The 72,089-nt window shown below is 40.2% G+C and overlaps 2 protein-coding genes across 2 annotated transcripts; both read right to left on the bottom strand.

The window, feature by feature from the left end:
* Nucleotides 1-40,030: 40,030 nt before the first annotated feature.
* tex261 (testis expressed 261) lies at nt 40,031-43,318 on the bottom strand. Its single transcript, XM_079579700.1, has 6 exons — nt 43,165-43,318; nt 42,355-42,434; nt 41,637-41,790; nt 41,431-41,498; nt 41,220-41,322; nt 40,031-40,951 (listed from the first exon to the last, which is right to left on the bottom strand). Exons 1-6 carry the CDS (start codon nt 43,232-43,234, stop codon nt 40,836-40,838), a joined length of 591 nt encoding a protein of 196 aa, XP_079435826.1. The 5' UTR covers nt 43,235-43,318; the 3' UTR covers nt 40,031-40,835.
* Nucleotides 43,319-46,791: 3,473 nt separating this feature from the next.
* Nucleotides 46,792-64,473, bottom strand: shtn2 (shootin 2). Its single transcript, XM_079580046.1, has 17 exons — nt 64,361-64,473; nt 62,448-62,491; nt 62,171-62,231; nt 61,990-62,084; nt 60,814-61,036; nt 57,776-57,873; nt 57,618-57,699; nt 56,025-56,119; nt 51,756-51,890; nt 50,023-50,176; nt 49,765-49,903; nt 48,149-48,264; nt 47,979-48,076; nt 47,889-47,909; nt 47,768-47,821; nt 47,543-47,687; nt 46,792-47,455 (listed from the first exon to the last, which is right to left on the bottom strand). Exons 1-17 carry the CDS (start codon nt 64,395-64,397, stop codon nt 47,304-47,306), a joined length of 1,749 nt encoding a protein of 582 aa, XP_079436172.1. The 5' UTR covers nt 64,398-64,473; the 3' UTR covers nt 46,792-47,303.
* Between the last annotated feature and the right edge of the window lie 7,616 nt (nt 64,474-72,089).

Genomic DNA, 72,089 nt, shown 5'->3' with positions numbered 1-72,089 from the left:
AGCAGAGGTCAGTGAAGAGCAGAGATGCAAGGAAATCCCAATTGCTATGCGGTTATTTTTAATTAACTTTCAATGCGTTTTCAAACCGGACTCTAAGAAGTTGCTCAAAGTTCTTGTTTGGAAACTTGCAGATGCGTTGAAGCTATGTAAAACGAACAGGGTCAAGGAAGACAGCCTATTTTATTCTTGTGTTCGAAGCGAATGCATTTCCTAACTGTGTAAAATTGTCCTCAGGAGGCAGCGCTATTGTGCGAACGCCAGGGTCAAGAATAATGAAAAAAGGCATTCTGAATGAACAAGTTAGTTAGAAATTACATCCGTGCTTTGTGTTGCAAATGTGGGGAAATTGTGTGCATCAAAACAGAATATGATCACCCTTAATGCGGACATACATATGGAAGGGATTTATGTGCAAATTACTTCGCCATTCATCTTCTGAATCAACTGATATGGAAATGCAGGACATGTGGACATTTCACTCCGGCCGCTTTGAGTTAAATCAATAGTGTTCCTTGCTCAAAAGGAAATATGTTAACCTTTGCAGAAGTGATTAACCAAATCAGGAACATCCAGGTATGCAGATATAAAAGGCAAGGGGAAAAATGCAAACCGACTTCTGACCTTACCAGCCAAATCATACTTTCTTTTTTGCATCGAAGGCCATAAAGCGTCTATTCAGGAGGCTCGACTCAACCAGCGGATAGCAAAAGTTCATGGGTCAGATCTCGCTAATCTTCGCCGCGGTGAAAGGCGGTGATGATAAAAAAATAAAATAGAAAAAAAGTCCCTGGGCACTTTCGTGTTTCGTTTTAAAGCTAGCATTTGCAGGGATTAACGCTACGTGCTAACTCTAATTTATCTTTATTTGGAGCCTTTTAGCACTTTTGGGCACATTTACATGCACTGCAGCGAGCGCTTACAGTCAATCACAGATGTTAGCTGCTAAAATTACGAGGCGACGTTAAAAACACAAGTTAATGTTCCGGGGCTGATTTCTATTAAGGTACACGCACTCTCATTTGAATAATGGTCTTTCTAGCAATGTTGTGTGTGTGTTTTTTTTTTTTCTCCCTTGTCTGTACTTGACCCGGGAAAGGAATAGACGTGATTCACCTCCATTAATATTCAAGTGGGCCGTAATACTCCGCGTTTATTTTGAGCTCTCTGTAATTAGCGCAGCAGTCTGATAAATCATGTTTTGATTGTGAAAAATGAGGGGTTTTGTTACAAAGGAAACGTGTCTACAGTGGGAGAGACGCACGCTTCAAGGCCAGTTTTTTAAAAGGAGAGAAAGCAATAATTTTATCCGCAAGTCAGTGATTAATCAGATTCAGTGTGCTGTAATCTTAAAAGAATATCAGATGTGAGAGGTTTTGATAATATAGAAAGTTTATATAGTGTTTTGAAGACCAGGATGAGGCTTGCGATAATCTCACGATACGTCGATACTGCGATAATAAAATAAAAAAAATAAAAACATATTACACAAAAATAACCTATGATACAAACCAATGATTTAAAAAAAACATGCCACGTTTAACCTTCATTTTAACATACTATATACAACTCATCATTTACATTTCTTTCCATGTGTTTTTTTTTACCTCTTTCTGTGTGACTTAGACACTGAAGGTGGGTCTATAGATCTCACAGAGGCTTCATTCACATTTAAAGCAGTGCTAAGTAACTCATGCCCCTAGAGGCCATAAGCGCCACTGCAGGTGTCGTAGCATGTTACGGTTTTCATTAATTGTCCGTGAGAGTAAATACTACGGTGACAGAAAAGACAAAGGGAGAGAGGGATATTGTACATCCAAGATATTTTTTTCACTCAAACTTGTAAATACTGTTTAAGTGGCGCTAGCCCGCAGCTAGCTTTGCCCGTTAGCCTGTTAGCTTCTTCTTCGTGATTCCATTAGTGTGTATTGGTGGCTCTGGAGGCAGCGAAGTTGCAATTAAAAGTAACATATTTGTGTGAGTGTTTGGTCCAAGTGCTTAAAACTATAGTGCTGCCCTCTATTGGCAGCACTACTGAACTCTTGATCACTTTTTGCCTCTTGACTGTGAAAACAGTGGAGCACTGCTACCTCATTTATATGCATGACATCAATAGTATTGATCGTAATAAAAAAGTATTGGCATCGTATATAAAATATCGCAATATATCGGGAAATCGATATACCAGCATTGTCACACTCCTAATATGATACAATCATATTAGTCCAGTGCTTCTGGTCTCTGCACTGGCTTCCTGTCGCTCAGAGAATATACTTTAAAATAGCTCTGCTTGTGTACAAGTCCTTTAATGGTCGGGCACCAAAGTACATCTCTGATATGTTAGAGCCGTGTGAAGCATCTCGGGCCTTGAGATCCTCAGAGAGGGGTCTCCTGGTGGTTCTCAGAGTTACAACAAAACATGGTGAGGCTGCATTTCAGATTCATTCGGCAATAGTCTGGAACAGCCTCAGTGAAACAGCCTGAAAACACACTTATTTACTGCTGCCTATGGTAATTGACAGTTTTGAATATTTTGTTTAACAAAAAAAAAAAAAATGATTCTTATTTTATATATACATATTTGTATTTTTTATATATTTTTATGAGTTGTATTGTCTTATTGTGTTTTATTGTGTTTTTATTGTGTTTTTGTTGTGTTTATGGTGTTGCTGTGAGGCACATTGAGTTGCCTTGTCTCCAAATGAAAGTACAGTTTCCATTTAAACTTGCTTGGGGATGGCACAAAGGGTGCACTTGTTCCTGTAATGTCCTTAGCGACGCATAAAGCTGATGCTCTCTGTCTTTCCATTGTTTCTAATTGAAGCCAAGACCATATTTGCACACTGAAATAAACTTGTGTACCTCACAAAACAAACTCGTTGAGCATAAATGCCCACGTCTTGGCCTTTTCCCAGAACATTTCAAAGTTTATGTTCTTTTGCAGCTGTATCTCTCGGGGAGCGCCTGGGAAAGGCCAAGGATTCGACCGGTGCTCCGCTCTGGTCTGGACTCGGATGATCTCGGCCGCAAAGGTCACTGCTGGTCCTTGTGAGCGGTGGATTTATATTGGACTTGATGGAGCATGAGGTCAGAGAGGAGCACACCTTAAGCTCCCACAGCGAACATTTAGAGCTAAAAAGAGGCCTGTCTATCGCGGCTGCTGTTCCCAAGCAGTTTTGAGTAATCATAGCTATTGAGTCTTTTATTGGCGGAAAATACTTAAAAAAAACAAAAAAACAACAACAATGTTTCCTGTGAATGAACTGGCCTCTCCAAAGACTGACTTGAAACATTTCATCACTAGTTAAAGTTAAAATGCTGTTTATCATATTGGATCACGCTGTACGGTCGCACCATCTCTGTCGTATCCATAACTTAAGTCTTTTAGACACCAGTTCTCTGGCACTGTATGTTTTGGCTTGCATATCAGTATGACGCACAACAGAGGGTATTTATCCATCTTCATGTGGAAGCATAGCCAGACTTGAATGCTCAGACTAGCGCAATGTCTTGAGTTCATGTCTCATTCTTTTTGTCTAACAATTACGTTTTAATACATTAGGTCCTCGTCTACATGCTGGGATGTTCTGCAGAGGGACTTTAAGTATCAAGAAACATAGCATTAGAATTGGATTGAGAGGCTTTGCAACCACTGTTAATAACTCAATCTTATTTGGCTCAAGAAAACTAAACGAATTCAATCCATTATGAGTCACTGTAAGGTCCTGTATTCCTCGCCACATTTAGCAGCCTTTAAATGATGATTACATATTTGAAAATAATCTACCAATGTTGGCTGAAACCCAGACCGAACTTCTGATTGCAAACACAACACTGTGCCAAATTTGCCAACTGACAACAGTTTTGCACATCAATTAGACCAAATCATGTTTAAATGACGAAAGTAAGATTTGGTGCTCTCCACAGTAATCTGAGCAGCCATTTTTCTTTTAAAGTGAACGTGCATATTTGTGGTGTTTAAACCAATGCCACTGGTTGCTCTGCCTTGCGACCGCGACGCAAAGGGCTAAAACTGCCCACCATTGCTGCAGTAGCTCCATATATGAGCAGCAAAACAAGCTAGTTTTCCATTAGAAAGCATTGTACTTTACACACGTTCTAAGCAACTGTAAAGCCTGGTTTCTAATTTTTTGAAACTTTCTACAGCTAGATATTCCTCCTGTGATAACGATGGGCTAGTTAGAATTAAAGAAACCAGGCTGGTTTTTGTAAGGAACATTTTAGAGATCTCATACATGAGTGAGAGCTGGACTTTAATTGGCAGGCCGTTAGCATTAGAGCTAATGGTGCGGGCACAGCTACGACCAAACTACGCTCCCTGCAAGGGCCGAGTCTACAGCGAAGATCGCGTCCTTAAGCCCTTTTTAGGAACATGCTCCGTCAGAGCTGGGTAGGAGGAGTCTGTAAATCCGACCGCCATGGATTTCCTGTCGAACGTGGTCATTATGGCAAACGGGGAAGAGTAAAAGGACGGAGTCTATTAGTTATTATGTTTATGGTTTAAACCAGGTTTTTGGGGGCACCTCAGCATTTATATTGTATGTTATTTAAATCTATGTATATGTTTTTGTATGGAAAAGACACTTGATGAGAAAGAACTGAATTCATATGTTGCTTGGAGCGCTCTCCGCTGGCAGCAGATGCAATTACCCATAGCGGTGGGCAATATATCAAGATAATATTTAAATTGCTGTTTGGAAGATATTCAGATTTATGATATTGAGTTTATTTCCAATGTCAATAAATATGTAAACTAGAAAATAAATACTGAAAAAGTGAAGAAAAAAAAAATTGGGGGAAAAATCTGAGAAGAAATGTGGACAAAGTGGTGCAAAAATTGAGAAAAAAAAATTGGAAATAATTGAGGGAAAAAATGGAAAATGGGAAACAAATTGGGGAAAAAGCAGTAGTGTTTTTTCTACAATTTTACAACAGCAATGATCTTCTTGAGCAACAGAGAAATAAATGAATAAATTAAGATTTTTCTGTTTTTTGTGCAAAATATGATGGTTCGCATATATATCGCTTTGCCATCGTTAGCAAGACAGTTAATAATTTTTGTCGCTGAGCCCGAATTACCCATATTAAAAACAAGACACAAGCCCTATTTTCTGCTAACGACATGGTAACAAATAATGGTGCCACAATGACCACAGATTTGAGCTCAATACATGTCCTGTGATGGTTTATGAGGCTAACACCTCCAAACCCTGTAACACCTGGTGCTCGTAAAACTGTACTAAATATGAGTTTTATTTCATCCATGTTCATTTTGCTTTATGCTGCTGATGTCCTTCTTGGAGATTAATGTTGCCGGAGCAGAAGACTGAGAAAGCCAAACGTACAAAATGTTCTCTGTTTTTCTGGGCTAGAGGTTATAAAACGTCAAGCAGGCTTCGTCAAATAAACATGAATTTATGTAATTTTGTCAGTTTTTGGTCTGTGTCTCTTTGCACGTCTTTGGAAAAAGGCTTTAAAAAGACTCACACAGAGAGGAGGCGTTGGGGGGAGCTTTCAGATGACGAATGCCCCTCTGGACTGGATCACTTCTGGCTGAGCGCGTCCAGTGGGCCAGAGCCAGGTCCAGGAATATAGCTAATGAGAAACACCCCCCTGAGGCTGCGGCAAATATGACAGGCTGAGAGGCTCCCAGCGGCCCATGTGATTGGCCAATTGGGTTTTGGGGGCGGGGAACAGTCAGGCAAAATTGACTGCAAAATATAAAAGAAAAAGCTAAATGAGCCGACCAATTTGTAACATAGTAATAATATATCTTCAAGAGAACTCTTTGAGAAGATGCTGCATTCCGGTTACTTTGTGCGATTGGAGGTCATAAGTGAATCTGCCTGTGGAAAAGCATATGCTACAAAAAGTAAAAATATGCAAAGCGCCGCACAGTGAAAATACAGTAGCCATATGTCTATATAGTGTGGAATAAAACATTTAAAAATTTTAACTTTCAGCTCAGTCGACCTAAAGAATGGCCATAAAGGTTCTCCACTGCCTATACGTTGCTCACCATTTAACTCTGTGCGCCCTGTTTGCAAACTCTATGTGATCTTTTCACGTGTTTAGCCTCTTTCTCCTTCTGGCTGAATGACTTATGAAGCCTCCACAGAGAACGCCGCTGTTTATTTCCCTTTCATTTCAAAAAGGCTATAAGTGCAACACAAACAAGACATGCTGCTGCTGCCGATCAGATGAGAGACTAGCGCTAGAGTACAGTATAGAGGCTTTTATTAATTCAGAGTGAGATCTAAAGAGAGGACAACAACAGTGACATGCTGTGGGCCGTGTGATATGAATAAAATATAGTTTTACAACATGCAAAGGGAGCTTTCTTCTGGCGTGTCCTACAAGTGTTTAGGGGCACTTGGGTGCACCTTGTTTGACCTGTTAGCTGTTGTCCAAAGTAATGTTTCCTTGTGCTTTCCCTACATTTTTACAGTTTTACCGTCATTGAAAAGCTCACAACTAACGTAATACCAGCTCATCAGTATTACTTGAGATGGTTGAGTATCTTTAACCAGTTTTCCAGTTTTCTGAGCAAAACAAGGCCACCCTGATCTAGTATGAACATATCTGCACTCCAATGTATCTTATGTTCTGAATTCAGCCCTGAGCTGAACCATGATTTCTTCAGTTTGTCATGTTGCTTCTGTCTGTGAGGTTTATTTCTTGCTGTCAGGCGAGTTCAGAGCGGGGTCAGGATGAAGACGGGGCACAGTGAGTGTTTCGTGTTCATACAGTTTTCTGGGCAGCTCTCAGATGGTGCCACGTGTATCTCTGAGGCAGCTCAAAGACGTGTGACAGGGTGCAGGAGCAGAAGAGCCACTGGAATTTAATTCAATTATGTTGTTTACAGGTAAATCATTCTGTGTCAATGAGAGTTTAAATTGCATACAACAGTGGTTTCATGCCAAGTACCACCTTATAAAAGATTTCACCTTCCAAATCATATGCCAACCTGCTGCTCCAAAGCATGGCTGTAGCAAAGCATACTGTTATGTAGTTTCCCAGATACACTCACACTTTTCACCATGGAAAATTCATAATGGAGTGAGAGATACAGTGTGCAATGAGGAGGCTTTGAGAGTTTACGAAGAGACAAAGATTCACCACACGTTTCACTGAATCTGTTTCTGCACCAAAATGATAAAGGGGAAAGTGCAAAAAAACAATCAAATAGTTCCTTTGGTCAAAAGACACCTGAAAATGCAATTACGGTACTATTGCTTTTATATGTCTCTCAAAATGTCTCTCTGTGAAACAATAGAGTAAAATCATACTGAGCTGCTGTCTACTAGTTGCAGTTACACAGTAATTTGTCGTCATGTGCTCAGTGCACTCTGTCCGTGTGAGTGAGGACATCATGTACACACATTAAACACAGGGTCAAGGCCGCTGTCCACGTCCATCCACAGATACAACTCTTAAACACTGCACTGAACCAGAGCTCATTCGCATCTGTGTCCGCTGCTGTCAGCTCGGTTCTCCCTCCCTCTCTCCCTCCCACCGTCCCTCTCTAGCTCTCCTTTTACTCTGTCCATCTGCATCACTTCACCCACTACATTTACGCTCAGAGTGGGCGCTCTCATTTTTATATATGCCCCAGCAGAGGTCCTACCACTACTGCCGCACCGACAAGTACTTCCATTGCTTTTACTTTTATGGCTACTATGACTATACAGCTATAGCAGAAAAGAAACAGAAAATACTGTCATGACAGACACACAACTACTAATGCTTCTACAATTATAAATCAGAAAAAAGAAACAAGCAAGCTCCTTCTCTTCTAACAGCCACTTTTAGGGTCTGATCTTGTGTTTCTAAGTGCAGAGTATAGTGTAGACTTTGCTACTTAATAGGAGCGCACTGCGAGATCTTCCAGCTCCAGATCTGGCGCATTAAGTGGGCTGGACAGACACACATGGCCAATGAAGAACAACCTTTATGATACGTAGAACAACTTTTAAACCTTTTTCCTCCAACCAGAATCTTTTCGCAGCAAGACAGAGAGAGGGGGTGGTGGGGGTGAACCCATGCTTTTGTTTGGATCACGTTTCAGCCGTTCTCTCGGGACACCAGGGAAGTGTTTAACTCATGGTTGGATACAAAAAGTTTTTAGTTTGACCTGATAGAGCTTATAAAAGCCTATAATGATAAAGGAAGAACATGAGGCAGCACGATGTAAACAATAGATGTGAGCCCGCAAAAGGAGAGCAGCTTGCAATAAACCACGCCTCAGTCGACCTCTTTTTTGTATAAGCGACGCCCTCTCGGTAGTGGTGCAGGCACATAGCAGAACAGCTGCTCACATGCAAGATGACCATTTCATCTGGAGCAAAGCTGTCCTTGCTCCAGGTGGAAGATCGAGTCCTTACTGTGCAGAACCTTGCAAAAAGTCTGTGTAGGCTCTCAGTCATACAGGAGTTGTCAATCTTCAATGAAGGTTCTTGAGTCATCTTCTGTACATCTTCATGAATGCAGAATATGACTCAAGAACCTTCATTGAAAAAAAAAAAATGTTATATGACTGAATTTTTGCAAGTTACGGCTTAGCAAATGCCCTCATGAAGCAGATTAAATGAGTAGAAATATCCTGTCACGGTACCACCACTGTGCGTCGACAGTTATAATGAAATCACATAACACGACGGCTGCCGCGGTGATTGTGTGGATGCCCGGCAGCGCAGGGTCAAAAGTTCAAAAGGGGATGAGCGCTCTCTAGCGGAAAGCTCACACGCCCCATCTGCCTGGCGCACAATCTCAACGCTCTCCGCTTGTTTATTTAAGGTATAGCATGCATACAGATGCACACATGCATAAGGAAAGCACCCCTGGGCCAAGCTTATTTTGCTTCTCTGTTGTTAGCATACAGCTTGCCCTCAACGCGCTCACTCTAGTTCACCAGATCCTTGCATGACCCCTGCTAAGTCATTATATTTAGCTGCACAGAGGGTAAGTGCATCTATATGACAAACCAGCAGGGAATTAGTGTGTGAGCTTTAAACATGAACATATACTGTAGCCTCTTTGGGTAATCTGCAGCAGCCTGATAAGTCTGTCATAATTGGGCCTCAGTAATTAATTGGACAATATATGGTGAAACCGACAGCTTGTGAAATTGGATGTGCAGATGGTATATGTTTGCCCCAAAGTAATGTAAATCTAACCTTTAAATCATAAAGACTTAAACATGTTTTGTAAGGCATTTCTCCTCATTCACTCCATCCCTCTATAGAAAAAGCTGTCTTCTTTAAAATGCTGTTGCTATGCTATTAAAAACTCGTCGTACGTTTGGCTTTGGCTGCATACTCACAGTAAAAGTACGTCTGACACCTCCTCACACCTTGAGCAGGTTTTCTTCACCTCGGCCACTGGGGTTTTATGCTCCTCCATTTGGGTTTTATCTCGATTACCCTCATGAAAGTTTGATGGTTCGGCAGTCACAGCTCTGCAACGAGGTGAGGACAAGATGAAAGTTTAATCGAGTTTGTAAAATCCAGGAAAAGTGGCAGAGACTATTTTTTACCGTTTCAGGTTGGAGCCTTCACACGACATGCAGCGCAGAGTGTGACAGAGACGGTGAAGGCCACGAGAAAGAGTGAAAATCAATCAATAAATGTCTAAAAATGTATCTTTATAAGAGGGTTGCCTTAGACATTAATCAGATATTGATCAGGAGTCAGGCATGTTTACACCCTATGCTAGCCATTTGTTATTGAGCTCAAATACTTCACGCTTCATAGATTGCAAATAATTAAATATCGCACTTTCGCCTCATTTGAAAGCTAAGACCTACAAAACTGTTCTAAGATTTTACCTTGTGTTGTCGTCACTTTTTTTTTTGTATTTTTGGTGCGTTTTTGACGCTTTTTTGTGATTGATTTATTGCTTTTTCATCACTTTTTCGTCACCTTTTCATCACATTTTCTTTGCCTGTTTTGTCACTGTTTTGTTGCTTTTTTGCTGCATTTTCAGCCTAAATTATGTCTTGTTTTTCTCACACATTTTTCAAGAAACTTTTTGATTTAGGTGAAGTCGAACTGGTTAAGGCGGGGTTTAAGAGGTTAATATCACAGTCCTACTGAGATTTAAAGCAGTACTAAGTAACTCATGCCCCTAGAGGCCATAAGTGCCATTGCAGGTGTTGTAGCAAGTTATGTTTTTTACTCATTAATTGTCCGTGAGAGTAAATACTACGCTGACAGAAAAGACAAAGGGAGAGAGGGATATTTTATATCCAATAACACAATGAAGATAATTTTTTTCACTCAAACTTGGCTGTAAATATTGTTTAAGTGGCGCTAGCCCACAGCTAGCTTTGCCTGTTAGCTTCTTCTTTGTGATTCTATTTGTGTGTATTGGAGGCTCGGACCCGATGCAGGAAAAGTTGCAAGTGTGGTTTTCTGGCCAGAGACACCAGGGGGAGATGAAAGACCCCCCAATCATCCCAGTAACACTTGTATTACCCCCAGAGGGACTACCAAAAGGATATATTAAGGTAAACAAGTTATTTAGTACAGCTTTAACCAGAGCAAACCAGCGCAATGAACAGCAAAACCCCATCAGTTGTATGTATTCTATCTATAACACTCAAAATATTGTAAAATACCTATATTTTGCTAACTAAGGTATGATTTCTAATATTAAAAGACATAAACCAATGCTCCACATGATATGTCTGAACAAGAATGAACAGCAATCATTTTGCTGTGAAGACTTGCAAATTATTCCTGCAGCAACTTTCGGATTTTCTGTTTTATCCACATTTGAAATAATTCAGGGTTACTGCCACGGCGGGTCACGTTATGCCACAGACATCCATGACCTGCAGATGGATCACTCGCAATCAATTCTTTCTCTGTTTCGCACGTGTCCTTGGGAAAAATACAACACTGCATCAAACCAGAATAACTTTCCGTGATAACTGAAAGTGAATGGCTTTGTACCGCTTTGCTCCGTTACATCTGGTGAGCTGAAAGGCCTAATTAGAAAGACGGGGATAAAGCGGAGTTCAGCTGATACAGTGGGGTGTAAAAACAAGGTCACGCCGTTGAAGGTGAAGGGAAAAGGACCAGTCGGTGTTAGGAACCTGTTGCTGAAGGGATGATTGTCACTCGGAAACCTTGAATCCTCGCCACATTTTACTCAGATTTTCTGAAGCACAAATGCTCTCATGGCTCAAAAAGAAAAAGCAGATATCAATTTCATTTGCACAGCGATTCAAAATATCATTGTTTTAGACCTGGTGTTATTGAACCTTTTAAGCAGTTGACCTCTTAACCCCCGCCTTAACCAAGCACATTTTCTCCCTGTTCAGTTTTATCCAAAACTAAAAGCTTCTTGACTGGAGTTTACAGCCTATAGGCCAGAGTAACGCCTCATTGGAAAGGTAAGGGTTTTTTTTGCGTTGAGGCTGTGTTTTTGTTACATTTTTTGAAACATTTTTGTCGTGTTTTTTAACGATTTGTCTGCTTTTTTTAATCACTTTTTTATTGGGTTTTTTTTTTTACTTTTTTGTTGCTTTCTTATTGTGCCATTGCTTTTACAGCACCTTTTCGTCTCTATCTTGACGTTTTTTTCAAACAGCTTTTAGATTTGGTTAATGCCAAACTGTATAAATATGCCTTGTTTCCGGTGAGGGTTGCACAGTGATTCAAAATATCATTGTTTTAGATCTGGTGTTATTGAACCTTTTAAGCAGTAAACCTCTTAACTACCGCCTGAACCGAGCACATTTTCTCTAGTTTGGCTTAACCCAAATCTAAAAGCTTCTTTAAAGCAGTACTAAGTAACTCTTGCCCCAAGAGGCCAGTAGCACAACTGCAGGTGTCGTAGAATGTTGCGATTTAACTTATTAATTGTCCGTGAGAGTAAATACTACGCTGACAGAAAAGACAAAGGCAGAGAGGGATATTGCACATCACACAATGGAAATAATTTTTTTCACTCAAACTTGGCTGTAAATACTGTTTAAGTAGCGCTAACCCGCAGTTAGCTTCACCCGTTAGCCTGTTAGCCTCTTCTTCGTGATTCTATTAGTGTGCATTAGTGACTCGGGTCCGGTGGTGGTTTTCTGGCCAGAGATACCAAGGGGAGATGAAAGACCCCCAAATCCTCCCAGTTACACGTGTATTACCCCCAAAGGGACTACAGAAAGGATTTATTAAGGTAAACGAGTTACTTAGTACTGCCTTAAAACAGCGATAAAAATGAGCCAAAATTATGATTAAAACGCAACAAAAAAGTGTCAAAAACAGTGAAAAAATGCAACAATAAAGTGACAAAAAACCGACGAAAGGGGGACAAAGGAGCAACAAAAAAACAAAAAAAAAGGTGACGTCAACAACGCGAGGAAAAGATCAGTTTAGATCAGTTTTGTAGATCTTAGCTTTCAAATGAGGCGTTACTCTGGTCTATAAGCTATAAGCTCCAGTCGAGAAGCTTTTAGATTTGGGTAAAAGTGAACTGTTGAAAATGTGCTTGGTTAAGGCAAGTTTTAAGAGCTTAAAGGAACAGGCCACCGTTTTTCCATACTGAGATATGTTCTTACCTGAGCATTTAGCCCCATTGTACATATTGTTACTGTTCTTGTACAGCACTTTGGTCGACAATGGTTGTTTTTAAATGTGCTTTATAAATAAAATTGACATTGACATTGACATTGACATTGACATTGACATTTACATACAGCTTTTACTATAATGGTTTATGAACACAGACAAGCTAGAACTTTTAAATAAATGCTTGCAACTCCAGTATAATTTAGTAACACTCAAATATTACAATTTACTTCTCTAAATTCCAAACCAGGTGCTGCTACAGAATTGGCTGCAGACCAGACGATTAAAAAGCCCCATGACGATAATTAAGATGAGATTGCGATTTCAATGAAAGCTTGATTAGTTGTACATCCCTAGCCGCTTGTAATTATTTCACACAGCAAAACATTTAAAGTCTGGTAAATAGTTGATTTTGTCCCTGCTTCGGAGACTTTAGAAAGCAAAAAAAAAAAAGACAAGGTATTTTTATTCATTGCAATTTCTTCTGCTTGAACTGGCAAGATGTTGAAATGAAGAAACAATTTATACCGTCATATCCACATCTATTCACACGGGGAAGGTGGGAAAAGTGTTTTACCCAAGGACACGACAGCACCAGAGAGCGTTGCAGCCGGTAGTCTATGTACAAACACTTAAGTGCCTGTAGTTTGTTTGGCCGCTCCCAAAGTGAACTGAAGCAGCGCGCGGACTCTGGAGTGCACGTCCGAGTGTGTAAAGCTTAAAGCGGAGTATAGCCTGCTGTAGCCTGTATGTTATGACCACACAGCCCTTTGGTTTCGCTGTAGATCGGCTCTGACTCACCCCGCGCCTCGGGCCACTAATGCATGTATGCATTTAGTTTGTCAGATTACTCAGACAGCTGTGTGAAGCAGGTTAGGCCTTGTATTCAAGTGGAGATACAACACAATGAATAAACTAGCAACTGTTGTCTTCCTGGAAACAGCAAATAGCATCATAGTATAGCCTCAGGTAATCAAAACCTTTTGGATATTTATCACTTTTGGAGCACAAGAGGTCTTTCTTAATACACAAGAGGGGCAACAAGTGTTTGTAAGTGGACCTAACTAATCTAAACCTGATGTTTTACCACCTGTAGCTAAAAGGCAGTGCAACGCCTTCCTGGAGACAAGTTGGAGATGACCCACTCCCAGCAAAGTTCAGGTTTTGAGGAGATGGAGGTATTTTTCATCAATAAAAATCACCCATAATGAAGAACATGCTTGTATTCATTCTATTGTATGGGTGGAGTGATGTGTAAATACTGTCTGCAATAATCAGCATAGGCAGTGTTTAATTTTGTTAACGGTTTCAATATAATATGTTGTTCATCTTTAAAGGGACTATACAGGGTCTAAAAATGTAAAAAAAATATGCATTTTCCTCCCACTACTTGTTTCAGCAATGTCCTAATGTGTAGAATGAGCCCAGACCTGTTCACCACAACTGCCTCTAAAATCTTGCACCCACCCACACCCAAAGAGTTGTTACTTCGGGTCTGAAGTGCCGTCATGCACGAGCTTAATAAAGAGGCTGCAGTTGCGAATATGACCAGAGGTGGCAGTAGTGAGTATAAAATGACCAACTTGCATCCAGTCCCTTTAAAGTGCAGCAGGTATGATGGTTTTAATGCTTTTGAAAATATCGTGCAAGTAACAATTATTTTATTTCAGTGAAGCAGCAATAAGTTTGTTAAAGGGACTAGATGAGAGTTGGTCATTTTATACTCACTACTGCCACCTCTGGCCATATGCGTAACTGCAGCTTCTATATTAAGCTCGTGCATGACGGCACTTCGGACCCGAAGTAACAGCTTTTTGAGTGACAGTCCAGGATTTTAGAGGCAGTTGTGGTGAACAGGTCTAGGCTCATTCTACACATTAGGACATGGCTGGAACATGTGGAAAATACTTCATTTTAACATTTTTAAACTTTGTATAGTCCCTTTAAGTGTGACATCACAGACAATAATAAGCTACTTACTACTGGGTCCAAACTGTTGACGTTCCATAGATAAACAGCCAAAAAGCAACTGTATCTGAATCTCCTACTGAAATAACAGATAAAAGACCAAAAACTGTTTTACACCTACTTAGAATATTATGGCTCACCATTTCTCCAGGCAAAATGTTTCAAATAGGCCTTCCTTGTGAATGGGAAAATTTGATAATTAGGGTTATGTCAGAAAAGCATTACTAAAGAAAAGCCAGAGTAAATGTAATATTCCTTCGTGATCAGATGTTTAAAAAGAGCCTCGTAGTCACATTATAATGAATAGGGCTAAAGTTCTGTTGGACACAGAAGTGGAGCGATGACATCAAGAAATGTTGGGCATAAAGGTTATTTTTATTTGAATTTCCAAACTACTGACAGGAAGTGACATAGATAGAGGTAAAGGTCCATCCAAAGCAGTTTGACTCATTTTCCATTAACATGACTTGGTTGGCACGGCAACAGTTTACAATTGTTTGCCTCTATCCATGTCACTTCCTGTGAGTATAAAACTTTCCGAACCACTTTTTTAAAACTTTTGCCACGTTTAAGAGCTTACTCTGAAGTTATAGCATGAAGTATGTACGCAGCGAAATGTCAAAGTCGATGTAGAGTGACTCACTGAGCCGCGGCGGCGAAGTATAGGGTGACGCACGATAAAAAATGCATGCGTTGGCATATGGTGTACCAGGTTTCGTCTCTATATGTGCTCACAAATCCATATCCATTACTGACATTTTTTAAGCTTTAAGGTCAAGAGTTCACGAGCTGTCGCGCGGAGGGAAGCCCCTTTCGATGTCTGCCCCTGTTGCCACGGTAACTGCCACCTCTGCTGCACTGGCTGATGGGTAAAGACAGGAGCGGACAGGGTTATTTTGTCTGTAAATACCTGCAGGTGAATCTTTTTTTTTTTTTTTCACTTTTTTGATGTGACACAGGAGCCGGAATGACAGGCTACAGGTCTCAAATCTTTCTCACATTATTACCGGCGTTTTTCCACCACATTGGACACATCCCGCTCCCTGCCAGTCGCCTCCTCTGTCCGCGGCTGCTGCTTCAGGGGTAAAATCGTGTCCAAAAGAAGGACGTGAGCAATGTTTGGGCAGCATGACAAATAATGCAGTGGATAAAAAAGAAAAGCCTGTGAGCAAAGACGCACAGTTTGTCTTCTCAAATATTCATGCTCAAATCTAACAGAGATAAATGTCCATGACTTTAAAGTCCCAAAACAAAAGGAGGAGCTGTGTATGAAATAATGCAACCTTGGCAGATTACTAATACATGTGTAAATTATTCTAAAATCCCTGGTATGTAACAAAGTATCATGATAGAACACTATAAAAAGTCTTCTAATGGTGTTTGAGTGATGACCCGTCAGAATGAACCAGGCAAAATGGGGAAAAACAAGAATCACTTCTGACTCGCGAGGGTAACGGAGAACCTACCGTGGCACAAACTGGTGCAGAGAGCGTTTTTAGTGGCATCCAGAGTAAGGTGAAGTGACGGAGTAAAACAGTGGGAGCACAGAAGTAACTGGTGGCACTGTAATCAAAGGGACTTCTGCCGCGGCACTGGGCGCATGTGGCATCTGCCCGGGTCAAACCTTTCACCACAGGAGACGAGGGAGCTCTGACAAGAACCATTTACAAAAGTTTGTACAAAGGAGAAGTATTTTTAAAGAGGGGATTATCATGACATGGACCTGGACATAAATGGGTGTATTTTTCTACTCCACTGTTCAGAAAGCAAGCATACAGACAGGACATTAAAGGCACTTAAACCTGTTGCCTGACACCTTAGGGTTAAGTTTAGGGTTAGCAATTATGTGTATATTCAATTTAAAAGCAAATTGACTGGAGAGTTTACAGCCTGTGCGCCAGCGTGATACCTCACTTGAAAGTCAAGACCTTCTAGTTTCTACAAATATGTGTGAGATCTGTGTGAGTGAAACACAATTTACATCACATTTGCCGTTCCTAACCCTAATACCTGAACCTAACCGTAACCCTAACTCCCTGAAATGTTATCTGTCGCATTTAGAGCTGTTGTTTTCTACAATATTAATATGAAAGAGTTCCTTTGCTTTCATATTATGGCTGCTTTCATATTCGAATCTTTGGCACTATCTGGTGACTGTGGCATCCATTACATTTCCAGAGCGGAACCTACGCAAGCAAACAGGAAGCAGAGTAACCAATCTGCGTTGAAGGGGAACGTGTGTCATTGATGTGGTGTTATTAGCGGTTCCATGTTAATATTCAAACAGGATTGTAAACGATTGTAAACAGATTGCACGGATCTGTTTGAGTTTGTCAGGAGCATTAAACATGGGCTTGGGGTCAAAACTGATATCTGTCTGCAGTAAAAAAAATACAGAGGGGGATCAAACTGGACGTGCCAGGCAAAAATGGAAACGCCAGTAAAGCAATGAGAAATTCGAGAGCACATAACTAAATACATACTATAAACAAAGTCCATGTGGAAGTTGCCCGACCGCCTTTGTTCTCCCCGATCCCATCACACCTCGGAAGTTAAAGGGGGGGTACTATGCAAAATCGACTTTTTCAAGCTTTGCATCATGTTATTATGTCATTCCCTCATTAAAAACATGCCTGAAGTGTTGCCTTGGCACATTCACGTATTTTTTAATAATCTATAAAAACTCTGATGGCGGCCATTTTAGGGATAGGTTTGCCTGAGTCCTCCTAGGAACGCCCCCACCTCCTGGAGACGCCCCGATCCTTTCGTCACCAGCCGAGTAACCAACCACTGCTCCTCAGCAGAACCCCCTCCCCACTGATGCCACAGACAGCGTGTGGAGGGGGCGTGTCGGAAAGGGTCAGAGGCCTATTTCAAGACATTCACTACAGCCATTTTGAGAGAGCAATTTTATACAAGGCAGTTATTCTAATTTACTGCATTTACAGACCAACAGAAGGTTTGGTCATCATTGTAGTGTGATATAGACTGGTGCTATGTGATTGAAAAAAGCATAATACCCCTCTTTAAAGGAACAGGCCACCGTTTTTACAAACTGAGATATGTTTTTACCTGAGCTTAGATGAGTTGAAGCGTACCTGTCTGGTCTTTGTGTGTGCCCTCAGTCATGCAAAATGACCAAAGATGTTGTTAGCAAATGGCCTTTCCCAACATATTCTTGTAGCTCCAAATGGGGTGAAGTTAGAAGTGACCAGTACATATCACAGTATGGAAAAACAGTGGCCTATTCCTTTAAGCCGGGTCTGTTTTGACTTGGATGGGAGACCGTTTGGGAACACCGGTCTCCCACCATTATTATTATTATTAAGTCAATAAGCTGCTCGATCTGCCACAGTGAAGCCATCAAAATGACTTGGATCTGCAGCTACATTTATTTATTTAAAATACATCAGCATGGTATTGGGTAAGCAAAGTAGTTTAGGTACAGGCCAAAGGGTGTATTGCTTCAGAAGAACCTATATTATAGTATAACATATTCATATTCAATGTCCTTGATCTACACGTTTTATCTTCTGCAGCGTTCCTGACACCATATTCGTGGCCATTAGCAACAGATGGGGGAGAACCAACACGTTTGAAATAACACTGAGGCATGAACCTAATGTGACCTAATTATGTTTACATGTAGCCTCTCCATGCGTAAACCTCTCACGGCGCTGTGGCTGCATTAGAGGGGCGTACAGTAAACATGCAGCAGTGGGGCCCCAATTCAATTAGCCTTCAGACATCACTTAAATATTATTGAATACACTGGGGTATTATGAGAAGATCCCTATTTTTCAGCTAGGTATATTACATTGTACACATTTATATTGATTTTCTCTACACCTGTTTTTCATGAGAGATATTTTCATAGATTTCTAATGTGTGTGGCCAGATTGTTGATATTGGTGTAGCCTATTAACTGTACAAACACAATTTTGGTACAGCTATCAATATGTCTCACTGTAGCAATTAAAAATGACTGACAAATATGTGTAGTGATAAGGAATATGGAAATGTCTTCCTGTAGATTTCTTGCTTTTCCGTAACTACTTTTTAAAATTTATTTTTTTATTACGTGATGCATTGAATAAGAAGACACAATATATCTCAAAATCCCTGAGGTCTATCATCACGCTTAAAGATGTGCTCAAGTTCTCTTTTAGTAATGATTTTTAACCTCTTACCCACCGTCTTAACCGAAATCTAAAAGCTTACAGCCTATAGACCAGTCTAACGCCTCATTTGAAAGCTAAGACCTACAAAACTAATCTCAATGGATCTTTTTCTTGCATTGTTGCCATGTTATTATCGAATTTTTGCCACTTTTTCACCAGATTTTTGCCACTTTTTCAGAGTTTTTTGTCACTTTTATGTTGCTTTTTAGAGGCTTTTTATTACATTTTTGCCACTTTTTCATAGTGCTTTTTGGTCAATTATTTGTTACATTTTTGCCACTTTTTCATCGTTTTTGTCACTTAATTGTTGCGTTTTTGACACTTTTTCATTGCTTTGTTTTCTTGCGTTTTCATCCTTAGTACATTTTTGAGTGTAAATCAGCCTATAGTTAGTGAAATCCATTCAACTATTTAAAACAGGGGTGTCCAAAGTGCGGCCCGGGGGCCAAATGTGGCCCTCAGACCAATTTTTGGTGGCCCTCCGCCTTCTTGCTGAATCGGGACACATCATCAGAGATAGTCCTTTTATTTGAAATGTAATAATTCTACAGAATTCTAACCAAACAACTAACCTTTTACTGTGAGACAGAGCTGGCATGAAGGTTTTGAGCAGAAATAAAGGTGTGGGACGCAATTTAAACCTCTGCTGGTCAAAGGTTTTGCGGCACTAACTACCGATCTATGGCCCTTCACCCTGTGTACGCTTCAGTATGCGACCCCACAGGAAAAAAAGTTTGGACACCCCAATTTAAACGTGATTATAAAATGTTATTCTTCCCTAAACTAGCGTAAGAGGCAATAACTTTATTCAATGGGGGTCCCGAGTTGTTTACGTGTCAATTTTGGGGTCCCAGACAAAAACGTTTGTGAATCCCTGATTTAGAGTGGTATTTCTATCTTCTATCGCTCAATAAAAAATTAGATGAAGACAATTTAAGAATATCTGTTTTTTGCTGTGTTTATAAATCACCCTGAGGTGGTTAAAACAAATATACTTTTCAACAACAAAAAGTCAGGCACCCCAGCTTTAAGAGGTTAAAAGTTACAAAACACAAATTCAATTTTTGCTCAAATTTACAGGAATGTTCTGTGTAGACACTGGTAAGTAAAATACTGCTGAGGCATTTTTCCAACATTTAATAAAGTTGATGGATTAGGTATATTATGATAACATGAGGAGTAAAAATCCTACTTTCAAAGAGGTACATCTAAGGCAAGTGCGTCTTAAATATCAGTTGTAATAACGTTTAATTATCCATCATTCAGTGACTTGCTCTGCTCCAGTCACATGTGAAAAGGCATTAGCATATTTCTGCTGGCAAATAAATTGGGAAATTACTCTAAATTAATTCTCCAATTATCTGTTTCGAGTCTTGCAAACTGTAGTCAAATTTGAAATTAATTTCTCTAAATTTGTTGATAGTTTCAGAAGAGGGTTACCGCTGGGGCTATTAGCAGAAAAATGTTTTCATCACCATCATCACGTTCCATTAATTTCATGAAGCGGAGACTGAAGCAACAGTGGCAATAATAATAATACTAATAATGCTAATAGTGATTGTAAGTGGCGGTGTTTTTGAAAGAGCACAAATTGGGGCGCCCATTGTGGGTCGCTGATGAATTATTTATTAAATTACAGACACACACACACACACGAGGCTGCCCACAGAGGGGGCTGGACCAAAACTGAAACAGACGCGGGGCTGGCTATTCCTGGAAAGACAAGTCACTCCCTATAGGTACAACTACTAATACTCTACTGTTACTGCGGTGGAAGGGTTACTGCTGCCCAGGTATGTACCAAGGCTTTTAGAAACCACTATATTTACTGAATAACAAACATGCTTCCATTTTTGGGCAGAGTTTTGCATTTTACTGTGTTACTGCTGGGATACAATTGCTATTATCCAGGTATGTACTTTTTAAGTCACAAACAACATATTATTATTTTTGTTTTATTGTTTATTTTGTTTAAAATTTGAGCTGGAGATTTGCTGTTTCTGTTGTTCAACTGCTTCAAGAAGAAAGGTAAGTATAAGTAAGTAAGTAAACGTAGTAAGTAAGGTAACTATTTTCAAACTGATCCAAATTAAGAATAATTTTGAGCCACTTTTCCTGAATAGGAAATTTTTTAGGTAATTTTTTCAGCTGTTTTTTTGTATTATACTTTTAAATATACATACTAAATATATATGTATTTGTAAATATTTCTTGTAATTGTTTTAATTTTTTTTTGGTATTTTTTATTTATTTTCAATCCCATAAAAAAATCTTCAAATTCAAATTCTTTTTTTCAATTAAAACATTTAAAAAAAAAAAAAAAAAAATCTCTTTCTTTTTTTTTCTTCACACACAAGATACTAAATACGATAAAATAAAATAAAAAAATAGAAAAAAAAGTTGCATTTGTGATTTACAATGCCTTTTAATTTTGCTTAATAAAAATAAATGTATTTCTAAACACGAAATAATCATGTCACGTTTCAAGGCTGGCTGCAGCTTGTGAATTTTTAAATAGCTTCTGAAAAATTAATAAGATACCATTAACATAATCAAAGAATTATGAAATATTCTCACAAAAATTCAATAATAACGTCAAGGCAATAAACCATAATCTTTCTGCTTTTCTGTCCACAGGGTGTATTTGCCTTTGATATCTCTTCACCTCAATATTCTGTTGATTTAACGTAGCAGGCGATAGGACCCAGGGCCGCCCTCGCTGCTCGCTGGGGTCCCTCTGCGCGGTGCATTCACAGTTCACCGACATCTCGACCTAAATGCGATGTGACGGCAGAACCTTTACGGAAACAAGCGGCAATATAGTATCAGAGAAGGCTGACCGCGCCGTGAACCGCAGCCTTAACACGGAGCAAATTAACATCGGCAAAAATAGCTCTCCGGATCGCACGTGTAGCCGGGCAAATACAGACAAATGCAAATGTAAATCCAGCACTGTCTGATCGTTTTAACGTGGAAATGCTTTAGAGGAGCATCATTACAGGGGACGGGCCGCAATGTTAAGGGGGGGAGCACGGCTGGGGCCGTCCCGTAGAGAGATGGAGAAATGTCCCAAGGCCCAACAACACTGCGGTCCATCATGAGATCTCTTTCGCCTGAGCAGTGCTGTGTAACGATCAGAGTGGGCGGAGCAGCTAAAATGTTAGTGGAAAGTAACAAAATAAAAAGTACAGTATAAAGTACAAATTACAAGTACTTTTACTTTACTTAAGTACATTTTATGATGAATACTTTTTACTTTTACTTCACTACATATTAGAGCCTGTATCTGTACTTTATTTTCAAAGTGACCTCTCTACGATGAACTGGTTTAGTCCCAGTTTAGACTTGTTTTTATGGTTTACTCCTTTAGACCTTGTTTAGATCTGGTTAAGACCTGGTTTAGACCAAGCTTAATCCGGGTTTAGAACTGATTTAGTTCCTGCTTTTGACCTGAGTTAGAGGTTTACTCTTTTAGACCTTGTTTAGATCTGGTTAAGATCTGGTTAAGACCTGGTTTAGACCTAGCTTAGTCCAGGTTTAGAACTGATTTAGTTCTAAGTCCGGGTTTAGAACTGATTTAGTTCTAAGTCCGGGTTTAGAACTGATTTTGTTCCTGTTTTTGATCTAAGTTAGAGGTCTACTTTTAGACCTCGTTTAGATCTGGTTAATATCTGGTTAAGACCTGGTTTAGACCTAGCTTAGTTCGGGTTTAGAACTGATTTAGTTCCTGTTTTTGACGTACTCTTTTAGACCTTGTTTAGATCTGGTTAAGACTTGGTTTAGACCTAGCTTAGTCCGGGTTTAGAACTGATTTAGTTCCTGTTTTTGACCTGAGTTAGTGGTTTACTCTTTTAGACCTGGTTTGATTCAAATTATTAAAAAAAATCCTGTACATTAAACTCTTAAATACTTTTACTTTTTACTCATAAAGTACATTTTACAATGCATACTTTTATACTTTTACTTTTAAGTAAACATTTTATCAGATACTTTTACCTTTTTAGAATATTGAGTACTTCTTCCACCATTGCTCAAACTACAAGTCAAAGTAGTCACCCAAATAGTTACTCAAGTAAGAGTAAAAAGACTTGGGGAGTAACCAGGAAGGTGGGTGTCTAAAATGTAGCTTGACAAGTGCATTAGGGTGAGGGAAAGACATGCAAGATGATGTTTGACTATACAAAAATGATATGATCTCCAGTGTTTAGTTCTATTTTACTATTATGGAGGCAATTGTGAGAACAACATTAAAAAAGTACACAATATAGATTGTATATTTTTATATTAGTTATAATTTGGCTTCTTTCCAGCAATATGACGGGTCAACAGTTGAAATCATGTATCAACACAAGATTCTGGAGCAAATATATAGAGGATATAAAGAAGATGGAAGTCCCGTTCTAGGACAGTGAGGGAGGGAGGGAGTTTGAATGTTTGTATGTGCCCTGGTTTACCCAACAACTCATCCTCCAGCTACTCCTGACCTAGATCCAGGGTCAAGATTGAGTCCCAATTTACCATAATGTTGGGGTTCGTAAATTGTTTAAAACATCCACTCCGTAAAGTCCGTAGACAAAATAAAAGAATGTGCTGATTTTGGACCTGAGACAAACAGAATTTATCAGATGAATCATGGCATGGGTGTTACCTGTAGTGCCCCATCTCTGCGTCACTCACAGCCCAATTAGGTCACAGTGTCTGAAGGTGTGATATGGATGGATAGCAGGGAGCGTTTTAAAGCCAAGCTGCTGTTACTGTGTGGGTGAGGTGCCTCCGAGCTCCATCACAACGAAATAAACACTTCTCACTGCAGCTCACAGGAGACAAGAGACACTGTAAGCTGCTGTGCTTGACAATGCTTTCTGGTTTTAAGACTGAAACACACACAAAGACACACTCTTTAAGGGCCTGACCTATAATATAAGCTACAGCTGATGCAGGAAAATCACCAATCTATGTTTTGGGACCAATATATAGAGCATAATAATTCAAAAAGTCATATGATAAGATGATACGATTAACTCCCTGTACATTGCATTGTTCCTCATGAGAAGAATAAGGTGCTCAGCCTAAAGACAACAGCCAATTGGTTAAAAAGGGCCAATAAATGAATCCATCTCTTCCAGACAACTCACCAAATCCTCACAAACGTAAAACTACACCCAAAATCTGCATTCAGAGAGTATCAATAGTTGGTGGGTAGTAGAGAGGCAGCTATTTTGTCAAGGGATTTCCTATTGTAGTCCGTAGTCTCTCTGGGGGTAATATAAGTGTTAATGGGATGTTTGTGGGGTCTTTAATCTCCCCCTGGTGTCTCTGGCCACTGTGGCCAGAAAACCACTCTTGTAACTTGGCTGCCGGAGTCACCAATACACAGCTTTACTGAAGCTAGTAGGCTAACTGGCAAAGCTAACTGCGGCCTAGCACCACTTAAATAGTACTTACAGCCAAGTTTGAGTAAAAAAAAATATTTCCATTGTGTAATTGGATGTACAATCTCCCTCTCTCCCTCTGTCTTTTCTGTCAGCGAAGTATTTACTCTCACAGACAATTAATAAGTAGAAAAAATCGTAACATGCTACGACACCTGCAGTAGCGCTTATGGCCTCTAGGGGCATGAGTTAGTACTGCTTTAAGTTGAGGACATTTTGCCTCTTTTTTAAGTAGGTCTGTTTCAAGTAGGTAATTGCAATTTTTCAGACAAAATATTGCGATTAGGTTTATATCTGATACATTTAAATGCAAAAACTGCTAAAATGATGAGTTACTTTTTTCATATTCTTGCCCACAATAGAACAATACACAGTAATCTACTTACAAAATTTTCCTCGACATTCAGGTTATCTCTGGGGGACAGCCACGTGACTAAGTCCGGGATGGAATATAGCGTTGATTCTGTACACTTTAGAATCTGCTTTATGGAAACTCAGACCTTTTATCTGTTGCAGCTGAACCTGAGATTGCAAGGCTCTACAATTGGTGAGGTTATTGTAGCAGTCAAAGCCTCGATATCGATAAACGTTGCAACTCAGTCAACCCAGTTCAGTTGACAATATTTGAACATCTATACCACAACCTCTTATTCATGAGTAATAAACTATTGCAAAGTGTATGTCTTCACTTGCTTCAGATATAGAGAAAACCAAAGTTGAGAGACTTCTATCTCAACACTACTGTGGTGCAGTATTTACAGTAAAAAGGCTCACAGCGTTCCTGATCTCAATAGCGCTAAAACTTTCCTACCAGGATCAAATCTCTGGTATGTGAGACCTGTGCCCTGACAGAACAATTGTACTCCTCTTCCCCCCGTCTTGTTTAAACACAGTACTTTCTTCCAAATTGTCCCCAAATCCTTGTCATTTCCGTGCATTAGTGTTTTGTGCGGTGAGCGCGCTTGACACCTGGGATCCCGAGGAGCGAGAGACCCGGCGAGGCGCGACTGAACCGTTATGAAAAAAAAAACCTCCCATCGACTTTCACACCTCCGGCTCGCCATCGCTAAGTCGACCCCGGGTCAAGCATCTGGAGAAATAACGTCACTCCAGTAAATCTGATAGGTGCTACTGAGCATGCTCACAACCTCAAGCTTCACGGGTCATCACGAGGTCCCCGGGGGCAAGCGGTCACATTAGCCTAACGTGCAAAAGCCGCCTCTATACGAACGCGTAAACCAATGGGGACACGCCTGTTTTGCTTCCACACATTTTCAAATTAGATTAAATGAGATCTTATTAAGGGCTGTGTGTAATATGATGCAGACATGGACAGTTGTAGGTCAGACATGTGAGCTAGTGCCACCACATGTCACCACCGTCTGTAGGTGACCATAGAGTTAGCAACATGCCAGCTCCTGTGACCTGAAGGCTGGTGTAATTAATAGTGTTAGAAGTGTCAGATTTTCACATATCTGTACAGTATATTTTGGTATAAAAGTCCAGGAAAGGCCAATGCAAGGGTATTATTTGTGTGGATCATCCAAATTTCTTCAAAGCTTGGAGGGTTATGAACTGTCTTGCTCTGACACTGAAGAGTTGCTAAGAAGTCAATTTCATTGTTTGCCTGCATGCAATGGCAATAAAGGAGGTAAATTAAATGATATTCACCCGTTTTGGGATTGGGACCAAAAAAGTACGACCATCTTTTTGTTTTGTTTTGTTCTCCCCATGTCTGCGTGGGTTTCCTCCAGGTATTCTCTGGTTTCCATTACCACAAAAACATGTACAATAAGCCAGGCCCCATGTATCTTCATTAAAGGAACAGGCCACCGTTTATCCATACTTGGTGCTTGGTCGCTTCTTACTTCACCATGTTTGGAGCTACAGGAAAACATTGGGAGAGGCCAAATGCTAACAACATCTTTGGTCGTTTTGCGTGACTGAGGGCACGCACAAAGACCAGACAGGGACGCATCAACTCGTCTAAGCTCAGGTAAGAACATATCGCAGTATATAAAAACGGTGGCCTGTTCCTTTAACATACACTTTCCCAACCAAATAAACACATAAACAATAAACAAAATTGTTTATTTGATTTTTTGGTACATACTGTATGTATTCAATAATTTATCTTCCATTTTAAACTAGTAGAAACCCTTAATTGGTCTTCACTTATTTTTGTGACAGTGTGGCTGGCTACAGTATAGCCCTGCTTGTATGTTTTGCTTTGTTTTCTTGGACCATTGTGAGAAATATGTGCTTGTGGCTCAATGAAGAAAGCAGAGTCTGAAGAAAGGACCAGAGCTTTTGCATGGTTTGAAATTGTCTTTTTTTTCTTTGTTTGTTTGTGTCGAAGGCTCAACAGCAAAACACATTCAGCAAACTCGAGAATCGATCTCAAACGCCTGGCACAAAGTAAAGTAGATGTGTTGCAGCCTGATCCACTGAACTAAGCTAGTGTAATAGCGATAAATGTTTTTTTGGACGATAAGGCAGTACATCAATGCACATATTTTTCACCCTACTGTATACCAGATCGCATAGTAGCTCAGCAGGTGTGTAAAAACTGCAGAGCAAACCCAAACATGCCAGATGTAATCAGTCTCCCTCCTCTGCACCAACTCTGCAGTCCAGTCGCCTCCTGCTGCCCCTCCGCCCACCGCCGGAGCAGGTTCAAAGCGGGGGGTGGGGACCTTACAGTGTGCAATGCGGGCAGTGCCAGTGGACATGAGGATTATCAACACTTTAAACTGTAAAACACACAGGCCTACGGAGAGGCACAACACGGCCTTGGCTCGTGCGGAAAAGTAGGTACTAAGTGGAATTTGGTGAAGGTGCAATGGGCTGTTGGGCATCTCACAAGTCAGGGAGGAAAGATCAGCCATGTGTTGCAACTGAGATGATATTTGCGACACACTAAAAACTAAATTCAGTTTACAAAAATATGACCGGCAAAAACTGAAAAATGTCCCCCAGAGATGTTTTTGCAACACTAATCACCCTAACAACATTATGAGCAAGCCTACGATTTTGTTTTGGGGAGTTTCGAACACATTACGTAACATTTTGGACTATACTGCCGTCAATACAAAAAATGCTCCTAATGGCCAGCTCAACACAGAAAATGCTATCACTGCAGTGGGTAAACAAAGAATTGATCTGGATGAGAACCTATTGAAATCTCAAATGGTGCTGACTTTAGCCACATCTCCATGGAGACGAGCTTGAGACGTACCCACTCCTGGTAAAGTCAGGTCTTAGGAGAGGTGAGCCGCTCACAGCAAAAAGCACATGTTTGTTTGTACATTTATGAGGTGTTTTTCAATGATAAAAACATCTGTCATAAAATAAATGGTTGTATTTGTGTGGCTTTAAATGAAAAAGGCTGATGTTGTATTTCAAGTAAGCTCACACAAGTATTTGGTTGAGGCAGGGTACTGAAAATATATCACATATATACATTTTTACTGTAACTAGTGCTTTAAATCCATAATAATATGTGACAAAAACACAAGGCAAACATACACATAACAATACATCTGATATATATTGTGAGTTATGTGTCATGTTTCTGTTACATGTCATGTAGAATTTAAAGGACATTTTACAATGAAAACAATAAGGGGGAATCGGGAATTAGAGCAACTAGTGAAGGAACTTCCTTGACTTCTTTGTCCATAGTTACACTCCTAACTTGAGAACAACCACATCATTCATTAAGTTAGACAGATTATTTAACTTGGAAACTGTCCTCCATACATCTTTCCAAAAGCGGCGCACAGGTGACACACATCCACCATGACATCTGAGGTGGGGTTTCTCATCCTTCCGACTGATCCAGAGTCATTGGTCTTAATTTTGACTGACATTAAGAACTCCGCTTGAACTTTGCGCATCTTGTAATAGCTTCATAACTTTAACATGCCGCAATTGTTACACATGCTTAAAAAGAACAACCTAACCTCTTCAACGCTTAACTTTTAAAGAACGTGGTCTAAGAATCCATGCCAAGAATCCATTTGCAAATAGACAAGGCTCTGTTTATGTTGTCTAATAACATCTTTGGGAGTTAAAGTTTAGCTCTATTCCAGTTTGATACAGCTGAGAAAACGCACTGCATTTCATGCATCAATAATGCAGGCATCAACATGTCGCACACAGGGCGACGAGCATCCTTTCAGGCTTGTCAGTCCAAGTGGATTTCATCATTGCTGTGTGTAGCTGGCACAAGTGTTGCATTATTTAGGGCAGTAATTAGGTGACTGCTGCTGCCTTTTGCCTCTATAGACTAGAGTGGATACTATATAATGTTCAGAGGTGCACAGCTAAAGCTAAATAATTGAATGATATAACATTGGTGCGATTAGATTTGAAGTTTCGCAATTATGGATATCAATGTGCAAATGTTAAGCCTTAATATTTGAGTTATACAGTATGAAGTGCTGAACTAATTCATACATCTTGGGAATCTCATCTTGTCTGGCCAAATGTGTGTGAAAGCAGCTGTAGTGTAACTGTCTCAAAGCATGTTGTGGTGAAAAAGGCCTGTCAAAAGAACTACTTCCTGAAAATGCATGTCGAAGAGCAATTGGTTTTGTGTTTTTGCATTGACCTGTTTTTGAACCAGCAAAACATGATGCTCTCTGACCTGGATCGAGGTGCCAAGAGTCTTTTAACACAATGTATGCCAAAAATGCATGGTAACTGTGCAGAAGCTAAGTTTTTTTATGCATGCTTTTCCCAATTTATTTCCAATTTTGGTCCTGATGCTGGATTTCTTTGGACATGTTTTGACACAATGGGATAAAATAACTCCTTGCTTCTGATTTTTGGTGTAGTATTGTCAAATACAGTGGGAGGAAAAGTATGTGAACGCTTTGCAATTTCTCCAATTGCAATTTCTCACATTTCTGCCTAAATTGGTCACTAAATGTGGTCTGATCTTCATCAAAATCATAAGAATGAATAAACAGTGCCTGCTTAAATTAATACCACCCAAACATTTACATTTTATCATATTTTTAATGGCCATAACATGTAAACATTCACAAGAGAGGGTGGACACCCAGAAATCTCGCTGAACTGCAACAGTTTTGTAAATTTTGGTTTGGGAAAGAGCTCTTGGATGCTCCACGGCACTACCAGCAAAATATTCAGTGGACTGTTGGATCAAAAGTTGAATAGTTTGGGGGGAACACACACAACGTCATGTGTGGAGGAAAAATGGAACAGCACACCAATATCTTTACACTAGCTCACTGTGAAGTATGGTGCAGGGAAAATCATGGTTTGGGGCTGTTTTGTTGCCTCAGGGCCTGGACAACGTGCTATCACTCATCAATAGAAGAATTAATTCACAATTTTATCAAGATATTTTGCAGAAAAACCTGAGACATTCACAACAGTGTGGAATCCCTTGTATTAAATACCTGTCTGACTCTTCTTTTGCAGCAATAACTCCTCTTTACAAAACTGTTGCAGTTCAGCAAGATTTCTGGGTGTTCACTTACTTTTTCCACCCTCTCCTGTTAAAGTTTACATGGCATGGTAAATAAAAATATGATAAAATGTAAATGTTTGGGTGGTAATAGTTTAAGCAGACACTGTTACTCATTCTTATGATTTTGATGAAGATCAGACCACATTTTATGACCAATTTAGGCAGAAATGTGACAAATTCCCAGGCGTTCACATACTTTTTCCTCCCACTGGACCACACAGAAGTACTACCAGTTTTCTCTCTTATACCTTTGAAGGCAAAATGTTTAGTTCCCCACAGCTCCCATACAGGTGCAATGATGAATAGATAATCAGAGGAATTCTCTTCATCCTTCAGTGCTCATACTGTTTTTGCCTGATCGCTTGACATGAAGTACATTACCCGATCCATGTGGCGTGACATTGCAGTAGCGGTAAGTAAAGGTGACGTGTCATGGCCCTCACCGCTGCTGTGAGTCTCCTGACGGAAAACGGGGGTTAAACAAAGTACGTTTAAAAGTGAGCGTGTTAATGCGGCGCTGAGAGGTTTATCTTTGCAGCTTTACACACAATCGACGGTGTGAGTTGATGCAGGGGCCGAACCGCTAAACTCTGAGGTCACCACGAAGTTCAAAAGGTGAGGGGAGAAAATGTCACTCCAACTGTCTCAAGCACAAGGTCGGTGAGACAGCAAGCCGATACTAGACACAAGATTATCCTATGTTTGCCAAGGCTTTCTGTCATTTTTTTTTTATTGTAGGAAAAGGTATTTCTCAAACAGTGGTGCGTGTACTGAACTGTTTAGACAGAATAGAATCCAATTGATATACTTTCTGAAGAATAGACTGAAGAATAGGTTTGTTTTTTTGTAATAATGAGAGGAAAAAACAAATACTCTGATACTGCCACATCAGATTTGTACACAAATTTGAAATAATCCACAGTCGCAGTTTGACAAAAATAAGCCGATGTCATTGTGAGCACGACAACCAGCAGATGGACCGGAAACGCCTCTGGTTTTACAGAAGCTTCATCCAGAATCATTGCACATAAACAAAGTGGACAGGGCAGCCATGAGCTAGTTAAGGTTCCTCCTTCTGTCCTCACGCAGATGGAATTAAGCCAGATGACGCATGCACTTTACTCACAAATGCTACATGGCTTTTTCTTCACATTACACATTGGCCAAAAGTATATAAAGACTAAAGGATTCTTTTTAAATCTAACACACATACAATCAGAATGTGGTCTTACATTTTAAAATCTAAATTGACAATTCAATGAAGTTATGACAGCACAGTTTCTTTATCTGTAGCTATGCCACACATAACTTTTCATGTTCTTGTGTTGTGTGTGCCACTGTTGGTACTCCAGGCCTGTTCCGGCTTAGGTCCAAGGCCACAGTCCCAGCCCAGCCCTGCACAGAGCGGGGACAGAGTGAGGACAGGACGGCCCGTACCTCCAGAGCAGTGTGCAGAGCTGCAGCGCTGCAGAGGGAGGTCGTGCGGCGGTCACAGCCCAAAGCTTGGTGCGTTGTGACTGGGAGCTGCAGAATGTGCCATGGTGCATTAGCACGCTGCCGCCTGGGCGAGCACGAGGCAGTGAGGAGTCAGAGAGAGGAGAGGAGATAGGGAGAAAGAGAGAGAAGTGAAGGAGAGGGGAGGGAGAGAGATGAGAAAGAAGGAGAGGAAATAGGAGGGAGGAGCGAAGGAATGGAAGGGAAGAAATGAGAGGGACATCAGCGCACTTACACGGGGAGCTCGGGGTCCTTCTGAGTTCCCTCATCAAATATACAGCATGTCAGGCCTGTGAGGTCGCTCCAAATCTACTCATATTCTCCTTCTGCTGCTCATTTCTAAATTTACTGAAGTATGAGTCACTTTAATACACATTATTTTGGTTTGGAAGATAGCTAGTCATTGTATCTGAGGTTGCAGTATCGTGGAAATATGCTATTATTATATTAAGTGTTACACACATACACAAAAAAAAAAAAAAAAGCATTACGAGTGTAGGCTTCTGCCAAGTCATTAGTCTTGACAAAACATATGGCGCAAATATGAATCAACCAGCTTTCATTTATTTTAGCCTGTAACCATTTTCCCTCAATCCCCTGATGTGCAGAGAGAGCTGATAACCTCTTGGTCCGGTGCCACCAGCCACAACCACCACAACACAGAAACAGATGGGGCTGTGATTGGATGATGGCGCGAACCAATGGGACGGCTCGCTCAGCTGCGGCTGGGACATGATCTCATGCTCATCCTGCCCCTAAGCAGTTTTACACAGTTACTATCGCTGCGCTGGTAATCTGCTCTGCACCGAACGATGTGCCCAAGCTAATGCGGGCACGCCAATGTCTGCGATGTGTCCAAGCGGGGACTGGTGTTTAAAATAAGGGGCTTTCACGTGACATCAAAACTTTTTCTATGGTAGTATGTGCCTTGAAACCGGCAAAATGCATGTGTTTTGGGCCTGGCTGGTGGTTCACATCTCTATAATTACTCTGTCTATCCACATAAGGCAAAAACTGGGAGAAAGTTCAATGTCTTTTCTGTCCCACATTTAAAAGAAGATGGACGATAGTTGTCACTTTAAATGACTTAAGGCCACAAAACCAATTCAACAAATGTGTGGGCCCTGATCCTCAAATATCTGTGGGTTTTCTATTTTGATATTTCTTTCAAAAACAGTGAATCGCCCCTAAGCTCCGGTGAACCATCTGACATTATATCAAGAACACTGTGAAGACATCATGATTTTTTTAGCAGTTCTATGTTTGTGGACTTTTGTGATCATTTTTGCTCAGTCTAGTCCTGCTTTAGTGCTGATTTTTTCTTTATCCGTAATCCTGATTCAGTCCTGGTTCAAAGTCGTTACTTTCTTCATCGATATCTTGACCTACTGTATTTACCGCACTGTAGTAGCATTTACTGGCAGTAGCTCAGTGTTTAGAGGAGTTAACCCAACAAACTAGTGCCCACCCGCATTGCATACTACTTTTCTTAGAGAATATATTTGTGTAAATATAAAACAAATGCATTATCATTAGTAGTGTTAAGTATACGATTCGAGGAGTTACAAAAAGCCCTCAATCTTGACCTAAAACCATAATGTTTGAAGCATTTACTCCAAACATTTCCAGCTCATATCAGACATCCTCTCTAATAGATGAAATACGGTGCATAGGAGATCAAACATACATTCACTGAGCCTTTAGAGGAAAAGTCATGTCAGGGGTCGCTGTCCAGGGACCAGTGCTGAAAGTCAAACATGGAATGACACTCTGCGCTCCACACACCACCCCCTCCATGACATGTGACCGCGGTCGGAGCAACGCGCTGGGGCTACAGAAGGGCCCGGCTGCTGTCTCCGTTAAACCCATAAAAACAAACACACAGGCGAGTCCATGTGTCTTAGGAGGACATCCCGTTACACTGAATTTGGAAAACATGCGCACACACTCAAACATGTACAGATGGACTCATGAACTCACTCAGTGGCGTGTAGGGCAGAAGTGACATGGGGGAGTCGTCATGGTGATGGCCAAAGCCTCAGGGAGCAGGAAGCCAGAGGTCCATGGACTATCCTTGACCCTCGGATGGACACTTCAGCAGAAAGGGACAGTCAACAAAGTCACAGATTAGAACCCTGGTGGAAGTGGAAATGGAGAAAATTGAATAATCTACCTGTGGTTGTCGACCCTTCACAACAACATTTGAGTTTTTATATATTAAGACATTTGCTGTGGCATTGTTTCAATAAGCTTCTGCAATGTCAAAAGATCCAGTGTTGAATTCATTCTTCACCAAAATCATTTTCCACCAAGATCTGATGATGGGTGTGCCTTCTCCCGCACATCCCAAAGAACACTGTGGTGGCCAATTCATGTGTGAAAATCATGTCTCATGCTTCCTGAACCACATTTTCACAATGTGAGTCTGATGAATCCAGGGAAGAAGAAATCCATTGAGGGATAACTTGGTCATTCAGGATGTTCAGGTCATCATCTGATCTCAGTCTTTGAGCACATAGTGTGTCTGAACCTAGACCTGACCAACTGCAGCCACCAAAGATCCTAGCAGTGAGTTAAATCCATGTGGTGACTTTTCTTTTTGGTCGGGCAGTATTTAAGCAAGGTGGATGAAATGTCTTGCCCAGTAACACCAGTCTGCACCAGTCAGAGCCGAGGTATCAAACTGCTGATCATTGGTTGGATCAGGGGACAAATACCAACAAAGCCACATTCGTTTCAACAACAACAGGACAAAGTGGAGACATTTAGTTCACTACAGAGGATGGTTCATGCAATTATAATTACATCTACATCTTTTCACTTTACACTTTACATGACACTTGTTCTAAACTCTGTGTGCACTGTACTTTCTAAAGTGCATGCCCTTTGCTGTGCTGCTTAGTTCATGGACAGGTCAAATGGTCAATAACTGCGATCGCACTGTCCGGGCACTCGATAAGCTGATTGACATGGCAGGCCCGCAGAGACATGGAGAATATAAATGTGCCGATTCACAGCGGGCCTATAGCGCGTGGCAGCCAGTCCAGGACGCACTGGAACGAACCAGCCTCCACTGCTACATTGATCTGCTTTAGTCAGGCCAAATGTGTGCAGCCAATGCTGATGTGTGCTCAATAAAGGCACCGGGGAGAGCAGAGAGGGGAGATGAGCATTAGACATGGAGGGGGCATATCCATGACGATAGTGCCTGGAGCGATCTATCAGGCAGGAGCTACGGTCATAACGTAGATAATGTTCTTTTATGGGGACAACTTTTTAAAATAAAAACTACTAGAGCCTAATTGCACGAGCACAAATTAGGGCTTGTTTGTGGTGCAAGGATTTTGGAAGTGGAGTGTAGACTTTTAACAATAGAGTCTACAGAGTCACAATTTGGATATTATTAGGATAATAACAACAATAAGCAACATAAAAGAACTTTGGGCGCCTACTGTGTATTTGTTGCTTTAATAATACACAGGTTGGAAAAAGTGCTCCTTGTCTTTTAAAATAAAGTTACAATGTGCAATCAGGAGGGTGGTCATTGGAATGGTAAAAGAGCTGGAGGTTGTGTCTGGGAAAGCAGATACTAGCACTCCTAATAACTTTGGTTTGCAATTAATTTTCAATAAAAAAATAATAAGAAACACAGCACAGAATGACAAACTAATAAAATACCAACAAATACATTGAAGTATAGCATTTTTTCTTTCTGTAGGCCTATTTCATGGCTTACAGGAGTAGATGACCTTTCTGCTCCTTACCTTCATTACCATGGCAACGTGGCACCAGTCAACAAACCTGCGGAAATGGGACGACACAAAACCAAAAGGTAAAAAATATATAATATAGAGGGTTTTTTTCTTAAGTAGTGATTATGTTTTATGCTAATGAAGAAGTTAAGCGTCGATGTTTAGATGCTGTTAGCTTAAAAACACGTGCCTGAAACTTCTTACTTTGAAGCGCGTTGAGTTATGCATTGTTGGCTCACGCGGGCTGCCCTACCTGAAGAACAGCTTGCGTGGATTGGCGACGATGATGGGGTTTGTTTTTTATGCTTCAGCTAATTTTACATGTGGTCACTAAGTCTTTGTTTCATTCTCAATTTAGAAAGATTGGCAACAGTTCACTCAAGTTGGACAGAGCGCCCTCTGTTGAAGATAAGCGGAGGGGGTCTGAGAGCTCAGATGACTTTGTGGACAGGACAGTGCGCACCCTGAAGGTGGACGCGCAGGTACCGGTATTTCATTTAATTTTTTTTTAATTTTTTTTTTAACCATTTTTAGAGGCAAATGATGGAACACACAAAGCAACGCTGTAACAATATCTAAAATAAATAAATAAAAATAAATAATAACTTTCGCGAGTTAGGGAAATTCCACAGTTACCATGGAGATCCGCCATCTTTGCAGCTGTTAGCATACATTTCCATAGACTAGCTAAAAACAGTATAAAAAGTGGAGAAAAAAAGCCGTGGAACAACTCTGTTAGCTGCTGAGTTACTGCTGGTAAATACATCTAACACACTGTGGTGTTCAAGTGTTTTAATGTGAACAATAACTCCAGTATTTTAACTTTTAAATCTCCATTAGTTTACAATTGCTGCTAATCCCATACCGCTTAGCGATATGACATCACATTCCCGAACTCTATGGCAAAAATAATGAATAAAATAACTAGTTGGATTATTACCAATATACATATAACCTGGAATGTTAAGCAGTGTGGCTTTAAATAATAACCATAATTGATTGATAAATAACTTGCGTGTCTGGGTCCATATCATTTCACTAAACAGTTTAAGCATGTGTACTGCGTTATGTAAGTTATCCTGCTGTGCCCTTTTCCCTCCAGGACATGTCCCCTCTCCACATGGCCTGTCTGCAGGGTGATTTGAGCAGCCTGCAGGTTCTGATGGAGTCAAGGGAGTTTTGGGTTAACAGTAACGATGAAGCGCAGGGACGAAGGCCTCTGCACATGTTACTCAAGTTCCCCAGGTCACCACGAGCTCTGCCCTGCTTCCAGTACCTGCTACGCCAAGGGGCTGACGTCAATCTGTAAGGGCATCTTGCAACATTTTTACATACAGCATTTCCTCTGGTGCTGTGTCTACTCTATACTATAGTGCAAATGAGAAAGACACTGGGAGAACATGCACTCCTTTGTATCCAGGAATTTAGTCCACAACATCTCAGATCTAGTTCATTTCCAATATTCGCATCTATAACAAACATTGTCATTATGTCCGCAGCACCACAGAGTCCGGTCAGACGCCGCTGCACATAGCTGTTGCTGAGGGCCTCATGGACTTCACACAGATTTTGGTGGAGGCTGGAGCAGATTTATTCGCAAGAGACCACTCTGGACTCCTGCCCCTGGACATGGCCCGGATATGGAGCTGCAGAGAGATCGGCAGGTAACTAAAGGAGGAGGAGAGAGTTCAGGGAGGGCTTCTTATATAACAATCTGTGCCAAATCGAAATGCAAATTAACAATAGATTGGAAGAACCTGATCATTTGCAGTGAACTTGTGAGGGAAGAAACATTGCTGTATTTAACCAATACACTTTTTTCTGTGCAGTTATCTGAAACACTGCATGTGGTGTCATCAAAAGAATGAGGAATTGAAGGCGAGGAAGCAAACGCAGACTTTATATTGTGACCTGATGGATTGTGACAAACAAGAGAAGATAGAAATGAAGGTATCTTGTGCATTCATGTTCAATTTGTAGCAATAAGTTGTGTTGTTATTGAATTTGTGTGTGTAATTTTAGCCAAAGATTGAAAAAACAGTAGCTGGGTGGGCCGATAAGAAAGGCCTAACCCTGAAGGAGTTCTGTCCCCAAGTCCTGGCAAGTAGGTTTCATACGCAGTGCCTTATATCTAACGCTAGCAAGAGTCCAAGTCAAAAAGCCCAAAAAACTGAGCCTGAAGAGGGATCCCAAGAGGACAACAGTGTTGACTCCAAATCTCCACCAGGGCAAGGTGAAGAGGAGAAAAACCTAAAGCCATGTTTGAAGTCAAAGTTAAAGCCGTGGGCGATTTACACAGGCCCAGAGCCGGATAGCCCATTGGTAGAACCAGACTTAAGGGGTAAGGTTAAGGTTTGGAAGGGCGCTAGCACAACAAAGCCATATTATAAATCCAGATGGGACAGGAAGCCGCAAGAGGCCCCCAAACTGCCTGTGGACACCATTCAGAGGGTGCTGTTTCCCAGAGATTACCCCCCCAGGATCCCAGCGTTGGAACACTTCCAGCCCAGAGACATAGACAGTGTCCCACACAGAGCTCGCCCCCTGGAGGAAGAGAACGCTTCGCCCTGGACAGATGTAGCAATGCATCTGGTGCAAGATCTGCTGCCGGGACACTACTGACTGACTGGGGTGCATAGAGTTTGCTTTGCCAAATATAAATTGCTTCATATTTAGCTGCTTATTTGACATTATTTACCTAGCAGTATATTGGCAGATTTGTCATAACATGTCCTCCAAATTTGAGAATGTTTTCAGAATTTCATTATGGAAATTTGTATTGGCGAATATTACTACACATTTGGTATGACTATCATGTTTGTGATTTACATTATAACCTTCAATATTCCGCTATGTGGCTTAACTTATATACAAAATATAATGTATCTTAAATATTTGCATGAAAATATAGTGAAAATGCACTGAAACTAATCATGAAGCTTGGTATTTTTTGCAATGAATGAACTATATAGCCTTATACCAAAGTTGATCATAGGTTAAAACAAATGTGACTGATTTATCTAAAGATTAATGTATGAGTCAGCAGCATTATCGACAGAACAAACTTTGCTTAATATATGGCATTAAAACTGTCTGTAATTTAATCATGTTGATGTATTTGAAGATTGGCAATATTTTAGTGTGTTTAGTAAATTGATTATAAACTACAGTATGTTTCACAAAATTTGGTTGATTCAATCAGTGATTTTAGGCAAGCAACTATAAAAATGGGTCATTGACACACTTTTGGACCCTCACCCACTAGTTGAGAGACAACTGGTATGAGATATTTTCTTCTGTATTAAATATTCAAGTTTAAAACCTCTCTTATAGGTCATAGTAAAAGTGTCAAAATTAAGACTATCGCTTGTTGCGGAGGAGGTGAGAGGTGAGGGAGAGGTGAGAAAGCCTCCTTGAACCCTGTCACTTGTCATAGATGCACTTTGCTTGCCCTCGTCACCCCCTCTCTCTCCTCCGGGGACCAGAGCCAGGTGAGCCCTGTCAACAACACACACACTGGTCATGTGAAGGAGTGTGGTCAGCTTCATTCTGCTTATGTATAACATTTACAAGGCACTTCACACCTCAGGAAGGTCACAGTGCACACCAAGTCCAAACCGTGATGCTGTATTACTATTTTCTGTTCAGTAGTAAGTGAGTCTCATATTGTTTTTGTTTTTTTTCCTTTTTTTGTAATTCAACATTTTGAGTAGGTTCTAGATGGTGAGTCAAATGGTCAACTATGTGTTATGGACCCCAACCTTTTTCTCACATCAATCATGTCCATAGACACATGTCCCAAGCTTGGATAAATTACAATTCAGAGAGTGCATCTTGTGTACAATCCCTGCCAATAATCCATCTCAATGCACAAAAGGATGCAGATTGTTCACATACTCAACCAATGAGTTTGTCCATTTGATTTTGTATTTATTTGTAGTTATAAGACATGCCTACTTCCCCAAATATCAGTAAAGAACTTCACAACAGTGGAGTTATTTGAAAAACGTTTAATTGTTTTACAAAGTTGTGTTCATTCCAGCCTACACTGAACTGCAGCCAGTAATTGCTAAAAAGATCTTTCAGCTCAAATACGATCTACACAGGTGCTTTAATTTTCTGATGTCAAAGTGATGTATTGTGATTAGGAAGCGAAAATCTAACTTTTCATTGGCCTTACCAGTGGGTTTTAACAAATAAAAGTCTGTTTTCAATACTATAAATAGCATAAAAAGTGGTTGCTTAACACATTTCTGTACAACAGCCTTGTTTTAGTAGCATTTTAGAAGATTTTTCTGTAATAACTCTTTCTTTTGGTTTCAAGCGCAACCAAAAAAATCAACATATAAATATTAACATGTATTCTGACGTTTTCACCCTACCACAAGAATAGTATATTTTTCTGATTGAAAAAGAAATACATAAATATGGAAAAGTCAATGCATTTTAGCAGTTCAATTCAAGTTTCCTCATACTTATATAGATTCAGTACCCAGAGTGTCTCATTTCAAGCATTTATTTAATTACTTGTCCATGGATGGATGACTTGTCCAGCATGTGATAAGAGGGAGGTTGACTGTCCATATCCCGGTTTGCCTTTTAAGAGTGAATGTGCCAGCGCAATAGGTAGCGTTCACGATTTAGAATGTGATGATGTCATAATGTCAGCTGGAGGGCAGGGTCAATACAACTCAATGGGAGAAATGCAGTTTCTGTAAGAAATCTCAAACGAAAATTGACAAATGTTTCTCATCAGTATTTGATCGTGATTGGATTCACAAACCTGTGATATTATTTTTATGTCTGTAAGTCCTTTCTATTGGACAAGATCACGGTCATGTTTTCTCATATTGTCATCACTTTTTGACGTTTTCCGGAGAAAATAATTGGACATTAGTTCATATGTGCTGACAGAGGAGATAATGAACTTTGTGACAGTTTTTTGTTTCATGTCTAATAATGACTGAGATATGAGCCGAAAAACAAAGACACAAAAATATGCATTTTGTCAGTTACCACAGTCACCATAGTTACTGTCAGTTGCCCTCCACCTCAATTTTAAACTATAGGCTCTTTAGAATGTTGTGATGTCCCGTGAACGCAACCTATTGTGCGATATTTAGTGGTTCGGGAGGCTGTTGCCGACGCAGCCAGAAGTGGCACAATATTTACTGATAATGAAGGGACTCTCAGGAGGGGTTTACCAAGCACAATGATCAGTCTGTCCTATACCATAAACAAGAAGAAAATAAGGCTTGAAATATTTCACTCATGTAGGCAGGGAATGTAAGAATGTCTTTCATCATTAAAAACACGTTTGACCTGATATAAAAGTTGTTTATATTAAATTTTTTTGTCTTAAAGCCCACCCACTTCCAATTGTCCAATGAGAAAGCCCAGCCAGATCCTAAGAATCTCACCAGTAGGCCATAACCTAGACATGTGCAAGGTACTGTGACTCCTTCATTTTCATAACAACAGTAAACGTGCATGCTACATACAAACCCTACCTTTAATCTATGTAATACAGTTGGGTTTAAATGGTTTTGAAATGAACCACTACAAGTAGTCACTTTTCCACACTTATTCAATCCTGCCTGTATAACAAACTTTAATTCTGTAGAAATATGTAGAAATCAGCCCCTAAATTGTCCAAGATTAGTTTGTGGAAGTGCTCGGCTACAAACCAGCTCTTCTAATGGGTCAGTATTTGATGTTCTGGCAGTCAGAAGAGACAGAAAGACAGATATGGCCACTTTATATCCTCATCTCCTGCAGGAAGTCCGCTGGTCCATCCTCTTGGTGTGCCCTTCACTTTGGACACTGCTTAAAGTTTAAGTCCACGGTCCTTCTTGCTTGGGCCATTATCTCCCAACACATAAACAAACTTAGCCTTAAGATGCAAAGTCTATATCTTCTCAGTACATCTTCTGTCGACTGGGCAGTATAGCCTCCTTTAGGAACGAAAACACCAAGAGTATCCCAGACCGCTTTCCTCTCTTCCCTTTAGTGAAGTAATTTGACACCACGTCGTCTGAAGCAAAGAATAGGAAAATTGGTAACACATAAAAACAATGTTGTTACAATTGTGTGAATCATGTTATGTAACTAACTCCATATTCAATACTTTTTGGGGAAAACAGTCTGTTAGCAAACAAGGGGAGACTATGTAAATTCCAGACAGAGCCCTAATTGCTGCCCATATTAGTGCAAAAATTTAGAGTTGGCATCTTTTCTTTAGAGATCGAAATACAGTCGCAGTCACTATTGATTATAGAGTGAGGTAGTGGTCCCAATCTTACCTCCTTGCTGCATTGTGGATGGAAGAACATTTTCCCCCGCCGATAATGACACGAAGAAGGCGAAAGGAATCACCCACAGGCATATGGTGAAGTAAGCCAGTACCTGTGTATGCAAACAACAATCATTTAGCACATGCTGAGTTACAGAGGGTTATGGAGCTGAATTAGTCCAAAGGTTGTGCATTAATGTGATAAGAGATTAAGGGCTTACCTCTGAGAATGGATAATACTCTTGTGCAAAGAACTGGAAGGCCATATAATGGTTCACAACAACCAGCACTGCAGCACAAATGAACAGAGAAAATTAGGTAAAACATGAACAAAGCTATTCTATGTCCTAAATAACACCAGAGGATTTGAAACACATCTTCACACACAGTGTAGCAAGATTTAACACTTAACTTGAGCGGCGCTTACCACATGAGAGGATGAAGTTGGGGGAGCTGAGCAGGATGTAGGGGAAAGTCTGCAGCAAACCAAAGTACACCAGGTTTGTGAAGAGGCCCACTCCAACCATTAACATCGGGAAGCCTTCAAACAGATATAGACATGCCAGCACTCCTGTGGAAAACTGCAGAAAAAACAACATTAGACATCCAACAATTATTTGCATATTTTAAAGAAATCCTCTATATGGGAGTACGAGGAAACATTGAATGTTCATTGAGTAATATTAGTGAAAAGCAATGCAAAAATATAGAAAAGAGCTGTGGAACAACTTCTGCCAGGTCACTACTAGTAAATATATCTCTAAATGCTGCAGTATTTTACATTTTGTGCGTGTGCGCCAGAAATCCCAAACATCTTTCATCATCTATAAAACTTGCTACTCCTGTAGTTTACATCTCCACAAACACAACCTAAACTTAATGTGATTCATGTAGGCAAGGCATGTTTATTTATACCACACATGTCGCACACAAGGCAACTCAATGTGCCTGGTGTATTAGTTTAGCAGTTCATATTTCACTGTACCTTCAAATGTTAAAGGTCCTGCACTTCTTTAAAATATACATGAAGAACTGAGTCTTGAAAATAAACCGCTCACCCTCAACTAATACTTCAAAAATGGGGCAGCCTTATTTGACAAATGGCAGAAATACAAACAAAGTACAAAAGCTTGGGATTTCCTTACCAGTATCATGTACTTTATGATTCTACTCGTGGCAACTGTGTATTCTTCTATTAGTTCTGCCAAATAATACAGACCAGCAGCTGTGGGAAGAGCAAGCAAATAGTTAAAATTATTTACATGCTTTCAATTCAAAGTGAGTTAAAGTTGACAGGAAACATGTCATGACAAGCCTGTATGGAATACACATGGAGTAGGGGGTGACAGCTTGTAGCTACACCTGATATTCTAGGCTGACAGGTCACGTGGCCAGGTAGCAACTTGTCAACGTGTACAGGCTGATGACGGAAACGCGAAAATACCTAAAAAGCAGCTTACTTATTTTGCACGCTTCAGGTACAAGTACAAATTTAAACAGAAATACAAGCTCGCTCGGTTGTTCTTAGAAATATATGTGAAAGAGTCAACATTAACGCAAGGAAAGTCTTGGGAAGTTGACAATATCAGAATGTTCACAGATCCATGAGTTGGCACCACACTCGAATCCCAAACACGTGCCATTTTTGATACGATTAGTTTAATATGTTATTGAAATGTGGAGAGACAATGCATAACAATGACCCATTTAGATATGATCAAATGAATAAAAGAACATTTCACAACTTGGCTGCACTGCAAAGCTATCAAATTTGTCAGAAAGCACTTGTTAAGCCGCGAGCCCAGTTTTAGCACACAATAAAATATCAGAGTGGGATTAAATCCGCCGTAAACAAAACCAGCCTCAGGGAAAACATGTATTTTGCATACCGACGCTAGCATTGAGCTAACGCTGCTTTGAAGTTAGCAAACGCAGTCATCCTTCTTTTTACTCACCTATCGCTAAAGTGACAAAGGATATCTGGATGACCAACGACAGCCAGCTGAGCAAATAAATAAACCACATTTTTATGCATAAGAAAAGACACACGCGAACATGAGAATTGCACACAAAAAAAGGAAAGGTGCTAATGCTGTGCTGTAACAGTGGTCAAAGTTCCCGTGTTTAAACTGCAGATGTTTTGTTACAGCGACACCAGCGGCGGGGAGGGTCAACTGCACCCGCATATGAACAGGGAAGGGCAGTGAATCGCCGTAAGTGCTGCTTCTTTTTTTTAACTTTAAAGCTAGAAATACGAGCATTGCTTTGATTGCAGGTGTTTTTATTGGCAAAAAGAAAAAAATAACAATAAAGTAGATCGTTTACAGTGTGCGCGCTCGCCTCTCCTCATAAACTCGTCTCCATGGTGATGGTGCAGCCAGTGTTGGAAGAAGTTCTCACATTATTTAGCATTACAGACACAGCAGTAAATAATTAACTCATCAAAGTGAAATAATCAGATAATAATTCTGAGTAAAAAGGACAAAATGTATTCACTTTCATTGTTTTGATGGAGAAGTGTGCTCTTGCTACAAAAGAGACTGAGCTGCTTGTGTTTTCATGTTACTATGCAGATGTCTCTGATCAGAGCTACTTCACTGCAGGCTTTAGATTCACCTCTTAAAACAAAGTTACTGCAGACAAATGAACCTCATTTGAAAACACTTTCAATGCTGGTTCAGTTAAAAAATAAAATGGATAGGAAGTATAGACACAGGCTCTAAAATGTAGTGAAATAAAAAGTACTCATCATAACATGTAGGTTACTCAAGAGCAATAAGAGTACCCAAAATGTGTATCTTAGCTACTTTGTACTATTGGTACTTTGTTGGTTTTGCTGGTTCTTTTGGACATGGTGTGTTTAATGCAGTCAACCATTTAACACACTGAAGTTAAATTTACTCTCATTTTGGTTCAAGACCGTTTTTCCCTGAACATAACTTTCCATCCATTTTTAACATCAGCCCATAAAACAGTTGCATATAATCCAAGGAGCCATTAGTTAACACTGAATTTAGCATGGCCTCCGCTCAGCTTTGTTTCTTCACGCAACTATGATCATTATATTATTCACGAGTGGTAAATATTAATGCACAGTGAGCATAATCCAATGGCTTCGCTCTCACAACTGAATCCTCCCAGTCAATCATTTATAAGCCATTTCTTTTCGACTGCGTACAAAAATATTATTGTGTGTATAGCAGCTAATCTCTGTCAAAGAACTACAAAATTACTGGACGGTGTCTATTTTTATGATTTGAACTGAAATGAACAAAATGAATGTGCAATGCTAGCAATTCAATAGATAGGTCAGCAAATCATTACAAGGATTATCTCAACATACATTTTACATGTTTTATAAATGTCTTGCTTAATTGACTTTAATGCACAGAGTGTTCTATGCGCTTTATGTGGCACGGTGCTCTTCAACTTACCTTGAATCTCAATGGGGCTTTCCCAGTTAAAGAAAGGTCCAAAGTAGTACATGACAAGCTATACAATTATTGTGGGCTTTGTAAACATATATATAACCCATACATGAATAAGACATGTCAACGGAACTTAACATTTCATTGCTGAACTTAATATTTTCCCCCCCTTTCTTCTACTGCCATAGACGCATAAAGGACTTGCATAGAAAGGGTTGCATAGAAAGTGTCGGCCTTTCATTTAAAAAGCTGGCACCTCTAAGGTTAGGGGGCGAAGGCAATAAAAAATGCAGAAGTGAAAAGATAGATCTCATGGTAAAAGGGGCTAAATAAAGTAAATATATAATGTGAAACAGTGTGAAGAAGGCACTTAAATGGTGTCAAAGCCAAAGGTGCGAGTAGCTTCATCCCATTTGAACGCTTTTAACAAAAAAAAAAAAGGCAGATATGGAGTAGGGGATGAGAGTCCATCCATGCATATGAGGTCTGTGGAGGTGAGAAAACACGAGACGACCTGCCACATTTAAATATACTTTTAGGAGAGGCTTACAGATCACCTCACTGTCCCGGGACAACACCTCTGGGCTGGGGCTGAGATATATTTATTTTATAGGCTAGTATAAAAAGCTAAGGGTAGAGGGTTGCTACTGTTAAACTTTAAAATATAGTCCGACACCTCAAGAGAGAATGGGCAAGTGTTATATCGCAATAATAGCCTAAGTGGATTTTAACAGGTTCGGTCATTTTCTACCTGAATACAGCACTTAAACTTTCCTTTGGACGTGTGGCAGTGGCTCTACTCGTGGTTGAATGGTTGAAGTAGCCGCCATCATATTAAAAATGAACTGGTATTTTTCATAAATTGGTAAAACTCAACACCTGCTTTGTGCTCTCAGATTGAAACCACTATGGACTGTTCTTAGAGCTACTGAAGTGGGTAGTACATGTGTATCTTTACTTCTTGGAGCAGTTTTATCACACAGTACCTTTTCTACTTGTGTAATATTATTGTGAGGCAACAGTGCTCTTTTTGTTTACACTTCTTTTCAAGAAATATATGAACTTTTACAATATTTTCCTATTAGAGCAACATTACATATATAGTGTTTTCACCAAGTATTATTTTTACTTAAACTTGAGCAATTATTTGGGTCACTGACTATATGAGTAAAATGATTTCAAAGTAACATTATCCTTTCTTGTAAGACCTTTTCAAGAGCTGGAATCACAAAATTTAAGACCATGGGCACCTGAAGATGACTCACATTCTACATACATTTAAAGGGATTATACAGAGTTTAAAAATGTTAGATTAAGTATTTTCCTCCCCCTACATGTTCCAGCAATGTCCTAATGTGTAGAATGAGCTCAGAGCTGTTCACCCACTCACTCAAAAAGATGTTAATTCGGGTCCGAAGTGCCGTCACGCACGAGCTTAAAGCAGTACTAAGTAACTTGTTTACCTTAATAAATCTGTTTCGAAGTCCCTCTGTGGGTAATACAAGTGTCAAAGAAAACCACAACTGCAACTTGACTGCCACTTGACCGGAGTCACCAATACACACTAATAGAATCACGAAGAAGCTAACAGGCTAACGGGCAAAGCTAACTGTGGGCTAGTGCCACTTTAAACAGTATTTACAGCCAAACTTGAGTGAAAAAAAAAATGTCCATTGTGCAACTGGATGAACAAAATATCCCTCTATCCCTTTGCCTTTTCTGTCAGCGTCGTATTTACTCTCAAGGACAATTAATATGTTAAAAAAAAACGCAACTTGCGACAACACCTGTAGTTGCGCTTATGGCCTCTAGGGGCAAGAATTACTTAGTACTGCTTTAATATAGAACCTGCACTTACGCATAAGACCTGAGGTGGCAGTAGTGAGTATAAAAATGACCAACTTGCATCTAGTTCCTTTAAAGGAGCTAGATGCAAGTTGGCTATTTTATACTCACTACTGCCACCTCAGGCCAAACGTGTAACTTCACCTTCCATATTAAGCTTGTGCATGACGGACATGGCTGGAACATGTAGGAGGAGGAAAACACATAATTTTAACATTTTTAAACTTGTATAGTCTCTTAAAGTCAAACTTTTTTGAAAATCAAAAAGACAACTATTTGATTTGTATAAATTGTATAATTTAGAACAGAAACAAGCAACCTACGTAATATCAATCAACAAATGGTCAGAGAAATAAGTATTAGGGATGAGATGGAGGAACTTTCTTTGTATTGCCTCAATCAATTCTGCCCTGTTCCCTCAATCCAAAACACCGGTCTAAAAGTGGTCCTGTAACTACGTCTTGAAATATTCTCCTACTACTACCACTGCTACTGCTACTGTTGCAACATTAATACTTTCACAAGGGTCATTTAAAAGTACATGGTTGAATAAGCTGCTTTTCCTATAGTGCTGCCTCAGAGGACATGTTGCCCCATTTTGGCTTTGAACCTAATATTGGCAAGTCTCTGTGAGCCTTTACTGTAGACGACAGCTATTTCCCTGTAATTACCGATACGATACACAAAACACAGTGCATTTTCCTATTGATTGTTTTCACAGTTAAATACATAATGTCCTTCATCAAGTGCAATTGACTAAGAACGAGCCACTTTGGTGCATTGTGGTCGAAAGACAACACAAGAAGTGATATCTCTTGCTGTTATGGCGGAGGATTGTCCGGGTTTATCGTCAGCGTTGAAGCTCTGATGCGTGAATCGCGCTGGTCTCGGTTTTGTTTGAGTCTTCGAAGCACAGGCGCGGATCCGCTCTCATTGAACCAGGGAACATCAGGCTTTACAGTGGTTGGTTGATCTAAACAGAGAAAGCAAATGGTTAAGAGACTGGAAGACGACAAGCACTACAAGTGAGAGAGTATTTAAGTGAAAGTAGCTTGTGTACTTTGAGCCTGTGCAGACCCCATTGGTTCACAGCCGTCTCCCATGACTCTCCTTCTCCTCTGCAGCACAGACAGGAGCTCGGCCTCACCCACGTTTTTGCCTCGCCTGGACGACACTCTGCGGCGAGGCTTCAGCTTCAGGTTGCTCTGACCAAATAGACATAATTAAACACAGAAAGAAAAAGCAATTACTACAATTACTCAGTCAATTTGTATGAGTGCATTACCAGGACTCCTTTAAGTTCAACAATGGCAGATTTTCTGTTGTCACTCCTTTGATCCTGCACAAAAACAATTATTATTAAGATAATTTTCAAAACAAATTGTAACATGAGGTTCGTTATTTACCTTCCAAGCGCTATCATCATCCTATAAAGAAAGATATAAAGATGTTAAAGCAAAATCCCTCGGGTTAACCTGATACTGCACTACACTGACCAGCACTGGGTTGGTAGGTCTCAGGATCACCCCTTTCTTAATTCGCTCCATCATTTCATCCACTGCCTTTGATTTCATGTCTGCAGTGGCTGTCCCGTCTAAAAAAAAAAACGTCAAATATAACTCATAGTTTTGTTGCCTGTTAAGCCTCTTTACATTTTTTTACTCACTATTTGGGTCACTTTTTGAGGCTGCAGCTTTCTTTCTTTGCTTTGCTAATTCAAGTGTGCTACGAGCAGGAATAAAAAGAGCAACAACCACAAGACAGGCAATTATTTTTTGTATACTGTGACATATAGATTTGCTTTGCTAATTGTGGTCAGCAGTCAAAGAATCGTTAAAGAAGATTACATGTACTCAAACCAAGGGCTGGGTACCGTTAAGCAATACCAGTATGGTATTGGAAAGAAAGTTTAGGTACTACTGGTGTCGAAAGGAGATACCGAAAAAGAAATCTTTAATCTTAAAGGGACGAGATGCAAGTTGGCCATTTTATACTCACTACTGCCACCTCAGGCCATACGTGTAACTGCACCTTCTATATTAAGCTCGTGCATGACGGCACTTCGGACCTGAAGTAACAACTTTCTGGGCCAGATCTTGTGGCGGCGCACGGGGCGGCGCAGGCTCTTGGCGAATTATTTTCCGAGTGGCGGCGCTATATGTGCCATTCGCCTCCGCCACCTGTGATGGGGCGCCACAAGAGGAGGTGACTGCACTGATGGAAACACGGCTGACATTCACTTCCTCGTTTACATTGCACTGTCTTGCGTTCTTTCTTAAGCCTTAGGCTCTAACAGGTCAAACTAAAAACTTTATTTACCCCATCGTGAGCTTAACCATGTTCACTTCTCGAGAGAAAAAGAGCTACAGCGTCCGCTGTGGCGCGGATCGGCCCGCGGTTGGCGTGAACGCGAAGCAAAACAAAAGCACATGTTCACCCCACACAACCACTCTCCTGGACGCGGAGTCGATCTGGTTGGAGGAAAATGTGTGTGTCTCCACCCACTTAAATGCGCTAAGTCTGGAGTGGCAAGATCACAAAGTGCTCCTACTGAGCGCAAAATGTCACGCTATTGTCTCTGTTTTGATGCACAAGATCGGGCCCCCTGAGCGACAGTGCAGGATTTTAGAGGCAGTTGTGGTGAACAAGTCTGAGCTCATTCTACACATTAGGACATGGCTGGAACATGTAGGGGGAGGAAAATACATAATTTAAACACTGTATAGTCCCTTTAAGATCCAAGATTTGATGCTGTTGGTTCAAAAAATGATGCCCATTTTTGCCCCATTTCTATTTTTTTCCCCCCTTTATTTTTCCCATTTTTCTTTCATTTTTGCCCACATTTTTAAAGTAATATTATCCCTATTTCCCCCCATTTTTTTTTCATTTTCCCCATTTTCCCCCCAATGTGTTCCAAATTTATTCCCAAATTTTCACCCATTTGTATTTTTTTTACACAATTATTTTTGCCACAATTTCTCCAAATTTCCTCCCATTTTTATTGTAAATATATTGTAAATGTGCAGATCTTCCACACATTATTGTTCTGTTTTCTGGCTCTAGAAATAAATAATAATAAATAAATAAATATTTTAGGAAAGAGTATCGTTCAGGTATCGGTATCGAGAACCAAGTATCGTTAAAGTACTGGTACCCAGCCCTACTCAAACCTGCCTGAATATCGTGAAGTACTAGTCAACGTACACATTTGATAAGTGAACAATTCATTTAGCATAAGTCCTGTATAATTTCTCTTCTGTTAGGGCCTGTACAGACACATACTCAACAACAGCAGAAGGTGGAGGTGGTGGAGGTGGTGGAGGAGGCGGAGGTGGAGGAGGAGAAACCCCGACATGAGGTTTCTCTTCCTCTGGTTCATCTCTGGACACAATCGTCTCCTGAGAGTCTCGAAACTTCTTGACTTCAACAAACAGGAAACAAAACATCCTCATTGTTACGAAAACGGACACCTATTGTCTTCATTTCTGCAGAGTCTATTCCTCTATTTGTTTCAATGAGAAGAATATTACAGTAAACCACCTTCTTGTTGGAGACGTGTGACTTTACCGCTGGCCTCAGTCAGTTGTGTTTCCAAAGCGTTCTTCTCATTTTCACAGGTTTTTAGCTTCTCTTTCAAAACCTGCAGCTCACATCTCAAGGCCACTTCCTCCGCATCATTTGAACTCTGGGCTCCCTGCATAAATAAACACTGTACTCTTTGTAATACGCACCTGAAAAAGAGACAAAATTATGCTTTTTACATGTCTACATTAGTGGTTCTCAAACGGGAGGAAAATGGGACTTGAATGAATTTAAAACTTTTAATAAATCGCCAGTAATAGCCCAAGGACAACATTTATTTCGCTTGAATTTCGACCAGTGTGATGTATACGTTTTGGGACTCAACAGAAGAAGCATTTACCCCAAACTAGTCTCACTCCAGGTCTAGGCACTACACAAAATGATTGTGAGTCGGGCGGTGAAAACAGTTCTTTTTACCCGTGCAAGTCTTTATCTGCACTCTTGCTTTCTACTGCAATTAATGCATTTTTATGTTTTATGGATTTGATCTGCTTCCTTGTAATTCTATGCAGCCGTGAAGCATTTTGAATTGCTGTGTGTATGAATAAGGCCTTGTCGACAATTTAATAATGATTGTTTTTGCAATGTTATTATAAAAGGCATCGTAACTTCAATAGTTTTTACTCAGCTTCAGCCTTGTTTTGGTCTTGATTCACTGCATTTAAGTCTTGCCTTTACTCTCATAAGGGGCTTCTGAGCCGCTCTTTGTCTGACCCGTCCACTAGGACCTGTTTGCCATGGGAGACCCTGCCCCGACAACAGAGCTCCCAGGATCATTCGGGCGCTCAAATCCCTCCGCCACATTAAAGGGATATTTCAGGATTTTTGACATAGGGCTTCATTTCCTAGTTATCCAGAGTGTTGTTGATTTCTGGAGAGATATATATATTTTAATTCATGCAGTCCTTATATTTGAAGAGTTTAGTGGTTCTAGGCTAGTGCTAGGCTAGTGCATGTCTATGGTAACTAGTAGCCTACATTAAAAACCTCTTCATAATCATGGGGTCGTCCTCCAAACGTTGCCATATCTGATTTGTAGAAAGCTCCTTTGTGAATTCCACGTGTAGTAATGCCGGCCGCAGGTACACAAACTAGATCCGGTAACCTAGCAGATCACTCCGCTGCTGCGTAGCTACAACCAGGAAGCTGAAGTTCTTTTAAATGCAAAATGGTTATATTTCAAAAGTGATTCAGTCAACACAGACATTTATATGGGTAGTCTGGTGTTATAAGTGATTTACCTCAGGTTTATTGTGCTTGGGTCAGACTGTTTTTAATGTAGGCTACTAGTTACCATAGACATGCACTAGCCTAGCACTAGCCTAGCACCACTAATCTCTTCAAATATAACAACTACATGAATTGAAAAAAATGTATATCTCCAGAAATCAACAACACTTTGGATAACTAGGAAATGAGGCCCTGTGTCAGAAATTCTGAAATATCGATTTAAGGTGATAATTATTGAATGTTTAATTAACAAGGAAAGCTTCAGAATCTAGAGCGCCCCCTGGCTGGACCAAAAATAACCATCTATCTTATCCTAGCTCTACATAGAAAAGCCCTCTTTGTTGCGGGAATCGAACTTGATTACCTTTTTGCTGCGAGGCGAGAGCTTATGCTGCATTGTACGTTGAACTTTTGTGCCCCAAAGCCACCAAATGAGAACCACATCTCAACAAAATGCAAACCTGCATCTGGTAGAAGCACCGTATGTCACTCAAAGCGTTGCTGGTTTGAGATATTTGCTCAAAGGCTTGTTCCAGCCGGACACTGGCCTCGTGGCTCGCCACTGGAGCAGCCTTTCTTTTCTCTGCTTCTAGCATCTGAAACCAAAGAAAGTGTCCAATTGAAGAGAAGAAATTTAAACAAAGCATTATGATTATCTTGAAAATAGCGGTAAAAACACACACAAATGGTACAATTAGAGCGGAATAAAGTGGGATCTGAATGGCGACGTGTTCATTTGCGAACCCCAGGAGGTTGTCACAATGCGGGCCGTGCCTTTTCAAAGCAAAGTTTGACGGAACAATGCCTTGGTTTCTCACTCGCTCGGCAAAGAAAGGCGACAATGCAAACGGCGCGTTTTAGCTGGTGGACAAATAGCCATGTTTTGCTAAAAAGGGAGATTGTATGTTTTGTGCGACACGTCGAACATAACAAGACAGAAAATAATAATTGCGCTTTAGATAAATGAAGACCCTTTTTCACAAGAGAGCGCTTTTATTGAAGACAAACCGCTACCTGATTTATAATAGGCCTTTTCTATTAATAATGAGGGGGGAAAAGAAATTGTATAAATGAACATTAGGGCCCATTGTGCTTAGCGTCGCTTCACAATGTTATCTTTGTGAGCTGTTTTGACCACGTGTATTTGCAAAATGGTACCTTGTTTTATGGATCTGAAATGAAAGCTATTAAACGCTAAAAAATGAGATGGAATAGGTCTATTGAGGCGCCGCGGTTTCATCCATCATCAGTAAATAGGCCATTGACACACGCTGGTCAAATTTTCCAAAACATGCCACAATTCAACATAAAACCCACATTCAGGGGCACTCACACACACCCACACACATACGAAAAGGAACTAACATGGACTAATTTACATCAAGATTCGGCATAAATCATGAGAAATAAAACAGAAAAAGATCATCTTTAGGCTTTGGGCAAAACGTCTGGGATGTTTTGCAGCTTTTTGCAAAGACTCCAATCTATTTGAGGCACAATTTTACACTATTCATGATATTATCGAGCAGAAAGCGCCTGTGTTTGATGATACTAATTCCTATATTTTCTTTTGAATAGGTAAAAAATACTATTCAAGTATGTCCTTGACAAATACAAGACTTTGAAAAAAGTTGAATTGTAATATCCACACTATCGACACAAAAAGCTTGTCTTATTTACCTGAAAAAATAATAAACATGTCTATTTTAACCTCTTAACCCCCACCAGAACTGAGCACATTTTCTCCAGTTTGGCTTTACCCAAATCCAAAAAGCTTCTTGAAAAAAAGTGTCCAAATAGCTACAAAATGAGAAGAAAGCGAGGATCAAAATGCAACAAAAAAGCAGCAAAACCGTGACAAAAAAGCGATGCAAAAGTGACAAAAGCACAACAAAAGGGTGACAAAAAAGGGATGAAAAAGCGATGGACAAAATAGTGACAAAATTTGATGAAAATGTGGTAAGAACTTAATGGAAACCCAACAAAAAAGCGATGGGAAAAAAAAATGTGACAACTATGTGAGAAAAAAGATCTATTTACATGGGTTTTGTAGGTCTTACAGGCTGTGACCTTATGGATTTGGGTGAAGCTGAACTGGGGAAAATGCACTCGGTTAAGGCGGGGGGTAAGAGGTTAAAACTGCAATGAACAGTGATGTGAAAAGTCAAACGTTCACTCAACATAATGATACCTGTAATACACATCCCAGGTTTAGGCATCGTCATGCACGGGGCCTGAATACAGTCCCCGCAGTGAATCTCCTCAGACACTGTGAAAGGCTTGGCCCCACATCTTTTGCCTCTGAAAAATACCGTCCCATCAACAATCAGACTTGTCCACCCTGAACACATCTTAGGCCAGAGCTATACCTTGCTTGTGCTGTGTTTCACTTCACATCCCCAATGACACGGCACTTTCGCCTCAATGAGTAACGAAGCAGGTCACAAAGGGGTCATCCCGGCGTAAAAACAGGAAACGTGCATCACTTAAACTTCCACTTCTGGCTTGTCCAGGCGAGGTTAAAGGGGCAGGGGTTTTTTTAGGTCTCAATCGCTTTCTCCAAATCACCCCGTCCCCTCCCCTGCAGTCTCCTCTTACCCCCGCATTTTCTCACACCAATTAGCCTAATTATTTCATGCATAGAACCGCGTAGAACAACACGCACACACCGCCACACAAAGAGACAAAAAGACGTGACAAAAAAAAAAGGTTCAAATTGCTTCCTGTTTTGGGGGCCCTGCGTCATTACACCACCGGCGAGGAAGGTGTGAATAGTTTTTGTTGTGAAAACAGATAAAAACACACAAATGGTCGTGCATACAAGAGGCATTCAAGCTCGGAGGGGGGGCCTTTTAACATGAATTGAGAGTAAAAAGGGGCTGAATTGAGCGAACGGTCGGGGGGTGCCTTTCACAGGTAAGGACCCCTGCCAGGCGGCCCATTGTGCGCCTGTCCGGTAAATGCGGGACGTGGCGCACAAAGGCGACAATTGCTATATATGCTCGGGCCCAAAACATAAAGGTGTCAGGCAAAGGCAGGTTGCGCTTAAAGACCGCTATTCTCCTCCGGTGGCAGAGATGAGCGCTAATTACGCCGCGGGGAGGGGCTAAATGGGGATAGGGGAGATGTTTTTTTTTGGGAGGGGGGGGGGGTTAAAAAAGAAGCTTTTATTATTATAGGAGCAGCTGGGGCAGGGACGCAGTGTCTAAATGTGTGTATGTTTTGGGTATGCGAATGAATTGGCATTGTCTTACGCCTATGAAAGGGTGCAGGGGCGTTTGAGTGACGTGGGACAGGGAAAGCGGTGAATGCAAAATGACAAAATAAAGAAGGATAACAATACTGGTCAGAGAAAATGCAGAAAGTACGAATTCTTCAACTTCTCAAAAAGGAAATCCAGCAAAAATGCTGGTCTTTCACAGAGGTTCACCGCTTCATCACATCAGCAGGTGGTGGGCGAGTGTTTTGGGCAAAGGTCTGATTGACACAATAAAATAAATCTGGACTGACTTCTGTTGAAACTGTCTGGGAAGAGCATGGGTTTTCAATGTGTAATTGCTGCTAAAACGCAATGAACTTGATCCAATAACAGCAAAGGAAAAGTGTTGTTGTCGGCCAATGTCAAACCCAGAAACCCCAGAAAAATGTCAGCTTTGATGGCAGATTGCAAGTTGTATATTAACGGGATATTTCAGTATTTTTCACATAGGGCCTCATTTCCCAGTTGTCCAGAGTGTAATTGATTTCTGGAGATATTTATTAATTTTAATTCCTGCAGTCCTGATATTTGAAGAGTTTAGTGGTGCTAGGCTAGCGCATGTCTATGGTAACTAGTAGCCTGCATTAAAAACCTCTTCAAAATCATGGGGTCGTCCTCCAAACATTGCCATATCTGATTTGTAGAAAGCTCCCTTGTGAATTCCAGGTGTAGTAATGCCGGCCGCAGGTAAACAAAGTACTGTAGATCCGGTAACCGAGCAGATCACTCCGCCGCTGCGTAGCTACAACCAGGAAGCTGATGCTGCTCAAATATAAGTTCTTGCATGAAAAATGGTTGTATTTCAAAAATTATTCAGTCAACACAGACATTTATATGGGTAGTCTGGTGTTATAAGTGATTTGCCTCAGGTGCACTGTGCTTGGGTTAGACTGTTTTTAATGCAGGCTACTAGTTACCATAGACATGCACTAGCCGAGCACTAGCCTAGCACCACTAAACTCTTCAAATACAAGGACTGCATGAATTAAAATATATAAATATATCCACAAATCAACAACACTCTGGATAACTAGGAAATGAGACCCTTTGTGTAAAATCCTGAAATGTCCCTTTAAATTCCTCAAGAGATTGAAAGGAATATACTCACAACAATAAAAATAACAACAATAAAAAGAAAATATCCTTAAGAATGAACTGCCCTAAAACCTTCTTGAACACGGGTGATTTAGCATTTGTATTGTTGTACTTCCACCTCGTCCTTGGCGCGAAAAACAGAGGAATGGACACCGCTTCTCCTGTCCCGCCGCATAAAGCAGCAGCTGACAGAAAGGCCTCGGCCTCCCCCTCCCTCGTTTCTGTCGGGACGCCCCAGATGCCTGAAGGTCAGACCTAACACCCCCGTCCCCCAGCGTGGCACGACCTGTCACGCTCCTTCCCGTGTGTGTGTGTGTGTGTAGCGTAGAGATGGTAAAATAGGTGTGAATGTTTGGGGTGCGTTGGCGGTTCGCACCTGGACAGCCCAGACTTCGGCGTGCTGCCTCAGGCCCTGCTCCAGCTCCAGCCGCTGAGACATCTCCGTAAACTCCTCCGTGACCAGTTCAGACACTGCACGACACACAGCAAACATCATCATCTGCTGTCAGGCGCTTCAGAAGACAAGTTTTGGGGTTTCTCTATATTTGAGGATCAGCTTTTTCAAAACAAACTCCAGTGTAACCAGTGGTTCTTAAGTCTTAATCTGATTTTGGCTTCAATCTCACTTTGAAAATGACTTCCAGTTTAAACCACACTTTGCTCTGGTTTATTCCAAGTTAAGTATAAACTAATATTGGAAAAGCATTGAGAAAACTACAGCTTCAAGGTGCTGGAGTAAAATATGTCAAATTAACAATGGTACGCTTATTTAGAGCAGTGGTTTCCAACCTTTTTTCCTTGAAACCCCCCTAGTGCATACTGTTGTAAGGCCGCACCCGCCCAGTCCATAACCGTATCCCCCAGAAATGCATCAGAACATGAAAATAATTGCCAACAAGCATTTATTTAAAATAACATAACTGAAATTGGATTAATTTCAGAGGAGTGAAGTGATCGCTTCAGTGGGTGGAATACGTAGCCCAGAAGGTCAGGTGCTCTTCAGGATCAAAATTAAATAAGTGGGCACAAAAAAACTCCAATACCTTAAAAGTCCTTTATTGTGTGGACATGCCAGAAATCAGATTGTTTTATGCACCTGAACTCCTCAATATTTGATTATTGTTAACCATTTAATTTGCTCAAATGTCACTTGTATAACCTGACACTCTGACCAGACAAAGCTCTGTTGGGAACCACGGATTTAGACCATGGCTCTATAACGTGCAGTACTGGTGGTATTATTTAGAAATCATTTCATTTACGCTTCAGGAACGCATTTAAGTAAGGATTGAACAACGAGGAGCCGTGCATTATACAGTTTTAATGCATGATGTGGAGGCAAGAACACCACAACGCGCAGAGGAAGTGCATTATTACTATTATTATTATTTTACCATGGTCAAACAAACTGAAACTGTTCATTGTGGCATGTATCTGCAGTGGAGAGATATAGAACGTGATTTAACTGTTGCCGGACTAACTGTGCATTATATAGTTTTAACGCATGCTAGTTAGCCAATCACAATTGAGTATTCACCCAGACCATGGTATAATTTAGTTTATATGATATGTTTTTCACCCAGTTTATAATGTAGTCCTCCTGAATTTAACTTGACCTCGACCAGGTGGTACTTGGAAGGTCAGATATTCCTCAAGATGGTACTTGGTGTAAAACCATCTGTATTTCCCAGCCTTTTCTGTCCTGTGTACTACTCTGAGTACCCCATACCTCCACCTCCAGGGTTATTATTTACTAGCTTTCCTTTGAAAATATATGAAATTCCTATTCATTGTTTTATCTTTTTTCGCAATCTGAAACAAAATCCAAGCGTGTCACGTGATCATCGCGGGGAAAGGGTGTGATGTGTGCATGACAAGCGGAAAACCCAAAGAGCACATTGTTGGTTTAACCCACAAACGCAACATGATTATACTCCATTTCCAGGCACGTGCAGCTAATGTAACCCACCTCGTTTTATCTTGTTCATGGTTTTGCTTTGCCTGTTCATCCTCCTCAGTATGGCCTCTTTCTCCTGCGCCTCCATTGCCAGCTGAACACAGAAAACCATCACAATAGACGTCGATAACGGCACGATCATTATTATGTTTTCACGTTCGCTCCGGTACCTGCTCTCTGAGTGTTGCCTGCTCTCTGGTCAAAAGCTCCACTTGGGTTTCCAGCTGTAGTTTTTCAGCAAGAAGTCCATCCACAGACGCCTGAAGCTCTGCAAATGCATAAAAAAAGAAGACAAGTCGTGTTTTTGGTGTTTAGTCAAAAACACTGTGTTCCAAATTGTTATGCAAATTGTATTTCAGTGTCAAAAAGGTAAAAAAAAAAAAAAAAATCAATGAATGTCATGGATGGTATTGTGTCTCAGGGCTCTTTGAATCACTGACATTAATCTCAGACGCCTGTGATGATTAGTTGTCAGGTTAAGCCCAGTTAAGGGAAAAACTACTGAAAAAGGACGTTTCACATTATTAAGCAGATCATCATTTTCAAGCAATATGGGAAAGAAAAATGATCTCTCTGCTGATGAAAAGCGTGAAATCGTTGAACGCCTTGGTCTAGGTATGAAAACCTTCGATATTTCGTGAAAGATTAAGCCTAATCATTGTAATGTTGATTCAGTTTACACACGCATTTCAGCAGATAAAGGCACAATGAGGACATTTTCTGCCAGACAAATACATCAGATTAAGAGAACAGCAGCTACAAAGCAACAAACAGGTATTTGAAGCTGCTGGTGTCTCTGGAGTCTCCCGAACATCAACGTGTAGGACCTTCCAGAGGCTTGCAAATTGTGGAGTTTCTGACCACTTTCTTCTGTGGTACAAAAAGAAGAGCCGTGCTTTCCCCTAACAAGATCATCTTCATGCATGACAACGCACCATGTCCTGCTGTAAAGAATACCTCTGCATCACTGGCTGCTATGGGCATAAAAGGAGAGAAACTCATGATGTGGACCCCCTCCTCCCCTGACCTCAACCCTATTGAGAACCTTTGGAACATCAACAAGCAAAACATCTATGAGGGTGGGAGGAAGTTTTCATCCAAACAGCAGCTTATGCTGCCTGTCATTTGAGTTGACAATTTAGAAAATCTTAGAAAAATGTCATTTGCATAATAATTTGGAACGCAGTGTACAGATTCTCATTTTCACCTATACAAACTTTTAGCTCGTCCATAGTTTGTGAAATTAGCCCTGACAGTTCAAAGTAATAGCTGCTGTGTGTGGTGAAGGTTTCCCAGAACTGAAACAACTACGGGTGAGCCCTCCCACACACAACTATTTCATTTCTGCGAGTCATGCTTCTGCAGAAACAGAAATTAGTCAGACCTAAATCACATGAGCTTCTTGGTTCCTGTTTTGGTTCCTGAATGACATTCGGGATTCACGAGGAACAATCAGCAATTCTAATTCTTTGTCTACTACTTTGTCTCCCAAATGCTTTATTTTGATAACCTCTTGCAAAAAATAGCAAAGTCTGTGTCTAAAAGATCAAGAGCTGTTGCACGGTGTGTTAAATTACTGTACTGTAATGATGTAGCGACATATTTACCTGTGAAGTCGCTCAGTGTGGCTTTAACCCTAGAACCCTATCACACAGGTGGGGTGATTTTTACCTGAGATAATAACCGATGAAAAGTACTTAAAAACTCTATCAAAACATGACAATACATGAGTTGTGTTCTTTTATATTAAACTGTGTCATGTCTTATAAAATGAAAGAAAAGCATCATGAGGGGACCAGATAAAAATGCTCCAAAATTACTGGAAAATTAGGAATTTGGGAACAAAAAATTCCTAAAAAATAAAATAATGAAGATGGAAACTTGGTTTTTGGTCCATCCATTCCTGGGATATGTGAGACTGGTGAAGGCTCAGTGTCCTTGGCACAAAAAGCCGCAGGAGAGAGAAACAAAATATGCCATATTTTAAATGGGTATAAATGACCACCTGACTAAAACAACTATGTGTTCCTCACTTGCTGGGAGGCCAGAGACACCGAACCCTGCGACAGGAGCAAAGCTGTAGTTGAAGTCGGCAAAATAAATGTGGCAGACCTGAATGTCAGACTTGAAAGGGAACAAGATTGCCTGATTAAATACATTAACCCCACGCTACCTTCTATCACTATCGCTGGGTGAAAATCACCCTAACATGTGCCCGTAGGAAAAAGTGTGTTTTGGACAGGGCCGGATTTAAGTAAAATGGGCTCCGGGACTAAAGTTTTTTCAGGCCCCCCTAGTCAATCAATATTTATTTATATAGTGCCTTAACAACATCTGTACATGTACTGTATGTCTGTCTGTCGGATTTCTCTCTCTCTACAATGAAAGGATAAATTATTTTTATTTTTTATTTTAACATGCGTAAGTTTTCCAAATTTGTGAAAAATAAAACAGTTTAACATAATGAACCCAATTTTAGCTCCGTAGCCCTCGCGTAAGAACCTTTACTGCTGCCAGTCTGGTGGTGGGACACATTTAAAAGGGGGGTCTGGGGGTCCTCCCACAGAGGTCTTTTTTTACTTTAATGGTGCATTTTGGTGCATTTTAACAGACCAACAGGTACATATTTTTTCTCCGTGTCAACTTGGTTTAGTCCTGGCTTAGTCCTGGCTTAGTCCTGGTTTAGTCCTGGCTTAGTCCTGGTTTAGTCCTGGCTTAGTCCTGGTTTATTCTTGGGTAAAAAAAAATCATCTGATAAATGCAAAGAGAGAGAGCACTTGTGTACAGCCTGCACTGAGCACGCATTTTTCTCCGTATGCCCATGGGCCCTTCAACCTGCTGGGCCCCTGGGCTTAGCCCCTGTAAGCGCCTGCATAAATCCGGCCCTGGTTTTGGATTAGGGAAATACCCAGGCCATCAAAGATGTCAAAGACAATGCTGAAGCTACCCAGAGACCCATGACACTCAGATAAACCATCATAATGAAAATCACATAAATGTATTTGCTTGAGGGGGAAAACACCCGGCAATAGTGTTCTAGGGTTAAAAAGCTAATTATTATTATGAATTACCCTAACCCTAACTCCATTATCGTAAAAATGTATCTTTCATAAAATGTTGTGGTTATTTTAGATTTGGTGAAGTTCAGAGTAAAGGCAGAAGAGCCCTTTCTCATCACTAACTTTACTTTAAGATGCATGTTTTGAACCTGCGATCTTGGCCTGACTCTGCAGCAGCGGCTCGCCAGTCGCTCCGGCGTCACACACGTCGCCTTCGATCAGCCCCTCCGGCTCAGGGTCAAAGGTCGCGGCGGTCATGTCTTCAACCAGCTTCTTCTTGGATGGGTCTTTGGCGAGGTTTTCGGGCAGCTCTGAGATCAGCGGCAGCAGCATCTGGCTCCTCCTCTTCAGCACCGAGTTCTCTCTGGTTACCTAGGCAACATGGGGACAATCACACACCGAGATAACATTACTGTGCAGTAAAAAGAGCTTTAACATTTTTACTTGTTTTCCTCTTCACTAAGGGAATAAATGTATCGCCTACATCTGTGCAACTAGGGGAACATTGTATAAAACTATACCATCTAAAATAGCAGCTTAAGTAATTTTTTGCTGTGTGTACTTTCTGTTTCCGCCCATCTAGACCCTTTAAAGAGACTAGGTGCAAGTTGGTAATTTTATGCTCACCGCTGCCACCTCAGGTCTTACGCATAACTGCAGCTTCTATATGAAGCTCGTGCATGGCGGCACTTCGGACCCGAAGTAACAACTTTTTGAGTGACAGTGCAGGATTTTAGAGGCAGTTGTGATGAAAAGGTCTGGGCTCATTCTACACATTAAGATATGGCTGGAGCATGTAGGGGGATAAAAATACTTAGTTTTAACATTTTTAAACTCTTTATAGTTCCTTTAAATGATACCAGTCTGGTATCGAAGAAAGGTCTAGTTACTACTGGGATCGAAAAAATAAAAGTATCGGAAGCAAGTAGCAACAGGAAGTATAAAATCTTTATATTCAAGTTTTGATGCTCTTGGTCATCAAAACTGAAGAGAAAAAATTTAGCAAAAATTGGGGAAAAAAATCAAATAAAATTGGAAACAAATCAAAAAAAAATATGTCTTGGTTGTTTCACCTTAAATAAATAATACAAATGCAAATGGAAGGAAAAGGAATAAATTAGCAATATTAATCTGTTACAGTTTAACATGACAAATATTTTAGTATGGGTATCGAAAATTGCTCAGGTATCGGTATTGAAAACCAAGCATCATTAAAGTACTGGTATCAAATTTGTTTTTATGGTAACCAGCCCTAGATGCATACACAAACAATTAAATAAGAAATAAATGAAAAACCCTAATGTATTGAGTAAAATGAGAGATGCCTTGACAGCCAGCGCCTCTGCAGACTCCCTGCACGACCGCTCGATCTGAAACTGAATCTCCAGCACGTTCATTTCCTTCAGGAGCTGACCGGACACTGTGGACAAAGAGAGGCCAGTCAATCCAACCCCGCAATGGCAGACATTTGAAATGGTATCAACAAAAATTACACCCCATTCGTACCTTCCTCCAGCTCAGACAGCTTCTGATTGGCCTCATCTCGCTGCCTCTCCAGGACCTCGCACTAATCACAAATAAAAACATTTATCGCCACATAATATAACCGTTCAGAATACATTCGCGGCTTTCTAATCAAGCTCGGGTCAGGTTATTATGGCGTTAAAATTCGTGGCGTTTGCATTCATAGTAGCGTAGTCGTCTCTGATTGTCACTAATGTCACTAATGCATGTGAAACGTTGCCGTAATCAAGTCTTCACGCTCGCTCTGACAGACTCGTACCTGCATTTGTCCCTCATCTTCGGAGCCGCTCTCTCCGTCAGACTCTGTGGCAGAAATATGTAATCATAATTTTCAACCGCGCACCACGAATGGATCGAAAAGAAAAAAAAAAAAAGGAGGGTGAAAGAAAATGCAGGCAATGAAAGAGAAGAAAGCCAAGCTGCGATATTGGCTACAAGATGTGGCGCCGACGCACTGTCCTTGGCGGTGCATTAGAGCTAAGTTTCAACTATAGGCCAATAGAGTAGATGGGAGGCTAAGATAAAGAAAGACAAACAACCATATGACACGGTTTGTGCAAAGCTGAGCTAAAGCCTGAGAGCCATGAGAGCTGTACGTGTGGGGTTTGCGAACAGAGAAGAAAAAAGACGGTGGAAAAAGCGAAACAGAAGAGTTCACGGATGTTAATGGATGCTTTTTTACAATGGGCCTGAAGTGGTGCGGCGGAGGAAAACCAGTCTAAAGGCCACAAAGCTGAGAGCAAAGCAGGATATCGCACAAAGAGACAAAAGGATATCGCAACAATGAGGCAAAACAGAAGGGAAAATCAACAGTCAAAAGTGAGAGTTAAGAGAAAACCAGGGGGTAATGTATAACAAGTGTATAATAATAATAATAATAATAATAATAATAATAATAATAATAATAATAATAATAATAATAATAATAATAATAATAATAATAATAATAATAATAATAATAATAATAATAATACCAAAAAATAAAAACAATAGCTAACTGAAATGAGATTGATCCATATGAGTTTTTTATGGCCAATGCTGATACTGTATACCAGTGTGCCGTTTTCAATACATTTTAAAAACGTGCATAAAAAGTGATAATCTAGACCAGACCTGGGCAAACTCCGGCCCGCGGGCCACTTCCAGCCCAGAAGATGATTCAATCCGGCCTGCGACTTGTAGAGCATAAATTGAGTGTGTCAGAAAAAAGTATGTCTCGAGCTCATTCCTGTGCGGAGTTAGGATTTTTTAAAGAAATTACCAGAAAGCTCACTCCAGCCACTAGGGGGCAGCTTGAGTAAGGGATAATGCATGAAGAGGTGTCCATTATCAGAAATAACTGGACGACGCGAAGCTGTGAAAACTGTTCATTAGGGACTGTTTGCTTATTTTTTTGAAAAAGATTTTAAGTCCTGGGCAGGAGTTATTTCACTTTTTAATCAGTTTTACCAGGAAGCTAGTTCCAGCTCAATTGTCTATCGTTACTACGGAAACAGCTGCAGTGGACTGAAGGTGATTTAACTGGTATTTAACTGTTGCCGGGCTTGGTACTACATTATCACTTTTTAACGGACACCCTCCAGCCAGTCAGAATGGAGTATTCACCCAGACCATGGTATAAATACAAATAAAAGGAAAGAATTCCACACATGTCCAGCACATAATGAGAGATCAGGATATAAACAACACATTGTAGCCACGTGGGAAATGGACAGTCTGCCCCTGGGGAATGGACAATCTGCCCCTGGGTGGCTGTGGCTACAATAGCAGCTTACCACCACAGAGTGTGGAGTGAATATATAATGACTACAGTGGAGCAGAAACTTGTGACACAGGCTTGTAACGTGCAATACAAGCCGTTATTATGAGGCTACATTCCTGCCAGGATTATTATTATTCATTTATTGAAAAAAGTTTCCTCAATAGTATTTTCCCAATCAAAACATTTTTATTTTGGAGCTTTTGTTCATGGACCCTGGCTATTCAAAATAAACAATTTAGTGTAATGCACAATAGGATAAAGTTGAGCAGAATAAGTTCGAGTTATAGTTTGTGCGGCCCTCCGACTCAATACAGGCTTCTCATGTGGCCCCTTATGAAAATTAATTGCCGAACCCTGATCTAGATTACTAAAACAACTAAACATTTTTATTTTGAACAGCACCGTCCTACCTGAACATGAATAGTCATCTTCTTGGGTCCACATCATGGCGGCTAGTAGTGTGATCACCCTGAAAGAGTCAGTAAGTAAGTAGCAGCAAATTCCAGCACTGACCAAAAACTTGTGTTGATCTTGTGCTCATTATGAAGGAAGGAAGTGGGAATCTACGCCTGGACACTCCCCTCGGTCACGACTTTGAAAAGGGGAACTTTATCTTAGTTGTATGTGTTTATGTAGTGCATTTAGAGTGGATGCATATTTAGTTTGTACTGTCCGATAGATTTTCAATAGAAACCCTTGTTCATGTGGCCATATTGATAATGCTGTTTGCTGGTAAACCCCACCGCGGTCACATTTCTCTCCTAAACAGTATGTTCTTGTTTTTTTTTAGCATAAAGATAAAACTAGCTCTTCTCTCGGTGAATGTGGTCTCCTGAGTACTCCAACTGTCTATGCGCAGCAAGATCATTGTCACTCAGCATCGCTAAAGCCGACTCTGTAAGTCTCTCCGTGCACTTTTAGCATCTGTGATCAAAAGTTCACGACCTCCAGCTGCCAGGGGATTGTGGGTAATCACTCGGGCTAAAGATGCTGCTGCTGATGTTGATGCCATCGCTTAATAATGCACAAACTCAAATTTTCATTCCCTCATTCATGATTTATTCATTTACCCGCTTTCAAAGAGTTTACCTTCTACAAAGAAAATGCTGCAATTTCAAAGCCGTACACTGCAGATCTGCAATAGGTCTGGCTAGATCTAGATGTGTCTTTAAAGGGGCATTATACAACTTTTAATGCGGTAAACAAAGATGATATTTGTGTGTATTTGACCTTGTAGAGACCCAGCAGATGAATGAGTGATCTCTACAACGCTTCAGGATCAATTGTTTGGAAGGTTTTCACTGCTGACGGACCCTCTCACCACAAAACCTACAAAACAATTGATCCTGGAGCGTTGTAGAGATCACTCATTCATCTGCTGGGTCTCTACCAGGTCAAATACACACAAATATCAACTTTGTGTTCTGCATAAAAAGTTACAGATGGCATTTCGTCTTTGAAGGGGGCGTGGCTTCGCCGAGGGGGAAAATAGAATCTTTTGGGAAACACAATTTTTCACACTTTTTAGCCATTTTCTGGTGGAATATAAACGTATTTATCACATACAAATAGAGTCAAGTGTAAATCAGGTCCATATGGTAAATGGTCTCAACTTATATAGCGCTTTTCCACCTACATAAGGCACTCAAAGCGCTTTACAGCAAGGATCCACTCACCCATTCATACTCTCATTCATACTCTCATGTATGCAGACACTGGGGGCAATGTGGGTGAAGTGTCTTGCCCAAGGACACAACGACAGTGTGCACTTTCAGGAGGTGGGATTCGAACCCCTGATCATGAGACGACCCGCTCTACCATCTGCGCCACTGTCATGGATATTTTCTAACAGTAGATTGTTCTGTAGAAGTGAAAAAACGGCAGTCATAGCAAGCCCTAGCTAGAGTTAGCATTAGCACAATGCTAACACGTAGCATCATGTCAGCATTCTCCATTTTTTTTAACGTATTTATGGGCTGTTGAACCACTTTGCTCCTCTCCTTGTCCTTGTATCTTTATTTAGTAAAAAACTATATTCATAATACATCGTTTGTTAAAGTAGTTTTTGAATAATTAGAGAAAGTTTCGATTTTTCTTCAAATTGTTTTCCCCCTTAACTGTTTTCAAACATGACCATGGGCGATTCCAGAAATGCCGTCTGTATCTACGCCCCTTTAAAGGCAGTTTGAGGCTCAATATAAATTCTGCTTCAATAACTGTTCAAAGAAGTCAATGCCTACTTCACAAGGTGTCGTCAAAAGAAGAAAACATCTCTCTCTCTCTTTCTATTATTTACGGATTAAATGGAAATGTGAAAGTTAAAGCGTTTCTTGCTGCATGTATCTTTTATTTACATTGTATAAATAAAACGTGTGTGTGTCCTTGGGCAACAATGGGAATGTTTTGTTGCTAAAGGACAAAGTAAAGTTAACAAAAGGTGTTGGACTTTTGTGCAGGAACGATCAAGGTTTGCTCAAGCAACATTATTTTGCACAAATGCAAACTCTTGGGTTAAAGATTCCCATATTGACAATATCATGCTCCTTCCTACACATGCACCATCTTTTTAAAGACTTGTATGGGCTGTGGTTGTAGTTTATTCAAAAGGCCTAATTATCAGTGAAAACACCAGAGACACTGTCGGTTATATCTTTATTGATGTGCCTGTGGCTGTGATGTCCTTGTTCTCTGATTTTGGCCTCTTTTCAAATTCCTGGAGCATACAGAAGTTTTACTCAATGAAATCTAATGGATGAAAACCTTCTGTGATATTTGGAAGTTTGCAAGTTCTATGTAAAGTTGTTACCAAGTTAGATTTTACAAATTCATAAAGAGAGAGAGAGAGTGCTTATGGGCTTACAGAAAAAAATGTCATTGTGGTTTGCTTTTTGAATACAAATCAAACTACAGACTTCTTTCAGATTCTTTACCCACATTTTTTGAGACCATCTTTCCCTTTTGTACAATAGGTGCAAAGCCACTATTTGTTACAGAATCTAGCCTAGTTCTGTGAGATTTGAGTCGGAAGCAAAGTCATGGTTGTGTCTTTTACAAATTCACAAAAAGGGTGAGCGCTCATGGGCTTATCTCAAAAAAGGTTTTTATAGCATGATACATTTCAATCTCAGGGTCCATCATAAATTGGCTTTTAAATTCCAGCAGACACATTGTGGGCAGTGGTGATAATTCATTGAGCAGCTCATTCAGTTTCAGTGTAAACAACATGGCCGCTGTGGGTTGCACCTTTTCAAACGTTGTGCCTCGTTGCGCGACGTCCTTGTCCATAGAAATTATATGTATCGCCGCCAAAATGTCTGATGCGTACAAAAGAATACCTATGCTATTCAGTAAAACAGCTACAGTGTTTTTTATTTGTTCACTAATGGATAAAATAGCGTCCAGATTTGAGGTTTCGAAATGTTGTTGTGAAAATAAGAAGAAAAGGAGCACAGTGTGGATCCCTGTTTAACAAGTGCTTCTTCATGAGAGAAAACAAAAATGACGTTGTATTTTTGTTGTACTTTTGTTGTGTTTTTTTACTCATTGTTTATGGAAAGATTGAACATTCATTAGAAAAAAATGCTTACTGTTATAAATAATATAGTCAAATCTTCATGCAATAGTACATGTCCTACTGGTGGCACTAGAAGTCGTCTGTAATTGACTTTGTTCAGCAATAATTTATCCTTTAGTGATGCATTTAAAGCCACACTGTGTAACATTTCATCCAATTAAAAGCATTTATTTTATTGCAGATATTGTTGAATAATCCATAAATCTCTAAAAAATAATGACGAAAAGAACAAGTGCTTGTTGAGAGCGGGGTCATCTCCAGCTCGTCTTCATGGCGATGTTGACTAAAGGCAGCCAAATATGAGATTTAAATAGGCTAGGTCCTCATCCAAATCCATTCTTTGATTACCCACTGCCAAAATAGCCTTTTTAGATCCGGTTTGGTCCTGAGTAGATCTTGACCTGTAGGCCTGGAGCTACTTGAAGGTCAAATATTTTATGAGGTGTGAAAAGTTTGAGAACCACTGACCCACTGTATAGATACAGACGGCATCGCGTCATAGAAGGAGGCGAGGCTTTGCCGAGGGGGAAAATAGAATCTTCTGAAACACAGTTTTTCACTCTTTTTAGCCATTTTCTGGTGAAATATGAATTTATTTATCACATACAAATAAAGTAAAGTCTAAATCGGGTCCTTATGGATGTTTATTCACAGCAGACTGTTCAGTATAAGCGAAAAAACGGCATCGTAGCTAGCACAATACTAACATGTAGCATCATGTTAGCATTCTCCGTTATTTATGTATTTATGGACTGTTGAACCACTTTGCTCCTCCCCATGTCTTTGTATCTTTATTTAGTAGAAAACTATGTTCATAATTCAGCATTTGTTAAAGTAGTTTTTTGAATAATTAGAGAAAGTTTAGATTTTCCTCCAAATTGTTTTCAAACATGACCATATATGGCCGATTCCAGAGATGCCGTCTGTATGTATATTGGGGTGGGCCATATTACATTGCATATCATTATCGCGATATAAACACTGACTGTGTAGGACACAGAGGCAGGTGCTTAAAAAGTAAAATAAAGGATGTAAACTGCTTGAGTAGATCATATTTGTGAGGAAATTAGTATGGCGCTAAAAAAAAATTATGAAATATCTTTGCATTAATCTTCCCAATAGGCGTAAGGCTGGAATTTTGAAGTAATTTGTCCGTTGTCAATTATATCGTGAAATATATCGTATTTCTTTTTTATATCGCAAGATTTTAGGCCATATCGCCCTGGCCTACAGTCTATGTGGAAAAGCGTAGGCAGTGGTGATTCATTGAAAAGAGCTCATTTACCCTCAGTGTAAACAACACTGTGCCTCGTACCATGACGTCCTCATCCATAATGAGCATTTCCTCTCTGTTTCGCCACTGCTCTCTTCCTGCCACCACCTGAGATCCACCGCCTCCTCCGGCCCGTCGCCATGACCTTTTCTAACGAATCTGCGACACGTTAATAAAGGTGAAATTGTCACTTAACATCAGCCGTTGTCTAGTGGCGAGCGACATTGTCAAATACCTCATTATTAAAGCGTCGGGTCTTCTGTCTAAACAGCCGGCGATTAGCAAAGCAAGCAGGGCTATAATGGACGCTTTTGTTTCTTTTTGACAGTCTATTTCACCTTTCATGCGCAAAATGGATAATAATTAAAATTTATTGCCACTTAAAAAGCAAATTATGAAAGCATTGGAGTGAAAGATTATGATGAAAATTATCCACTAAGCAATACAAACAATACAACATCAAGTATGCCTCATGTCATGGTCAATCTTTGTCTAGTTTATCATTATGAGCATAGTACTTAGAATGCTATTTCATTTAAGCCTAATTGACTTGAATAATTATCATTGAGAAAGGGGGAACAATGATTTTAAAAGCTAATCCTTCATTTTCAGAGGTCTAAAAGCCTTCGTTCAAAGACAGTAATGGCATGAAAGCTGGGTCTTTAAATGGTTTAGGCTCACTTAGCGAAAAGAACCGATAATATAGAGGAGAGATACATGCAGTTAATGTTTATGTACGCACTTCTATACGTTTGAACTGCACCACTATTTAATATAAGCCTGTCACTGTGAATACATGTGCACAGTGAAGTCAATTTGTAGTGTTTTTTCAAATGACTTCTGTTACCAAGGGCAGACTGTGGTGCAAAAAAAAAAAAAAAATATCTGTCCTTATTCATAACTAAGGACTTGATCTGAAAAGCCTTCTTTAGACATTTATTACCAGCCACTTGAAATGAATGGGTTTTGTCCTGATATGTGATGAGTTTGCGAAACAAAACGTTAAGGCTAAGATTTTCTTGTAAACATGAAAGTATTTAGTTGTTGTGCATTCATAGATTATTTCAATGTCAAGACCAGTTGCTTTTCATCATAAATCAACTCAGTAACTGATGCATAAATGAATATTCACCCAATCTATCACATGGTTTAACCTCTTAACCCCCGCCTTAACCGAGCGATTCTCGACTGGAGAGTTTACAGCCTACAGGCCAGTGTAATGCCTGACTTGAAAGCTAAGACCTACAAAACTGATATTTTTTTTGTCGTATTTTTGATATTTTTTCGTTGCTTTTTCGTTACTTTTTTGTCTTTTTTTCATATTGTTGGCACGTTTTTGGCCTTTTTTGTTATATTTTTGTACGTTTTTTGGTCGCTTTGTAATTCTTTTGTTATATTTTTGTCACGTTTTTGGCACATTTTCATCCTTGTCTACGTCTTGTTTTTTGTCACTATTTTAACACTTTTTTCAAGAAGCTTTTAGATTTGAGTAAAGCCGAATGGGAGAAAATTAGCTCGGTTCAGGTGGGAGCTAAGAGGTTAAGTTTCCAATACCTTCGCAACTTCATGGCAACTAACCATGAGCTTTATGCCCGCAGTTAGCACAGCAACAGCAGAAACTTGCTACTTACAATCTTCAAAGATTAGCTCTTCTATTGGATATGCAACACAGCGTTAAACTGTTACCAAAATATTATGGAGTGATACAAATGTTTATGTATTTGATAAAAGTTAAAAAGTTATTGTCAGAAGTGGGATTCGAACCCACGCCTCCAGGGGAGACTGCGACCTGAACGCAGCGCCTTAGACCGCTCGGCCATCCTGACGTAAATACGTAACACGTCACATGGTGTTATATACGCAACCGACATTTTCCGCTTCACAAAGAAATATGGATTAAAAACTCCCGTATGAGATAGAAGCAAGGTTTATCCTTAAATCTTGTTTGTATATCTATTCCTAACATTCATTATATATATATATACACTTACGGGGATGACTTACCAGCACTCGGAGCGGAGGCTATGTTAGTTTTGGTACGGTTTACAGAAAAAAAAAAAAAAAAAAAGAAGAAAAAAAATAAATAGGCTCTCATAAATTAAAACATGTAACATCGTCAAAACATTTAATTGCTAAACTCATCAATATTTTTCCTTATTTTATGTTAACAGCCAGACACGGACAAAACATGAAGAGAGTCTAAGCGTGACGTTGCCGGCGACACGAGGTAACGTTATGCTAATTTTGGCTAGAGCGGCTGAGCTTGTTAAAAAAATACATTTGATTGACGTATAGCTCCTAAATAGATACATGTAGCCTAATCTTTCTTTCTTGTATTTATTTTGTTTTAGAACAGATCATATAAACTTAAAATGGAGCAGCACCAAATTATTTACAAATCTCTGGAATCTTGAACTTTGAAACTGTGTCCCATTCCCACCTGCAGAAGAGCTCAAAGCCTCCATTTATTATGTGCATAGGCTGTGTTGTGACAGTGTAGCAGGCCTAAGTGGACCGCTGAATTGGATCATTGGGATCTGAAGAGCATGTGATCCATAGTCATTGAGAAAGTTCAATCGATGTTGCACCAATTCATATGTTTTTCTTCACACAGGCTGAAGAACGAACCATTGGTCAAGCAAAAGCCCCCCCCCAAGTTCGATTGAAACAGTGGGTCCTACAGAAACAAAAGAAACAAATAAGCTGCTACCATACAATAACGCGCCACATAATTGTATTAAGAGCCCAAAAACAAAGAAGAAGAAACTATTTATGTAACACCTTTCGCAATCACAATGTGCCTCACAATGAACAAGTGAATCAACTAATTACACAAATTAAAATAAAAACAATCAGCCATTGTCAACAAAAAGCTGCACACACAACAAAAAAAGCTGCACAAAAAGCGTATTACCTCTGAATTCTACGAAATATTAAAGTGACAAGTATATTGCACGTTGTCAAAAATTTCCCTTTTTTCCCTAAAAGGCACCTGTGGCCCACATAAATGCACAGTCCCCTGCCTCCTGCCTTGCTCTAATGGCTGTGATTGGATTATCAGGTCTTAGCTGCCCCACGGCTGCGTCCGAAAGAGACTCTAACCTGTTAGGGTCAACGTGAGGTCAACAAGAGGTCCTCGGGGCCACGGCCTTTGCATAAGTCTACGCCCCATAGGTTCAAGAAGTGGCTAAACGATAGACTTAAGGATTACAAGAAAAGGAGTGTTTTTAGCTCTGATGGTGATAGACTGATAAAAACGTGCATGGGAACTCTGGATGGCAGCCTGACCAGC

This window comes from Gobius niger (genome assembly GCF_951799975.1).
Source record: "Gobius niger genome assembly, chromosome: 21".
NCBI lineage: Eukaryota > Metazoa > Chordata > Actinopteri > Gobiiformes > Gobiidae > Gobius > Gobius niger.
This window is presented reverse-complemented; position numbering and strand designations above follow the sequence as displayed.

Excerpts from the sequence above, each read along its gene's own strand:
- tex261 (XM_079579700.1), bottom strand. The coding sequence starts at position 43,234 with ATGTGGTTTATTTATTTGCTCAGCTGGCTGTCGTTGGTCATCCAGATA. Across the intron at positions 41,791-42,354 it reads TCATAAAGTACATGATACTG|TTTTCCACAGGAGTGCTGGC; the intron begins GTAAGGAAATCC and ends TTTTTTCTGCAG. Across the intron at positions 40,952-41,219 it reads ATCCACAATGCAGCAAGGAG|ACGACGTGGTGTCAAATTAC; the intron begins GTAAGATTGGGA and ends TCTTTGCTTCAG.
- shtn2 (XM_079580046.1), bottom strand. The coding sequence starts at position 64,397 with ATGATGTGGACCCAAGAAGATGACTATTCATGTTCAG. Across the intron at positions 62,492-64,360 it reads AGATGACTATTCATGTTCAG|AGTCTGACGGAGAGAGCGGC; the intron begins GTAGGACGGTGC and ends TTTCTGCCACAG. Across the intron at positions 48,077-48,148 it reads CTCAAAAAGTGACCCAAATA|ACGGGACAGCCACTGCAGAC; the intron begins GTGAGTAAAAAA and ends TTTTTTTTTTAG.